Source organism: Phyllobates terribilis, unplaced genomic scaffold, assembly GCF_046119375.1.
Source record: "Phyllobates terribilis strain yellow unplaced genomic scaffold, ASM4611937v1 Scaffold_11__3_contigs__length_659146591, whole genome shotgun sequence".
NCBI classification, from domain to species: Eukaryota; Metazoa; Chordata; class Amphibia; order Anura; family Dendrobatidae; genus Phyllobates; species Phyllobates terribilis.
In genome coordinates, this window is record NW_027362771.1 from 642,748,536 (window position 1) to 642,820,624 (window position 72,089).

Genomic DNA, 72,089 nt, shown 5'->3' on the forward strand with positions numbered 1-72,089 from the left:
TTGTCCGCTAAAAGAAGTAGACATTTTAGTTTGGTTGGAAGATGGTCTTTCTTCTGCAGATGTTACTGTTGCTTTAACACCTACCCCACGGACACAACCTTTTTTCCCCTTCCCAACATGCCTATTCCCCTTTCCACCAGCAGCAGGCCTTTTTCCACTCTTTTTGATGGTTAACTAATTCACAACTCTGGAGTTGTTTGCACAAAAATACAATGGATGGGAACCGAGCAGAGATGAGTGGCCAAACTGTGGTATTAGGCCAAAACTATTGGCTGGGTTAGATGCAGAAAAAAATTATATTCAATTTGCAACCTGATGGAGGTCAGTATAGATGGACTAATAGAACAAGTCCCACACACAGCTAGAAGCCCAAATATTTTTTCAGAGGTAGATGCAGAAAAAAATTGTATTCAGTTTGCAACCTGATGGAGGTCAGTATAGATGGACTAATAGAACAAGTCCTACACACAGCTAGAAGCCCAAATATTTTTTCAGAGGTAGATGCAGAAAAAAATTGTATTCAGTTTGCAACCTGATGGAGGTCAGTATAGATGGACTAATAGAGAAAGTCCCACACACTGCTAGAAGGCCAAATATTTTTTCAGAGCTAGATGCAGATATAAATTATTTTTAATTTGCAACCTGATGGAGGTCAGTATAGATGGACTAATAGAGAAAGTCCCACACACTGCTAGAAGGCCAAATATTTTTTCAGAGCTAGATGCAGAAAAAAATTATATTCAGTTTGCAACCTGATGGAGGTCAGTATAGATGGACTAATAGAACAAGTCCCACACACTGCTAGAAGGCCAAATATTTTTTCAGAGCTAGATGCAGATAAAAATTATATTCAATTTGCAACCTGATGGAGGTCAGTATAGATGGACTAATAGAGAAAGTCCCACACACTGCTAGAAGCCCAAATATTTTTTCAGAGCTAGATGCAGACAAAAAATTATTTTGAATTTGCAGCGTGATGGAGGTCAGTATAGATGGACTAATAGAACAAGTCCCACACACAGCTAGAAGCCTAATATTTTTTCAGAGCTAGATGCAGAAAAAAATTATATTCAATTTGCAACCTGCTGGAGGTCAGTATAGATGGACTAATAGAACAAGTCCCACACACTGCTAGAAGGCCAATATTTTTTCAGAGCTAGATGCAGAAAAAAATTATATTCAATTTGCAACCTGCTGGAGGTCAGTATAGATGGACTAATAGAGAAAGTCCCACACACTGCTAGAAGGCCAAATATTTTTTCAGAGCTAGATGCAGAAAAAAATTATATTCAATTTGCAACCTGATGGAGGTCAGTATAGATGGACTAATAGAATGATGCTATGCCCAAAAGATTTTACTTCACTAGGTGCAGTAAAAAAATTGGTATTCTATACACAGGTGGTGTAGCTTGCAACACAGATAGGCTACTCCACTGACTAACACACTCTGCAATAGGCCAAAAAGGATTAGCTTTGCTAGATTCAGCCTAATGCTGTGAAAAAAACTTGCACAGCACTGGCACAGACCTGCCTGGCAAAAACTGATAGGAACTGATGTAACCTAGTCCTGAAAAGGACTGCAATTACAATTAGTCTTTACTCCCACAACCTATCTATTTAAGAGCACAGACCTGCCTGATAAAAGTCGTAGGAAATGCTGTAACCTAGTCCTTAAAAGGACTGCAATCATAACTATTCCCTACTCCCAAGCTATCTGTAGATTTGTGCGAAAATTGGCTTGAAATTAACAAGGTATAGCGCACACAGCAACAGCGGTGCCGTCTAACACGCAGCTGCAGCAGTGAGAAAATGGTGGCGACGGGGAAAATGGCTTGGTCTTATAGGGCAAGGACATGTGACATACACTGCCAATGACACATGCCCTTGCTTGTGTGAAAAAAAGCACTTCGCTCCGTGTGTGCGCTGCTGATAGGCTGACAGATTGCACCTCCCCACTGCAAATGCGGGAAAGAGAAAAAAAAATGGAGATCTTCATTATTCCTGCAGAGATCCATCCCCTGCCACTCCCCCCGCCCCGCTGTACACTCAAACTGCGTATTAACATTAATTTTCATCATTACTGAGAAAAAATCCAGTTATGATTTTGGTGCACGAACAGTTATCGAACATAACCTCGAACAGCCGAATTTTTCTCAAATCGTTCGTGTTCGCCGAACGGCTCGAACACCGCCCAAAACAGCTCGAATTTGAGATTGGCGAACAGTTCGCGTCAAACAATGCTCATCTCTACTCCTAATAGTACGTTTTTGTCATCTTTCAGACGTACATTGGGGTGCTACCCCTGTGGCCACTGCATGGCCTGCACGAATGTACTTCGCTGAAAGACCTTTGACTCTGCTGGAGGTGACCGACAATTTAAGATCCTACATTGGATCCCCTTATCTATGTGGGACTCACCTCCAGAGAACTCAGAGTCAGGGTCCGCGAACACATTAGGGACATTAATGCGGCGAGGCATGTGACCGATATCTCGGAACTTAAAACGATTCCCCGTCATTTTAAAGAATTCCACAACCGCGACTCTCGATCCCTCATGATCAGGGACATCGATCTGATACACCTTGGGTCGAGAGGTGGCAATGCAAAAAAACTTCTTGCACAACGCGAAGCATAGTGGATCGTTACGCTTGATACCATGGCCCCTAAGGTTCTCAATGAGTCTCTTAGTTTTGCCTCTTTCCTCTAGATGACCTTTCTCTCTTTCTCAAGGATTAAAGAAGTGAACAATTTTGTCACTATTTATGTGAATCCCCCCTCCTTTTTGCTCTAGCGCTGTTTCCCCCCTCTTTTTTCTCCCTCCCCCCTTCCCACCCCACCTTTTTTCTTAAGGTTTTACTTTATCCCCTTTTCCTTTTTTCTTACATTTTCCTTTTTGCTATTATTCGTGGATGTGGTGGTTGCTCTGTCTGTGCTATTGCCCCCTTTTTTACACATTGGCTAGTTATGAGGGTTAATATTAATTTTTGTAATTATATATTTTATTTAGGTTCCTTTTTGTCTCTGATTATTGGCCTTTGCAAGCATCTTAGCATCATATCTCACAATGTACATCACCTCTGGGATGATTGTTTCTGAGGCGGGACATAAACCATTCTTCTTGAGGAACTGTTCAAGATTGTCATCTGTCTCCTCCCCTTTTGTGGAACAAATCAAGAATTGATGTTCTCCTTATTTGTATTTATTTTTGTTTATTTGTTCCACCTCTAATACAGTATTTATGGGGTTCAGACTGGTTATGCCCTGCCAGTATAACTACATTATCCTGATAATTTTCTTACTTAGTCACCACTGGTGGCGCTGTGGAGCGCATGCGCCTCCTGGAGTCGCGTCCCCCTGCCGCCTCTCGGTGTCTCTATGACCACGCGTGCACTGCGGCAGCTGGCTCAGCTGACTGTCTGCGGTGTGCGCACCCTGCGGGCTTGACTGCCGGGAGTGCGGTGGGGGGGCGTGGCTATCCGGACACGCATGTGCCATTCTAAGCAGCACCATTGGCCTGCCACCGACCACATGACTTTCCATGTGACCGGTTGCTACAGATACTTAAAGGTCCTAGAGGGGCAATTCTAGTACCTTCCCTTGAAAAAACAACGCACGGTCAACGCGAAACGCGCGTTGGGAAGCCGCAACAGCACCTTTTCCATCCCGTTGGGGGATCTCCAGCCTCTGGGTAAGTGACTGTCCATAAGTCCAATTCCTGTTACACCCTTGGTATTATCTTCCATGAGGGTTACTAGTCCTGTTCTTTTGCTCTGGCCAATTATGGGGTATAGCAGCATTGCCTGCCACTTTGAACAGATTATTATATATATCTGAAAGGTCTTCCCTGTGCCATTTTGTTCTATATGTGGACTTGTGCATTTATGAATTTCAATACTATTCTGTACTTCAATATATCTATACCTTCACTACCCTCGGCTGGTTGCTCGTCAGGGTGTCTGTTCTGTCCTGAGCACACTGTATTTTAATGCACTTTATATCACTTTTTATGATCAAAATATATATTTAATAAAGAATTTTTCTATTTGCATCTAAAACGCTCCATTTGTCTCTTGTTTCCATATGTATTTTGGAGGTATGCTGCTCTTGTGGCGCACTCTCGCTTATGGGTGTTGATGTGCCTCCAGCCATTATGTACCTGGGTTTTCTGTTACTAATTTTGAAGGGAAGTAGCATGATGATGTGTCTTCCAGCTTATGCACCAAGCTTTCTTGGCCAACCGTTACACCTACTGTTCTCGATGTTACCCATTTCTAGGTGCTTCTTCAAAAAACTTGACCACCGTCTTGATGAACTCTTTTCCTGGGAGAGACCTTGCTGATGCGGTGTAACTACCTTGTGTCTTGTTGCTGTACTCAGTCTTGTCATGGTCGATGACCTGGGACATGAAACTGTCTTCCACAACCTCACCTTTGTAGTAAAGTTTGTCTGTTCCTTACTCAGATTTAAGTGTCCAGCACAGCTGTTTCTGTTTCAGTTAATAACCGTGTTTTGCCCTCCATATGAAAATGATCATTATCAGTTGTTTGGTAGAATTGCTCTTTCGTACACCTGACTATAATCCAACAAAATCCCTGACTGTGTGCAAGTGTATCTAGATGAGTTGATGCTGTTTTAAAGGCAGGGGGCAGTCACACCAAATATTGATGTGATTTAGATTTCTCTTTTGTTCATTCACTTTGCATTTTTAATTATGATAGCATTCTTACTTTGCAGAATTTTTTACATACCTGCCTAAAAACGTTTGCACAGATCTGTATGTCTCATACAGCCACATAGGCTCTAATTGGCCTTACTGTGTTCAGGTGACACAGTGACCCCAGTTGTCCATACAAACCACCTGATTATGAAGATTTTTTTCATTATTTTACCTTCTTTACATCTCATTCTGCTTTCAGCATTCAAAATATGGTAGAGAGCCACTGAATATACTATAGGTGTCAAAGATGGTTGTAGGCCCTCAATGTAGACTATATAGATCTCATTTTCCTAGATGGTCAATGAAATAACGGGCTGCAGCAGTTGTTCAGGTTCAAGCCTTGAGATCTTCTTCTTATTCTTTGTCGATTGTGACTCGCCCCCTGGGCCGTGGGGCACGCGGATCCGGGCGACAGGGAGACGCTGGGAGTAGTAGTGGCGGCCCGGTCCCGCGGCTCAGGGTGGTCAGACCAATGGTAGTCTGCTACGTACTTGAGATAATGTCCGACTACGCCACCCGTGGATTGCGGTTATTAGGAACCGCCGCTGCATGCAGACCGTTGGGGCTGATGAAGTGTGCAGCTAGGGTAGTGTGACTCCCCACGGGAAGAGTGTGGCCCCAGGGCAGTGTAGTGGCTGGTGGGAGTGATGGTGGTGAAGGTCCCAGTACCGGTAGTGCCGGAGGAGCGAAGGAGCACACGGACAACAAGTTACAGTCCAGGGTCTTTACTCACAGTTCGTTTGTTCCGGGTCACTTCCGTCGGCAGTGACCGCCCGAGCCGTGCTGCGTCCACCAGGTGAGGGGCTCGGTCAACTCCCAGGCAGTTAAGGAGCATGGCACAGGACCCCCTTTAATCCTTTCTCTGGCCTGCCGCGGACTTGTGCGGTTAAACGTGGGCCCCGTCCTCCGCTGTCCTATATGGTGTTTTCCTAGCAGGTTTGATGAGGTGTCGCACCAATAGATGATCACGACGACCGGTCTTTGGCTGAGGGTTGTTTCTCCTCCACCAACTTGGGATCCGGTACCCTTAATCTGCCTGACCCTGCACCCTGGATTCTCGTGGGTTCTTAGGGTCCCTTCCACCTTCTTGTTCCTGAGCCCTTCTGTTTCTCTGTCTCTTCTTCTCTTTCTTTCCTGTTCTGTTCCTTTCTGTTCCTTTCTCTTGGAGCTGAGATGAGCCAGAATCTCAGCTCCCCTTCACCTCCTCCTCGGCCTCTCACTAGGCCCTCCTGGAGTAGAGCTCCTACAGAGCCTCTACTCCCTGTCTTCTCCTCTGGCTGAACGAACCTAGATCTAAGATGGTGCCCACCTTTTATACCTCCCTCTGACCATGAGCCCAGGTGACCAGCAACCAATGGGCTCCTACCTACGCTCAGGAACCGCCCCCTATCTGCCCCTACAGCACTGGGTGTTCCACCCCTCCCTCCCCACTCCAGCAGGGACATGGTCGGTCGTGCCTGCACTTATGTCTAGTGAGAGCACCGTTGAGCTGTCCCTCGGAAATGGGGTGTGTGTGCTGTATGCAGCTAACTGAGCCCTGGCCCATACTCCATCCTTACACGGGAGTGGAATATCACACCTCTGGACTGAGGTGCAATACCCCTGTAGCGGCCGAACCCTCGGGGCGCTACATTCCCCCCTGGTAAAGCACAGCACGTCCTCGGGCTGGAAAAGAGAAAAAACAGTTGATTACAGGACATGCAAAACTTTTTCAATAACTTTTTACATTAGAAACAGACATTACGGTTCAACTCCCTTTATGGGACACACTTTTCTTTTCACTAGGCATTATAGAAAAACTTTTTCAATACTTCCGGAACTCTTTTGACATTTCATACTATAGAAAACATTCACATCAATATCTAGCAGCATATAAAAACTTTTCATATATAAAACATTTTTTTAATTAAAGCATATTCTTGGGTTCTTGGCTGCGGTGCAACTTGCAACCAGATGCTCTTCCTTTTTAAAGATGCAACAGTCCATTTTAACTTTGAGGTAGACGTTGCGGTTCTTGTATAAAACCAGTAGGGGGCGCTTTAAGAAGCGCAACTATATACATGGAATTGGCCGTTTCCAGTCCGCGGCCGGTGGGGATAGGGGAATGGCTGCTCACAGTCCTCAGCCTGTTAGGGGATAGGGGCGGCTGCTCTCAGTCCTCAGCCAGATTACTTAGGGGATAGGGGCACACAGGTAACAGTTCGATACTTGTCCCAACGGGGACCACACTTTCAGGACGGGAACAGTCCCAAAAACGATTCGGATGTCCTGACGGGTAACTATGTACACAGGTACTTTGCTACTTACTAGTAGCGGTGTCCTCCATAGGCTCCTTCTTCCTCCTCATATGGCTCTTCAGACCCGTCCGGGTCCTCTTGGCTCTCCTCATAGCCGCGGTATTGTAGCTCCTCCTCGGTGAGCCGATGGACATGTAGGGCGTATGGTCCTTTTGCACCTACGTGGCGGGTGAAGGTGACCACATCACCAGGGTACAGGTCACGGCCACGATGCCCCTCAGGTAGATGACTTTCGACGTCACTGCGGGTCACAAAGACGTCGCCTGCTGTTTCTGGGCCCCTGATGAAGCCCCAGCCGTTCTCCATGTGGAACTTGACTATGGTCCCGGTGATTCGGGGACCACGGGCAGCTTTGGGGTCTTGGCGGGCCTTACGTTTTTGTTCAGCACTCTGGGCTTGGAGCCGTTCCTCCCTGACGCGTCTCTCTCGTCGCTCCCGCTCAAAGGTCGCCAGTTGCTGATGACAGGCCTCCAGACGTCGGACCGCGTCTGCCCGAGTCTCTTGGGAGAACCCCATCAAGTTCTCGCCGGTGGGGTCCCACGCAAATTGGATGTCCTCTAGTGGGGGTAGGGGGACCTCCACGGGTTCTGGAGCCGGTAACAGAGGCTCGCGCGGGGGCTGGGTCTTCCATGGCTGATTGCTGATGACTTCGGCCGACCACTCCAGGGGCAGTCCATCCGGACCGGTATGATGGGCAATCAAGTCCACACCCAGTCGTGGTATGGTAGAGGGACTTGATCTGGGGGCAGCGCCCGGGGGCACTCGGCCTTGCAACCAGGCCAGGGGTCTCTCGGTCGCGCTAGCTGGTAGTCCCGTCCGGGACAGGGGCGCAGGCTCAGCGATGGCGCCCGGGTCATCCAGGCCTTGCGACCAGGCCGATGACGCTTCTCGTTTTACGGCGCCCGGGATCAGGGGGCGTGGCGACGGGCGGGGCGTGGCCGCGGCGCTCACCGCTTGAGGCCTAGCTGGAAGTAGTGGCGGCGCGGCAACAGGCGCGGTGAGTGGGGCTTCGGGTGCCGCGACTGGGGGCTGGGGCAGGCTTGCGGTTGCTGGGCTTGGGGTGGTGACGTCCCCTTCACTTGCCTCAGTCCTCGCGGCTCCCTCCGCGGCGTTGCCTCCGGTCCTCTCTCCTCTTGCGCCGTCCTCCGAGGCAGGCAAACCGCGGGGTGCGGCTGAAGTTTGTCGCTGGTGGGTCTCGGCCTGCCGGGCCAGTTCCTCTCTCCACTCGGTGAGTGCACTCCGCTGCGCCCGGACCATCCTCCGCTCCAGGTCCTCCAGTGCAGCTTGCGCACGCTCCGGGTCTCTGGGGAGCTGCGCTAGGACTTCTGCTAGGCTGCAGAGCGGTTCGGCCTGCAGCAGGCTTCGGGTCAGGAGGCTGGTGCTTCTCAGGGCGTCCATTCCCGGGTGCGGTCTGTCTGGACTGATCCAGACCACCCCCTGCCCCGCAGTTTTCTTCTCTTCCCACCCCCATTGGGGGCGGCCCCGGGGCAACTTGGTGACAATCACTTTCAGGGGCAGCCCCCCCATGTTGATAGACATCTCCACTGCTGCATTCATGGCTGGTGGGGGCGGGCCCCTTCTTTGGCGCCATTCTGGGATCTGGCCCACGATGGGAGGTGGCTTCCTGCTGTCTTTTGGTGCACACATAATGGCGTCCGCTCTGCCAGGGCGGGAAAAACGGATGAAGACGGCGGGAAACGGTCCAATATGGCGTCTGATGGCGGAAATCGGCTCCGGATGGCGGGAAACGACTCCGGACGGCGGGAAACTTCTTTTTAAGGTACTTGTGCAATTTTCTTCAGGCACGCAATACCCGTCTGTGGCGGGTTGGTCACGATCCTGCCGACTACGCCAAAGCTGACTCGCCCCCTGGGCCGTGGGGCACGCGGATCCGGGCAACAGTGAGACGCTGGGAGTAGTAGTGGCGGCCCGGTCCCGCGGCTCAGGGTGGTCAGACCAATGGTAGTCTGCTACGTACTTGAGATAATGTCCGACTACGCCACCCGTGGATTGCGGTTATTAGGAACCGCCGCTGCATGCAGACCGCTGGGGCTGATGAAGTGTGCAGCTAGGGTAGTGTGACTCCCCACGGGAAGATTGCGGCCCCAGGGCAGTGTAGTGGCTGGTGGGAGTGATGGTGGTGAAGGTCCCAGTACCGGTAGTGCCGGAGGAGCGAAGGAGCACACGGACAACAAGTTACAGTCCAGGGTCTTTACTCACAGTTCGTTTGTTCCGGGTCACTTCCGTCGGCAGTGACCGCCCGAGCCGTGCTGCGTCCACCAGGTGAGGGGCTCGGTCAACTCCCAGGCAGTTAAGGAGCATGGCACAGGACCCCCTTTAATCCTTTCTCTGGCCTGCCGCGGACTTGTGCGGTTAAACGTGGGCCCCGTCCTCCGCTGTCCTATATGGTGTCTTCCTAGCAGGTTTGATGAGGTGTCGCACCAATAGATGATCACGACGACCGGTCTTTGGCTGAGGGTTGTTTCTCCTCCACCAACTTGGGATCCGGTACCCTTAATCTGTCTGACCCTGCACCCTGGATTCTCGTGGGTTCTTAGGGTCCCTTCCACCTTCTTGTTCCTGAGCCCTTCTGTTTCTCTGTCTCTTCTTCTCTTTCTTTCCTGTTCTGTTTCTTTCTGTTCCTTTCTCTTGGAGCTGAGATGAGCCAGAATCTCAGCTCCCCTTCACCTCCTCCTCGGCCTCTCACTAGGCCCTCCTGGAGTAGAGCTCCTACAGAGCCTCTACTCCCTGTCTTCTCCTCTGGCTGAACGAACTTAGATCTAAGATGGTGCCCACCTTTTATACCTCCCTCTGACCATGAGCCCAGGTGACCAGCAACCAATGGGCTCCTACCTACGCTCAGGAACCGCCCCCTATCTGCCCCTACAGCACTGGGTGTTCCACCCCTCCCTCCCCACTCCAGCAGGGACATGGTGGGTCGTGCCTGCACTTATGTCTAGTGGGAGCACCGTTGAGCTGTCCCTCGGAAATGGGGTGTGTGTGCTGTATGCAGCTAACTGAGCCCTGGCCCATACTCCATCCTTACCCGGGAGTGGAATATCACACCTCTGGACTGAGGTGCAATACCCCTGTAGCGGCCGAACCCTCGGGGCGCTACAATTGCCTCCTGCATTACACAACATATTATTTCAATAAGAGCCGTGTAATATTTATTTCTCCTTTGGTGGCGCTGCAGGGAAATTGAACACTTGCTACCAAATTTCATAACACATTATAGTAATTAATAACTAATGAGCAGGGATTGTTCACAATGGAGAACCCCATTAAATTGGATTAGAACCCAAGTTCCAAAAAAGTTTGGGCGCTGTGTAAAATGTAAAGAAAACAAGAAAGACTTAATTATCTGGAAATCTCGTATAGCCATATTTCATTCACCACAGAAGATAGGACACAGATCAGTAGTTGAACAGTGGACATTTTGCCAAAATATTTAAGTCTTTTAGAAATTGATGGCAGCAATACATCTCAGAAAAAGTTGGTCCCGGGTCATGTCCACCATTGTGCCTGGGCCGTGTCCACCATTGTTGTGCCCGAGTCATGTCCACCATTGTACACGGGCCATTGGCTGGGGTTTTGGGAGAGGAACGTTGTTCCATTTTTGACTGATGTCGGCTTTAGAGTTCGGGGTCTTTGCCGGATTTCTTGTTTCATAATGCGCCAAATGTTTTCTAATGGTGAAAGGTCTCGACTGCAGATGACCATTTCATTCCCCAGACAATTCTCCTGCGGAACCATGCTGTTGTGATGTAACAGTGATTTAGCATTGTCCTGCTGAAATATGCAAGATCTTCCCTGAAATACACGTTGTCTGGAAGGAGCAAATGTTCTAAAACCTCTAAATAAAGCTCAGCATTGATGGCGCCTTTCTTGTATGTACTGCCACTGCTTTAAATCAGAGATGTGAACTGATCACAAGCTGGATGGTCCCTCTCTTCGATAACAAGCTGGATGGTCCCTCTACTCCTGCATCCACAGGACATGGCATTCCGGGTTTCCATAAATAATTTCACAGTTTAATTCCTAAATGATCTGTGGCCCAGACAAGATGGCAGCATTTCTGGATTGTGCTGATTTATAGCTTCTTCTGTACATGATGAAGCTGTCACTTGCATTTGAATGAAGTCCTCACAGATCACAAGCTTTCGTCAGCCTTGTCCCTTGTGCAAATGGATTTCTCCAGAATCTCTGAATATTTTAGGTGATGTTATTTCCTGTAATGGCGTCTTAGCAGTTTTACTGTGAAGAACATTTATCTGAAATTGTCCCACAATGTTTAGACGAAGTTATCACAGATTGGTGACCTCTGACCATGTTTGCTTCTGGGAGACTCTGCCTTTCTAACATACTCTTTATACACAGTCATATGACCTAGCTGAAAATTAACCCTCCAGCTGTTTTTCATTAGTAACACTTACTTACTTTCCCCGCATTATGTTAACCCTATCCCAACTTCTTTGAGATGTGTCGCTGTCATCAATTCAAATTGAGATCATTTTTTCAAATGAAATGGAAGAATGTCCAATATTCAATTTTTGATCTGTTCTAGGTTCTGTCTTAATAAAATATGGCAATAAGAGATTTTCAAGTCATTGCATGCTCTGTTTCTTCACATTTTACACAGCATATTAACTTTTTGGAAACTGGGGTTGTATATTTAAAAGGAATTTAGAAAACCATGGCTGATATTTTCCAAGACAATGCCACATCAGTCCACAAGATTTGTCTAAATTATAGCCCAACTTCATTGACGTGAAAAGAGCCACAGAGTCGCAATATCACACACAAATGTGGGAAGTTGTGCCTTTGTTTCTGGAGAAAGCAGCCATATTTTTAGAATCTTGTACAATCTTGTTAACAGGAAGACTTGTTCTTCAGGGTTTGGACATCTTTGGTTGGATTTCTCCAAGACAAAGGGTGACCCTCAATTTTTGTTTTAATTCATGGCGTTTTTAGGGTTCTTTTGTGTCTTCTGTTTTTAATGTGTCATTTTATTTCTTTTTTTTTTACAGTTTTTATGTTTTTTCTCTGATCTCTATTTTACATTGTTCTTTGTATTCAAATATGACTAACATTCACAAGAGAAGAGCAGCAACTACGGAAAGATGTCCATCCACATTTAAGTGCAGAAAATAACTTCATAAAATCTACAAAAAATGAAAATGATTTAGAAAAATTGATAAAATACAGATGATTCATTTTTTTATACAAAAGGGAAAACGTGTGATTTCATGGCCCCTTTTCCTGCTCTCTGTAGGGTAAGTGTAGAGAAGGAGCAGTTCCCACAAATCCAAAAATTCTAAGTCCAGTTGGAGCGGTGGTCCAGTAGAGGCTTTAGAGGCTTCAGTTTTATAAATTTACATTGATAAAATATCTGACTGAAGAGCAAATCATGTTCTTCTCCAGGTTGAGAACTAAAGAAACTTAAAACAAAATTGAGAATCCCCAATCTTGGTTTCTAATAAAAACTTATTTTGAATTTGGCCAGCACAATACAGAAACTGAGTTCTCACCAGTTACAACTGGAGATGGCCAAAGCTCGAATGGCTTGCTTTATAACCTTTTTAACCTCTTGGTTTCTCAGGCTGTAGATAATTGGATTTAGCATTGGCGTAATAACTGAATAAAAGATGGCAGCCACCTTGTCTTGTTCCTCAAAGACATTGGAAGGAGAGTGAAAGTAAGTGAGAAAAACGGAGACATAGAAGATGGAAGAACAGATGACATGTGAGGAGCAAGTGCTGAATGCTTTCTGTCTACCCTTACCAGATCTTATCTTTAGGATGGAAATAATGATGAAAACGTAGGAGAATAGAATCATGGCCAATGAGCAAAACCCATAAGATCCTATCAGAAAAATATTTACCATATCACAGGTGAAGGTATCGGAGCAGGAGAGTCTGAGCAGTGGGGGAACGTCACAGTAGAAGTGGTTGAGAATGTTTGACCCACAATATTGAAGACTAAATATACAACAAGTCTGTATTAATGACTGGAAGAAGCCAAAAGAGAAAGCCCCAAGAACCATTCGGAAGCATTTCTTCTTGGTCATTATGTACACATAATGTAGAGGGTGGCAGATGGCAGCATATCGGTCATAAGCCATATTCGAGAGCAGAAGAACCTCTGTTCCAGCAAGATCAGCAAAGGTGAGGAATTGGAGAGCACATCCTTTGAATGTGATGACTTTCCGTGCAGAGATAAGGTCAGCAATCATCTTAGGAGTCACAGATGAGGAGTAGAACAGGTCCACCAACGAGAGGTAACTGAGGAAGTAATACATAGGAGTGTGGAGGGCGGATGTCTTGCGCACAATGATGAACAAACCAATGTTACCCACCAAAGTTATTATGTAAACCAAGAGGAAGAAAATGAAGAGGAACAGGGCAAGATTTGAATCATCAGTCAATCCTGAAAAAATAAACATTATTTGTGTCTTGTTTACTTCCTCCATTTTCTTTTCTTTCTTTGAAAAGGTAAAATAAGCTTAAAAATTCATAAAAGAAAAGTTGAAAAATGATCAACAACTTAATATGTATAATATATATAATACATAACATAAAGTTATGACAGGCCGGAGAATAAATAAAGTAACTCAGCTTCCCAATTTTATGAAGTCGGTGTTAAACCTTTCAGTAAGATCTCCAAAGTGGGGCACATTAATTAGAAGTAAGGCACATGATTGTTTTCCATTGTAGCCCAGGTTTTTTTTTTTTTTTTATATTGTCAATGGAGAAAGGATTGACATCTGGCATTGGCTGTTTCTCTGACTATGGTGTTGCCTTCTGATTCTATCCCTGGATCCCTTCTGTTCCTAACTTGCCTAGTTTAACTATTATTGCCTCTGCATGGAGGTAACCAGAGAGCTGAGTATCCTGAAACCTGAGGTTCCAAGAAACAGATTGCTACAGGATTTGGAATCATTGGGTCTCTACTATTATATGATGTGGACGATCTGGATTCAAATATCTGAAAGTTTGAAAAATATTCTATAAAGTGTTGAATGTACAATTCACAGCTGTATTCCAAGTTGATTGTGTCTGAACAGATGTGGATGATTCTCTCACCTGCCCGATGTATATCCGTCCGACAAGAGAGGTCTGCATCGTTCCCCTGCTCCCAGTGGCTGCAACGTAAATCCAGAGCTTTTTATAATAGACCATATTACCTCTGTGCATTATTGCTAATGGCCCCAGAGTGATGAGAAGGGATGAAATCACTGAAGAATTGAATATAATTGTTGTATTAGGACGGACTGTATAATGGATCTGCTTATTGCATTGTTTAGTTACAGATGAGAGAATCTTTTGAAATTCCAATTGGCCAGGTTCAATACATTTAAAAAGAAAAATTGGATTTGCTGGATTTACCACAAATTGCAAATAATGCAAAGCCTCCATTTGCCCAGAAATGATGTGTGTAACACTCTGAGGTCTCCTAAGACTGAATTCAAACAATTTTAAGGACTTTAACAGAATAACAGCCTTAGTATAGTGAAAGAGACCTCAGCATACTGTATATGGTGCAAGAACGCAGGAGGTAAAGTGGAGATAGGTGCCACCAAGGTGGTTGGCACCCGTAATGTAAAAACCTGTACAGGTAACACTAGGTTACTGAGAGGGCTAATTTGACTGGATTTTGGGTCGGGGATTCAGGAGCAGCCAAAAAAGTCTGGGTGAAAAAGGTTGTTCGCATAATCTACCCCTGGGCTTCCAGAGCTAATAACAGCAGCTGGCTTAGCCCAGCGGAGTGGAGATGTGCCTGAGCTGAACAGAGGTGTTTGTTTTGTGACCACATTTAATACTACTTGGGCTAATTCTGTTAGAACCTTCCTGTTTGTTTTTTCCATCTTCTGTTTTGCGGTCACGTGACCACCTGCCTTTATATTCCAGCTCCACCCTTTTGGCTGTGCTGGACTTCAGTGTTGTTTGACTGTTTCTCTAGCCAGGTTCTTCGGTGCCTATCTCTGTCAGTTCGCTTGGTCCTTCTGGGACCTCTAGTACCTTTTTGTCAGTTTGTCTTTTAGTGTTCTGCAACAAATTTTCTGTTTAGGAGGTGTCCCATTTTTGTTCCAGTCCTTAGTTCTTTTAGGGACCCCCCCCCCCTTATGCTATAGGTCTTCGTTCAGACTAGCCGAGGACTAAGGCGGGTCTGTTCGCTAGGAACAGGCAGCCCGCTACATTGTAGGGATTCAGCTTAGTCTTACTGTAGGGACAGCTTTCCCCTTCTTTCCTTTGTACATGTTGCAGATCATAACAAATTCTGCCTGGAAAACTGAGACTGGCGAGGCTGCTATATTTCTTTTGTTGATTGTACCTGAAGAAAGGACTCTTTATGTTATGCATTTTTACTGAAGGAAGGCTGTTTTGCTTTTGGAGGTATAAAGTTTATGATGGACATAAAATTTTATGCTGTTTTGATATAAAAACTCAGTGACTGTGCAAATCCAAGAGGCTGCCAGAGAGCTGAAACCCTACAATTGGTGGAGAATGCGGGCATGAAGTCCAAAGAGCACAGGTGATTAAAGTTTAAAGACTGAATGTTCTGGTAATGGCAGCTACAGGATTGCAAGTACAGTCTGAAAGCATGGAGGACCTTGTTAAACACCTAGTCCAGGCCAATCTGCAGCATCGGTTTCAACAGTTTCAGCAGCAGCAATAGCAGATGACTCTACTGACAGAAATTGTCCAGCCAGAAAGACAGCACCTTCCACCTGTCAAAGTGACGGTACCAATGTGAGGTGCACAGTACAGGAGGCCTTGCAGAAAATGACTCTGGAGGCTTTCCTAACTGTCTTTCATAGGTTCACTGACAGAGAGAAACTGCTCCCAGATCAATGGGCAGAGCTCCTAATTCCATACCTTACTGGGGAACCACAGAAAGCATACTAGGACCTTGCCCTGCAGGATGCCAAGGAATTCGGCAATATGAAGGCAGAGATTATGTCACGTTTGTGGGTAACCCTAGTAGTCTGGGCACAATGGGTGCACCTCCAGCGCTACTACAGGAACAAGACTCCCAGGTTCCAGATGTTTAACCTGCTACACCTGGTGCAAAAATGGCTATAGCTCGAGACCTGCTCTCCAGTAAAGAAGGTGGAAAGAGTGGTGATGCATCGATTAATCCACTCACTTCCTAGGTCTGTAGAAAGCTGGGTGGCCCAGGTAGATTTTCAGAATGAAGATGACCTTGTGAGCCTCGTGGAAAGATACCTGATTGTGGAAAACTACCTGAGAAGTCAAGGGAGCCTGAGGTCACACTACTGTAGTTCCCGAAGGGGAGATGATGCCTAAAAGAAGGGGCCTAAATCCTCACCTGTGGGGTGCCCAAAGACCAAAGAGTAGTGTTGAGCATTCCGATACTGAAATATCGGGTATCGACCGATATTCGCAGTATCGGAGTTCCGATACTGAGTTCCGATACTTTTACAATAACAAATACCGGAATCGGAAGTTCACATAATGCCTGCGCTCTGCAGTGTCTCTGAAGGATGACAAGCTGGATAGCAGCGCTCAGCTGCGATCCAGCCTGTCATCAGAATGCCATCCCAGCGTGGGATAATTCTCCTGCTCAAGCGCTGACATTACATTATCTCCCTTACATTACAATTAAATGGAATAGCAGGAATTAATATTTTTTTAAGACGTTAATGCCACAGCCATGGTGGTTGTGGCATTACAGTGTTTGCCCAAATCGATGGGAACAGTGCCAACAGTGAAACATAAAAAGCCGGCAATTCATCAGTGGCATATACCGGTACCCGACAATTTAGAACAGAAAGAATAAAGCTTCACACATAGATTAGATAGATAGAAACATGTCAGTCACATATATAAGAAGTACAGTGACAGTGTTGGTTACTGTACTTGTCATTTAGTGTAAAGGATTTATTTAAAAAAATAATAGTGTTTTCATGCACTGTCTCTTTAAAAAAGCCGGCCGGCAATTCAGCATCTGTACCCGACAATTTAGAATAGAAAGATAGAGCATCACACATAGATTAGATAGATAGAAACATGTCAGTCACACATATATGAAGTACAGTGACAGTGTTAGTTACTGTACTTGTCATTTAGTGTTAAAATAAAGGATTTATTAAAAAAAAATTGGCTTGGGGTTCCCCATAATTTTAGTCTCTAGCGGAGGTTAAGCAGATGGCTGGGGCCGATGTTTGAAGCCTGGGAAGGGGGTAATATCCACGGAGCTTCCCAGGCTACTAATATCAGCCCCCAGCTGAATACCTAGCCTTTACTAGCTATTAAAATGGGGGACCCCAAAAAAAATGACGTGGGGTCCCCCCTATTTTAATAGCTAGCAAAGACTAGGCAGACAGCTGGGGGCTGATATTAATAGCCCTGGAAGGGTGCCATGAATATTGGCCCCCTCCCAGGCTAGAAACACCAGCCATCAGCCGCCCCAGAAATGGCGCATCCATAGGATTCTGGCACTTAGCCTCGCTCTTCCCACTGCCCTGTAGCGGTGGCAGTGGGGTAGTAGGGCTGGGGTTGATGTCAGCTTATAATGCCAGCTGACATCAAGCCCAGGTTAGTAATGGAGAGGCATCTATATGTCACCCCCATTACTAACCCCATAGTCAAAGTTAAAAAAAAAAACACAAACACCCAGAATAAAGTCCTTTAATTGAAATAAACACACAATTCTTTAATGTTCTAAATTAAACCATACTTACCATCACGCCCATTCCAGCTGAAGCCAACGATCTCCTGCAATAAAAGAAAAATAATAAAGCAACATCATCCTTACCTTTCCATGGTTCCCAGGACAGCTCCAGTTCTGCTACATCGAGATGACAGGCTGGATCGCAGCAGAAAGCTGCCATCCAGCCTGTCATGCCGCAGGCAGACACTGAGAAGCGCAGGCATGCTTGCGCTCCTCAGTGTCAGGCTGTGACGGCATCCAGATGAGCTGACAATGAACTCAGCTCACCTCATGCACGTCACTGACAGCGTGGGAGAATTCTCCTACGCATGCGGTGAGCGTGAGAGACTCGGCTCATCTGGATGCCGTCACAGCCTGACACTGAGGAGCGCAAGCATGCCTGCGCTTCTCAGTGTCTGCCTGCGGCATGACAGGCTGGATGGCAGCTTTCTGCTGCGATCCAGCCTGTCATCTCGATGTAGCAGAGCTGAAGCCGTCCTGGGAACCATGGAAAGGTAAGGATGATGTTGCTTTATTATTTTACTTTTATTGCAGGAGATCGTTGGCTTCAGCTGGAATGGGCGTGATGGTAAGTATGGTTTAATTTAGAACATTAAAGAATTGTGTGTTTATTTCAATTAATGGACTTTATTCTGGGTGTTTGTGTTTTTTGTAACTTTGACTATGGGGTTAGTAATGGGGGTGTCTTATAGACGCCTCTCCATTACTAACCTGGGCTTGATGTCAGCTGGCATTATAAGCTGACATCAACCCCAACCCTATTACCCTACTGCCACCGCTACAGGGCAGTGGGAAGAGCGAGGCTAAGTGCCAGAATTGGCGCATCCTATGGATGCGCCATTTCTGGGGTGGCTGACGGCTGGTGTTTCTAGCCTGGGAGGGGGCCAATATTCATGGCACCCTTCCAGGGCTATTAATATCAGCCCCCAGCTGTCTGCCTAGCCTTTGCTAGCTATTAAAATAAGGGGGACCCCACGTCATTTTTTTGGGGGGTCCTGCATTTTAATAGCTAGTAAAGGCTAGGTATTCAGCTGGGGGCTGATATTAGTAGCCTGGGAAGCTCCATGGGTATTACTCCCTTCCCAGGCTTCAAACATCTGCCCCAGCCATCTGCTTAGCCTCCACTAGAGACTAAAATTACGGGGAACCCCACGCCAATTTTTTTTTTAATAAATCCTTTATTTTAACACTAAATGACAAGTACAGTAATCAACACTGTCACTGTACTTCTTATATATGTGACTGACATGTTTCCATCTATCTAATCTATGTGTGATTCTCTATTCCTTCTATTCTAAATTGTCAGGTACCGATGCTGAATTGCCGGCCGGCTTTTTTAAAGAGACGGTGCATGAAAACGCTATTATTTTTTTAAACAAATCCTTTACACTAAATGACAAGTACAGTAACCAACACTGTCACTGTACTTATATATGTGACTGACATGTTTCTATCTATCTAATCTATGTGTGATGCTCTATTCTTTCTTTTCTAAATTGTTGGGTACCGGTGTATGCCACTGCTGAATTGCCGGCTTTTCATGGTTCACTGTAAGCACTGTTCCCATCGATTTGGGCAACCACCTCCCCCAATACATTCTTCATTATTGTTAGTTGTTTTCCTTCATGTAGAATTAACCTACAAGGAAAGAAAGGGTTTATTTTCATTCCGATATTTGTGTCCCATTGACTTGCATTGGTTTCCGGTATCGGAATCGGCGATATCCGATACTTTTTGAGTATCGGCCCCATCCAATCCTATCCGATTTTTCCTGATATCGGAAGGTATCGCTCAACACTACCCAAGAGGGATCAGTACCAGTTACAATGAGTGCGTCTCACACCATTGACTGTTGGAGGTTTCATGTCCTGGGACATATATCAGCCCGTGACTGCTCTGTAGGCTAGCACTGTTCATTATGTGCACATCCCATCTACAGTGCCGTACCGCACCCTGCTGAGGGACCTCAGTTATGCCAGGTACAGTGAACAGTGTGACTGTGACCAGACTTTCCACATGCTAAAAACACTATTCAATTGTAGAGAAAGAGTGCCTGGCCATCAACTGACTCTTTGAGATATTACCTGCTGTGCTGAAACTTTAAGCTGTTGTCAGATCATGTCCTGCTAAGGGAAATACAGGAGAAAAATGGGAACCATGCCCAGGTAACTCGCTGGTCATTGGTTCTACAGGATTTCAATTTTCATGTGGCGTATAGACCCGGTAAGCAACAAGGAAATGTGGATGCTCTGTCGAGGGTACATTGTGTGTTGGCAGAAGGTGCCCAGAAGGTGCCCAGCTCCCCTGGCTTTGGGTAGAAGAGGGGTACGTAAGAAAGCAGGAGGTAAGGTCCTGGATGGCAGATATGTTCCACCAAGGTTGTTAGCCTAAGTAATGTAAAAAGTCTGTACCAGTAACACTAGGATGAAACCGTGCTCATGGTGGATACACTGCTAACCAACGATAGAATCAGTGAGAGATATTTATAGGAAGTAGGTTAAAGCAGAGGAGAAACACACATGGAGGGGAGGAAAAGGGTACCAAAGTCCCCTATAAGCTCCTGTGTTGTCCTCTATACATTGTGGTGAGACATTTCCAGGTTTCCAGGTACCTGTACGTGGAGTGTTCCCAAGGTAACAAGTGGATAATTCCTCCAATCCTTCTGGATTACTTCTGACACCAGCTTCTTGGCCAAATTGCCATTGCACAAAGCTAGGTCTCAAGCCATCCTGAAAAGAGATGCACACAGACAAGGACATACTCATACAGTGGGAAAAATAAGTATTTGATGCACTGTCGATTTGGCAAGTTTTCTCGCCTAGGTACTCTTCACCTGTGAGAGACTGAATCTTGAAAAAAAAATCCGGAAAATCACATTGTATGATTTTTACATAATTAATTTGTATTTTATTACATGAAACAAGTATTTGATACAATAGAAAAGCAGAACTTAATATTTGGTCCAGAAACCTTTGTTATAATTACAGAGGTCAGACATTTCCTGTAGTTCTTGACCAGGTTTGCACACACTGCAGCAGGGATTTTGGCCCCCTACTCCATACAGATCTTCTCCAGATCTTTCAGGTTTCGGGCCTGTCATTGGGGAACATTGAGTTTCAGTTCCCTCTAAAGATTTTCTCCTTGGTTCAGATCTGGAGACTGGCTAGACCACTCCAGGACCTTGAAATACTTCTTACGGTGCCACTCCTTAGGTGCCCTGGCTGTGTGTTTCGGGTCATTGTCATGCTGGAAGACCGAGACACAACCTATCTTCAATGCTCCTACTGAGGGAAGGAGGATGTTGGCCAAAATCTCGTGATCCAGACAGCGGAGGGTGGTATACACCCAACAGTCTCAAACCCACTAATTTTACAGAAAAAGCAGCAAGGGTATCTTAAAATATAACTTTTACTCTATTAATTTAGAAAAAACACAACACTTGATAAAAGCAATAAGACCTGTGAGGTTAGTAGAGCAATGCAACAGTATCCAAAAGACGTGCATGATGCCACAAGGGGATATTGCATTGTTGCATACAAACAGGACCAGTATAAAACTCCACACAGAAAAAGATAAATGATAAATATTGTAGAGTAATAAACCCATCCAGGAATAATCAACTAATAATAATGTGGACAAGAAAATGGAACAAGAGCAAAAAAAGTCAATGCCCTCAAAAATTAATATGCATCACAACTGTAGGGACAAGCATGCATTGTGTTGTTAGATATCCAATGCCCAATTTACATCAACCATATGCATATCAATCATAGGACAGATATACTGTGTACAGACTGTAAGTACTTGCCACAATATTAATCACCCCAATGGTGAATTAGACATAATAAAAACATGTATAGAAAGGAACGTCCTCATCCGTTGTTGAGTTGTTAGTAGTAAGTTTTCGAGGAGATTCCTGATGGAAGGGAGCAGATATCAGGAAGGAGAGTCCTGGCAGCATATCAAAAATGGCTTCTGGTTCTGCCCCTATTCAACCCTGAATGGGGTGCTGCACTGTCCTGATACCCCTTTGATCCCACCCTGACAAGGAGAGTCCACAGCTACCACTGCAATAATCAGGCCCTGCATTTGCCCTTTAAATGCCTCTCATGCGTCCTGACGCGTTTCTTCTTCCTCAAGATTCCTCAGGGGACATAGTTACACGATGAAACAGGGTTCTATGCTATAGTGTTATAATAAGAGCCATCATCTACCCTACTCCATACACAGCAGGGAAAATCTCGTGATACATGAACCCATCCATCCTCTCTTCAATACGGTGCAATCGTCCAGTCCCTTTTGCATAAATGCACCTCCAAAGTATGATGTTCCCCCCACCATGCTTCACAGTTGGGATGGTATTCTTTGGGTTGTACTCATCTTTCTTCTTCCTCCAAACACAGTAAGTGGAGATAATACCAAAAAGATCTATTTTTGTCTCATCTGACCACATGATCTTCTCCCATGCCTCCTCTGGATCATCCAGATGGTCACTGGTGAACTTCAAATGGGCTTGGACATGTGCTGATGTGAGCAGGGGGACCTTGCGTGTCCTGCAGGATTTTAATCCATGACTGGGTAGTGTGTTACTAACAGTAATGTTTGAGACTATGGTCTCAGCTCTCTTCAGGACATTAACCAGGTCCTCCCTGGTAGTTCTGAGCTGATTCATGACCTTTTTCAGAATCATCCTAACCCCACAAGAAGAGATCATGCATGGAGTCCCGGACCAAGGAAGATTGACAGTCATCTTGTGTTTCTTCCATTTTCTAATAATTGTGCCAACAGTTGTTGACTTCTCACCAAGCTGCTTTCTTGTTGTCCTGTAGCCCATCCCAGCCTTGTGCAGGTCTACAATTTTGTCCCTGGAGTCCTTAGACAGCTCTTTGCTCTTGGCCATGGTGGAGAGGTTGGAGTGTAATTGATTGAGTGTGTGGGCAGGTGTCTTTTATACAGGTAACCAGTTCAAACAGGTACAATTAATACAGGTAATGAGTGCAGAGTAAGAGGGCTTCCTAAAGAAAAACTAACAGGTCTATGAGAGCCAGAATTCTTGCAGGTTGGTAGGTGATCAAGTACTTATTTCATGCAATAAAATGCAATTTAATTATTTAAAAATCATACAATGTGATTTTCTCATTTTTATTTTTAGACTCTGTCTCTCACAGTTGAAGTGACCTATGATAAAATTTACCGACCTCTCTATTCTTTGTAGGTGGGGAAACTTGCAAAGTCGGCAATGTATCAGTGTATCAAATACTTATTTTCCCCACTGTATGTGTCCACTTGCTAGTGAAGAGCGAGCAGTAAAATGCTAGGGTACTCGTTGCTCGGGTCGAGCAAATTGGAAATGCTCAAGTGCTCAATCCGAGTAACGAGCCCAATGTTAGTCTATGGGAAACTCGAGCATTTTTCCGGCAGCTCCCCCCGGCGGTCTGCAGAGGGCCTAAAAATTGCCCAAAAGTGTTTTTTTTTTTCACTTTTTCATTTTTACGAATCAATTTGTGAAGCACCTAGGGGTTCCAAGTGCTCACTAGAAATCTAGATAGGTGCCTTGGGGGGTCTAGTTTCCAAAATGGGGTCACTTGTGGGGGAGCTCCAATGTTTGGGCACACAGGGACTCTCCAAACGCAACATGGTGTCCGCTAACAATTTGAGCCGATTTTCCATTCAATTTGTTAGCGGACACTATGTTGCATTTGGAGAGTCCCTGTGTGCCCAAACATTGGAGCTCCCCCACAAGTGACCCAATTTTGGAAACTAGACCCCCCAAGGCACCTATCTGGATGCATAGTGAGCACTTGGAACCCCCAGGTGCTTCACAAATTGATTCGTAAAAATGAAAAAGTGTTTTTTTTTCACTTTTTCATTTTTACGAATCAATTTGTGAAGCACCTAGGGGTTCCAAGTGCTCACTATACATCTAGATAGGTGCCTTGGGGGGTCTAGTTTCCAAAATGGGGTCACTTGTGGGGGAGCTCCACTGTTTAGGCACATCAGGGGCTCTCCAAACGCAACATGGTTCCAATTTGTTAGCGGACACCATGTCGTGTTTGGAGAGCCCGTGTGCCTAAACATTGGCGCTCCCCCACAAGTTACCCCATTTTGGAAACTAGACCCCCCAGGGAACTTATCTAGATGCATAGTGAGCACTTGGATCCCCCAGGTGCTTCACAAATTGATTCATAAAAATGAAAAAGTGTTTTTTTTTTCACTTTTTCATTTTTATGAATCAATTTGTGTGTGGGAAAGTCAGATCCTGATGCATTTAAAACCACCTGCGGCATGGGGGTGGAGTGCTCAGTCAAAGCTTAAATCTAGTAACACCCCCCATGCCGCAGGTGGTTTTAAATGCATCAGGATCTGACTTTCCCACACATAAGCAGACGGAGGTCTCTTAGAGAGGTATTCACATTGGAAGGTCCTGACATCGAGAAACGCCTTACCGCGGCTGTCAGGTACACATGAATTGGCCAATTTATGCGCTAGGATTTCTCATTTATTTTACAGCAGTAATGCTATTCATTTTTCATACTTCATATTTACATGCGCTAAAAAAAATTTTCAAAAACATTTTTCATTTATTTCTATTTTCTACAGCAGTTATGCTATTCATATTTCATATTTCATATCTATATACTCAGTGTTACAGTGTGCTACTTTATTTGTTCATTATATATGGAGGTAGCTGCTCTTAGTAAGCACCTGTTCACACCTATTTTTTGCTGTGGAAGTGCCGTCATTTTCTTTGTTGCTATCCAGTTATAGGGTATGCAGTGAGTCCAACAGCTGCCAAAATTTAGGAAAAATCCTACTAACAATTTCAAGACACATGGAGCTGGGCCATAGTAACAAGTATGACATGTTCCCATTAAAAAGGAGAGGGTCTCCCATACTGTTTTCCTATGAATGCAATGGCTGCCAAAAATTTGGAGGCACTCCAATGCCCCTTGCAATAGACATAGAGGTCAGAGGGCCTCCTGAAAACAATGTTCTCATTATTAGGAAGTGGGTCTCCTATATTGTTTACCTATGCAGTGAATGCAACGGCTGGAGGAACTCCATTGCCCCTTGCAAGAGATATGGATATATTATAGATATGGTGGTGATATGGAGGAGGATGTGGAGGATGAAGAAAAGGAGGAGGACAAGAGCAAATAGACAAAATGAGGAAGCATATACCCATGTCTGGGTGTGAAGACAGAGTGCATGGGAATAAAGTTAGACCTCCCAAAAAAAACAGTGTATTTGAGTTTATGTTACGCTGCTATGATTCGGTCGTGTTGAGAAGTCTGGCCCAATCCAGCCCTTGTTCGTTTTTATAAGAGTCAGCCTGTCAGCATTGTCAGTTGACAGGCGGATGCGCTTATCAGTTATAATTCCACCAGTGGCACTAAAAACCCTCTCTGATAAAACGCTGGCGGCAGGGCAGGCCAGGACCTCCAAGACGTAGAGAGCCAGTTCATTCCACTTATCCAGCTTGGATACCCAATAATTATAAGGCACAGCGGAATCACTGAGGATGTTGATACGGTCGGCAAGGTACTCCCTCAGCATCTTCCAAAACGTTTCCCTCCTTGTTAGGGTCTGTGCGATGGGAGGGTCTGAGAAAACTGTCCCAGAACTTTGACAGTGTTCCCCTGTCTCTGCTGGATTGCATTTTTGTCTCTCTCGTCTGTACTCCTTGGTTTTCCAACAAACTGTGACCTCTGCTGCCAGCGTTTTCAGATGGGAATTTTTTTAATAATTCCGCAACAAGGGCCTTCTGCTACTGCTACATTTTATTAGGCCTGTCCTGCACGGGAATAAGAGACAGAAAGTTCTCCTTATAGCATGGGTCTAGAAGTGTTACTGACGCGCCCCTGGGCCTGTGTCGCGCTGCGTTGCGCACGCGGGAGCTTACCCGGAGCCGGATCTCTTGAGGGTTGTAGTCTCGTGGCGGTGATCCGGTCCGTGCCCAGGGAGTCAGACTAAGTGGCGCTGTATTAGCGGTAGATGTTGGACGACTACGCCACCCGTTGAGTACAGCTAAGGAGCTGCTGCTGCAGGGCAGACCGCTGAGGCCGGTGGTAGGATTGTGCAGCGTGATAGTATAACCCCCAACGGGAGGGGTATGGCCTCAGGGCAGCCGACGTGGATGATGGGGGTAGCAGGAACCACTCAGAGACGGTACGGTGTAGTTCAGGGTCTTTACTGGTGACAACGATAGACCCTCCCGGAGTACTGGCTAGCGATTGGGGCCTGGTCAGTAGTGTTGAGCCACGCCCGTAGTGTTCGAGTTCGGTTCGGTTCGTCGAACACCCGTGTGTTCGCCGAACTGTTCGTCGAACTGTTCGTCGAACACCTTCGAACACCGTTAAAACCAATGGCAGGCAAACAAAAACACATAGAAACACATAGAAAACACCTTCAAAGGTGTCCAAAAGCTGACAAACTGCTCAGAAGACACAACTAACACATGGAAAAGTGACAAGTACATATAGTCATGCGAAAAGAAAAGAGGTGGAGGAGTAAAAGGAGGGGGAGACACAGATATAGGCATGTCATGCCCTTCTAAAATCCAAAAAGTGAGAAGCCGAGACGGCCAGTCCGCTCCTGCCCGTGCCACCTCCGTGTCGCCGGGTTTGTGCCAGAGCCGCGGTGAACCCTGACGGCCAGCCCCCCTCTCCCAATACTGGTGCTTGTCCGCTGGTGGGTCGAGAGAGCCCCCCTGTGGTGGAGGCAGCTCTAAGCTTTTTAATTTAAATTGTCCCTCTAATTTGAATGAATACACTTTAAATCCATTTACAAGGATCTATTGGAGGGCAAGTCTCATGCCAGCAGCCGCGTAATTCCAGCTCCAGTAGCGTCCACTAAAGCTGCTGCAGTTAAAAAGCTTTTATAAGGATCGAGCTCAGCTGTCCACCGCAAGGCATCCTAGTGCCAGTCCCAGCCCCTATGCCTTGGGGTGCCTCCTGATGCTCTTCACTAAGTATCCCGTGGTCCCGAAGCATTTCCTTTGAAAAAATTAAGTGTCCAAACTACAGGTGGTGTAGCTTGCTTAACAGCCGGGATAATCCGCTGACTAGCAGACACTGCTACTAGGCACAAAGTATTTCCTGGGCTAGATGCAGTTAAAAATTTGTAAGTAGATACTCTCGTTGGATGCTGAGAAAGCATTCCATAGAGTCTCCTGGCACGCCATATATGATTCTCTTAAAAAGCTTGGGGTAGGGGTCTAGGGGACCCTTTTATAGCCAAAATCACGGCCCTGTATCACAATACGTCACCTAGACTGAAGATAAATGGAACTGTAGCACCGAGGGCTCGGTTGCTACAGACGTATTGCACCTCACCCAGAGGTGTGATATCTCACTCTCAGATAAGGATGGAGTGTGGATCAGGACCCGACACCTGCATGCATTACACCACATTGCCGTGGGGCAGGGCGACCAATATGCCCCTGAGATGGGCACGACAGTCCCTGTCCCTGGCTGGAGTGGGGGGAGGGAACACTGAGGAAGGGGAACCCTGCAGTGCAGGAGCAGGGAGGAAGCAGTTCCTGGGTGCATTGAGAAGGGAGTATAAAAGGTGGGCACCATCTTAGTTCAGTGCAGAGAAGTCTGAGCAGAAGTGGCAGGGAGCAGGGGCTCTGCATGAGCTCTGCTCCGGAGGCGGGCCTAGTAACAGAGGCCCAGGCCTGCAAGAGGGAGAAGGAAGGAAGAGGAGCGGAGAAGGCTCCAGGAACGAGGAATGAAGGGATCCCAGGGGTGCGGACGGGCGAGTTGCCACCGCACGCCCGAATCCACCTGCGTGGAGGGGTCAGGCCAAAGGGGGAGACCGGTCCCCGAACTAGTGGAGGCAGGAAACGACCCTCAGCTAGAAACCGGAGGCTCTGACATTTTATGTGGCGCAGCCCCTTGCTCCACCCGCTAGGAAGGCACCACATAGGGTCAGGGAAACTGGCGCCAAGTTTACCAAGAGGAGGCCCGAGGCAGCCGGACAGAAGTGTTGGTAAGAAAGGCCAGACAAAGGACACACAAAGGGGGTCCTGTGAAGCGCTCCAAAGTTATCTGGGAGTTGTCTGAGCCCCTCACCTAGTGAGCACAGTACGACGTGGGCAGCCGTTACCTGCAGACGTGGTCTGGATAATAAGAACTGTGAGTAAAGGCCCTGAACTGCATCACTGACTCCGTGTCGTTACTGCTGCTGCCCTGCACCATCACCCCCATCCTCCGCATACACTGCCCTGAGGCTATACTCCTCCCGTGGGGAGTTATGCTACGCTCTGCTGCACCCACAACACCAGCCTTAGCGGTCTGCCCTGTAGCGGCGGTTCACTCTGACCGCAATCCACGGGTGGCGTAGTCGGACATTTAAACATCAAAACCACATAAATAGTTCCGCCACTGGTTTGACCGCCCTGAGCCACGGAACCGGATCGCCGCCACGAAGACTACAACCACCAGCATCCACCAAAAAGGGTCCGGCTCCGGGTGTCCCAAGGCCCAGGGGGTGCGTCAGAACATTTTCATCACCTTTCACAATCACCAATGGGACAAGGCAGGGATGTCCTCTGTCCCCTCTCTTATACATCCTAGTGACGGAGCACCTGCTCTCATCAATTCGCCATAACCCCAATATTAGGTGGATTGAGGTGGGAGGCACCGAGTACAAGTGCTCTCTATTTGCTGATGATGTCCTAGTATATATCACTCAATCACATATATCCATTCCTGCTGTTATGGCTGAAATAGATCACTTTGTTACATGGTAAAATTTTAAAATCAATGCAGCGAAGTCTGAGGCCCTCGATGTCTCCCTCCCTAAATCCATATAGGATTCCATCCAGTCCAACTTTCCCTTTGCCTGGCCCTCACAGGGTATCAAATACTTAGGAATTCCTATTCATAGAGACCTCTCCCATCTATGTTATCTTAATTTTGGGCCCTTTATTGAACAATTCCATACAGACCACGGTTGGCAAGTTAGAACTGTAAGATTCACTACGTGAACCACTGGTGTTTTGTGGAAAAGCACATGTACACCGAGTTCCAAATTATTATGCAAAAAGTGTTTAGGAGTGATAAGGGAAGAATTTGTTTGTTTGTCAGTTAAACTCATTGATGGTGATGTGTGTCAGGGCTCTTTATATCACTGTAAGCAATTGCAGACACCTGTGCTAATTAGTTTGGCAGGTGTGTCCAATGAAAGGCAAGACTACTTAAGAAGGCTCTCTCACATTATTAAGCAGCCTACATTTTCTGCCAAAATGGGAAAGAAAAAGGATGTGTCGGCTGCTGAGAAGCAACAAATTGTGGAGTGTTTAGGTCAAGGCATGACTACAATCAACATTGTGCGATGATCAGGATGAAGTGTCTTGGCAATCAAGAAGTATGTAGCTGATTCACAGTACACACGTGTGCGTGCTGATAAGGGCAAATTGAGGACTCTTTCCTACAGGCAATTACGTCAGGTTGAAAGAGCAGCGGCAAAAAAGCCTTGTCATAGCAGCAGACAAGTTTTTGAAGCTGCTTGTGCCTCCAACGTCCCCCGAACAACAAGATGCAGGGTCTTTCAGAGGTTTGCAGCTGTGCATACGCCATCCTGTCGACCTCCTCTATCCACTTCACACAAGCAGAAACGGCTCCAGTGGGCCAAACATTACATGAAGACTGATTTCAAAACTGTTTTGTTCACGGATGAGTGCCGTGCAGCGCTCGATGGTCCAGATGAATGGAGTGGAGGATGGCTGGTTGATGGACACCCCACGCAAACACGGCTACAGCGCCAACAAGGAGGAGGTGGAGTAATGTTTTGGGCTGGAATCATGGGGAGAGAGATTGTCGGCCCCTTTAGGATCCCTGAAGGCGCTAAAGATGAACTTCATAATGTATGTGGATTTTCTCAAACAGCACTTCCTGCCATGGTTCAAGAAGAAGAACCGTGTATTTCACAGCAAGATCATTTTTCTGCATGATAATGCACCATCTCATGCTGCACATAAAACATCTGCATCTCTGGCTGATATGGGCATAAAAGGGGACAAACTTATGGTGTGACCCCATGCTCCCCTGACCTCTACCCCATTCAGAACCTTTGGAGCATCATTAAAAGGAATGTCTATGATGGCGGGAGGCAGTTCACATCTAAGCAACAGCTCTGGGAGGGTATTCTGTCCTCATGCAAAACAATTGAAGCAGAAACCATCCAAAACCTGACAAATTCAATGGACGAGAGAGTTCAGAAGCTCCTTTCGAACAAGGGGTCCTATGTGAAAATGTAACATCACCTAGAATAAAGTTTTGAGTTGAAAACTGTTTGATTTCAGTTTCTAACAACCTGCTAATGCTTATAATTTCAAAAATGACCATTTTTTTGGTCTTTATTAAAATGAAAAGGTTGATCGAAAAGTTTGGGGGATCTAAGAGTGTGGCAACCCAGTAGTCATGATTACTTCGAATTCTGACAATATGAGGGTCATGCTGCAGGTAGTGCAGCAAGAAGGCACTTATGTGTCTTGCGCATCTCGGAGCCCCAAAATTATTTTCCGGGCTAGATGCAGCTAAAAATTATTTTTAATTTTAAATCTGGTGAAGCTTTAGTATAGATGGCCTAATAGGATCAGTGCTGCACACTGCTACAAAGCCCAAATTATTTTCCAGTCAAGATACAGATAAACATGATTAGTAATTTGAAAGCTTAAAACGGTTGGTAGGGTGATTTTAACCAATCATCAAGCTTTTACTCTCCCCAGGATGACACAGGGGTAGAAAAGTCGTTTCGGATCCATGATTTGTTCATCTTTATGAACGTGAGTCTGTCTACATTATCAGTGGAGAGCCGCGTGCGCTTATCTGTCAGCACACCACCAGCAGCGCTGAACACACGTTCAGACAGAACGCTGGCTGCGGGGCATGACAAGATCTCCAAGGCGTAAGTGGCTAGCTCCGGCCATTTATCCATATTGGAAGCCCAAAAAGAGCAAGGGTCCAGTGACACAGTCGTGGCTTCAATGTTTACTTGGAGATACTCCTGTACCATCGTCTCCAGGCGTTGACTATGTGTCAGACTTCTTGTCTCCTGTGGCCTTGCAAAGGATGGGCTAAAAAAGTGGTGAAATGATTCCGCAAAATTGATGTTACCAGCAGATACTGTGGTTCTGTTACGGTTTGAGTGCTGAACACTTGACGGTCCCATGGTTGGCAAGTTGGAACTGTGAGATTCACTACGTGCACCACTGGTATTTTGTGGAAAAGCACATGTAAGATTCTGCAACAGTCTCTGCTGATACTCCTGCATGCGTGCATCCCTTTCTATGGCAGGAATAATTTCTGCAAATTTACTTTTGTACCGGGGATCTAACAGTGTGGCAACCCAGTAGTCAGGATTATTTCTAATTCTCACAATTCGAGGGTCATGTTGCAGGTAGTGCAGCAAGAAGGCACTCATGTGTGTTGCGCATCCAGGAGCACCAAGTCCCTGTTGTGTTGGTGGCGAGGTAACAATCATGCTTCCTTCCTCTGTCCTCTCCCCCCAACCTCGCACAACAGAAATGTGATCAAGGTCTCCCTCATCTGATGAGTCTTCCATCAGTTCGTCCTCCACTTCTTCCTGGGCTCCTGCACCTTCCTCACTAGTTTGGCTGCTACCATGCGCCCTGGTAAAACCATCTCCCCCACCCTCACATGCCTGCCGCCTTGGTGCTGCCGACCGTCTGGACCTTGCAGATGTTAGCCCTTCCGCATACAACTCCTCCTCCTCTACTTCCTCCACCTCCTCTTGTGTCACCACCTGACTCCGAATTCTGTTTAACATGTGCTCCAGCATGTAAATCACCAGAATAGTCATGCTGATAATGGCATCGTCAGCACTAAACATCTTCGTCGCCATTTCAAAACTGTGCAGAAGGGTGCATAGGTCCCTGATCTGAGACCACTCCTCCAGCGTGATTTGCCCCACCTCTGAATCTCGTTGGCCCAGGCTATACGTCAGAACGTATTGCACCAGGGCTTGTCGGTGCTGCCACAGTCGCTGCAACATGTGCAGAGTTGAATTCCACCGGGTAGGCACATCGCATTTTAGCCGGTGAAGTGGCAGGCCCAACGACTTCTGTAGAGATGTAAGTCGCTGAGCTGCGGGATGCGAACGGCGGAAGTGAGCACACAGCGACCGTGCCCTCTGCAGAAGGCCATCTAGTCTGGGATAGTGGGCTAAAAATTGCTGGACAACCAGGTTCAACACGTGAGCCATACAAGGCACGTGTGTGACATTGCCCCGGCGAAGGGCCGCACCCAGGTTTGCAGCATTGTCGCACACGGCCTTCCCTGGTTTCAGGTCCAGTGGAGACAACCATTCATGAAATTGGTTCTCCAGAGCTGACCACAACTCCTCAGCTGTGTGACTCACATTTCCCAGACATTTCAATGTAAAAACCGCCTGATGACGTTGAGCCCTACTGCCAGCATAGTAAGGAGGTGTGCAGGATCCCTTCTGCGCAGTTAGAAAGCTTGTGGCATGACCAGACAAGCTTTGGGTGCAGGTGGAAGACCGAGAGGAGGTTGAGGAGGCAGAAGCAGTGGAGGAACTTTGACATAAAGAGGATTGACGCACAACTCGTGGGGACGGCAAGACTTGGACAGCAGCCCCTTGTCCTGCTGTCACCATAGTTACCCAGTGCCCAGTCAGCGACATGTAACGCCCCTGTCCATGCCTACTCGTCCAAGTGTCTGTGGTGAAATGCACCCTGTCACACACAGAGTTTCTCAAAGAAGCGGTGATGTTGTGTGCGACATGCTGGTGGAGCGCAGGCACACCTTTCTTTGAGAAGTAGTGCCGACTGGGCATCTGGTACTGGGGCACTGCGAAGGACATAAGGTCTCGAAAATCCTCTGTGTCCACCAGGCGGAAAGGCAGCATTTCTGTAGCCAAGAGCTTGCAGATGGTGAAATTCAACCTCTTAGCTTTCTCATGGCTAGGAGGAAATGGTCTTTTACTTGTCCACATCTGAGGGACCGAGGGCTGGCTATTGTGCTTAGACGGGGTTGTTAAGGGTGTCCCCAGCAAACTGCCGGTCTGTGAGGAAGATGCAGGCGGACATGTTAGGTTGCCTTGATCCAAAGGTGGTGCTATCGATGTCGGACAGCGCTCAAGACCAGCTGGTGTTACCACCTCCAAAGAAAATGATGACCTGCCAATCACGCTGGCTGTTGCGGGTAAAGAGGTGGCAGGTCTGCGCCCCAAAACAGGTGTGACTGCTGTCCCCCCAGTCACAGAGGATGAAGAGGCCGCGGATGCACAAGATATGGCAGACGGTGGTTGGCCCGGCCGGCTAGACCGCATTGTAGCACACTGAGCTTCCCACTGCAACTTATGCTTCATGTCCATGTGCCGGTTCATGCATGAAGTACTCAAACTATGTATTTTTTGGCCTCTACTTAGCTTTTGCTGACAAATGTTACAGATAACACGAGTTGGGTCATCTTTATCGATCTGAAAAAATGCCCAGGCTATGCAAGGCTTAGCACCCATGCGACCTGAAGAGCCACCACGACTTGTGGTGAGAGGCAGAGTTGTGTTTGAGGATGCAGTTGTTGACGTGCTTCCAGTACTACGTCTCTGTCCAGGAAGGCGCAACCTGACCTCGTCGTCACTAGCATCTTCCTCCACCTCCTCTGCTGACCTCATCTCTTGGCTGACTGTGGGTTGACAGTAAGTGGGATCTCCGACCTCATCATCATCACCCTGTGCGTTATCACACCCGTCGTCCTCAGAGCCAACCTGTTCCTGCCCTGACAAAAAACTAAAGTTGTCGCTCCAATCAGGTATTTGAGTCTTATCATCGTCTTCCTCATTGTCTCCACCAACAGGAGTTACAGTTTGGGAATGAGGGTCTACATTATGGTCAGAACCTTCTGCGTCTGGTCCTGGATCCGACTCATAAAGATTCTGGGCATCAGTGCAGATCATTTCCTCGTCTGGATTCACAGAAGCGCTGGAGTCGACCTCTGATTCCCAGGCTATAGTATGAGTAAACAGCTCTGCAGACTCAACCATCTGTTCTACCTCATACTCAGACGGGCAGCTGGAGATTTGGGAGCTGTGAGGAAGCAAGTGCGATTTGGGTGACACCTTTGAGGACTGGAGTATTTGTGATGTTGAAGTTGATGTGGAGGAGAGCCCACTTAAAGGAGCACTTGATATCCGTTGAAGCACCTGCTGTTTTTGTGCCTCATCTGGAATTTGTAGCGATTGGCGTGGCCGTAAGAAAGGGATCTTATCACATTGTCCGCTAAAAGAAGTAGACATTTTAGTTTGGCTGGAAGATGGTCTTTCTTCTGCACCTACCCCACGGACACAACCTTTTTTCCCCTTCCCAACACGCCTATTCCCCTTTCCACCAGCAGCAGGCCTTTTTCCACTCATTTTGGTGGTTAACTAATTCACAACTCTGGAGTTGTTTGCACAAAAAAACAATGGATGGTAACCGAGCAGAGCTGAGTGGCCAAACTGTGGTATTAGGCCAAAACTATTGGCTGGGTTAGATGCAGAAAAAAATTATTTTTAATTTGCAACCTGATGGAGGTCAGTATAGATGGACTAATAGAGAAAGTCCCACACACCGCTAGAAGCCCAAATATTTTTTCAGAGCTAGATGCAGAAAAAAATTATATTCAATTTGCAACCTGCTGGACGTCAGTATAGATGGACTAATAGAACAAGTCCCACACACCGCTAGAAGCCCAAATATTTTTTCAGAGCTAAATGAAGAAAAAAATTATTTTTAATTTGCAACCTGATGGAGGTCAGTATAGATGGACTAATAGACCAAGTCCCACACACTGCTAGAAGCCCAAATATTTTTTCAGAGCTAGATGCAGAAAAAAATTATTTTTAATTTGCAACCTGATGGAGGTCAGTATAGATGGACTAATAGACCAAGTCCCACACACCGCTAGAAGCCCAAATATTTTTTCAGAGCTAGATGCAGAAAATTTTTTTATTCAATTTGCAACCTGATGGAGGTCAGTATAGATGGACTAATAGACCAAGTCCCACACACTGCTAGAAGCCCAAATATTTTTTCAGAGCTAGATGCAGAAAAAAATTATTTTTAATTTGCAACCTGATGGAGGTCAGTATAGATGGACTAATAGACCAAGTCCCACACACTGCTAGAAGCCCAAATATTTTTTCAGAGCTAGATGCAGAAAAAAAATATTTTTAATTTGCAACCTGATGGAGGTCAGTATAGATGGACTAATAGAACAAGTCCCACACGCTGCTAGAAGCCCAAATATTTTTTCAGAGATAAATGAAGAAAAAAATTATTTTTAATTTGCAACCTGATGGAGGTCAGTATAGATGGACTAATAGAACAAGTCCCACACGCTGCTAGAAGCCCAAATATTTTTTCAGAGATAAATGAAGAAAAAAATTATTTTTAATTTGCAACCTGATGGAGGTCAGTATAGATGGACTAATAGACCAAGTCCCACACACTGCTAGAAGCCCAAATATTTTTTCAGAGCTAGATGCAGAAAAAAATTATATTCAGTTTGCAACCTGATGGAGGTCAGTATAGATGGACTAAAAGAATGATGCTATGCCCAAAAGATTTTACTTCACTAGGTGCAGTAAAAAAATTGGTATTCTATACACAGGTGGTATATCTTGCAACACAGATAGGCTACTCCACTGACTAACACACTCTGCAATAGGCCAAAAAGGATTAGCTTTGCTAGATTCAGCCAAATGCTGTGAAAAAAACTTGCACAGCACTGGCACAGACCTGCCTGGCAAAAACTGATAGGAACTGATGTAACCTAGTCCTGAAAAGGACTCCAATTACAATTAGTCTTTACTCCCACAATCTATCTATTTAAGAGCACAGACCTGCCTGATAAAAGTCGTAGGAAATGCTGTAACCTAGTCCTTAAAAGGACTGCAATCACAACTATTCCCTACTCCCAAGCTATCTGTATATTTGTGCGAAAATTGGCTTGAAATTAACAAGGTATAGCGCACACAGCAACAGCGGTGCCGTCTAACACGCAGCTGCAGCAGTGAGAAAATGGTGGCGACGGGGAAAATGGCTTGGTCTTATAGGGCAAGGACATGTGACATACACTGCCAATCACACATGCCCTTGCTTGTGTGAAAAAAAGCACTTCGCTCCGTGTGTGCGCTGCTGATAGGCTGACAGATTGCACCTCCCCACTGTAAATGCGGGAAAGAGAAAAAAAAATGGAGATCTTCATTGTTCCTGCAGAGATCCATCCCCTGCCCCTCCCCCCGCCCCGCTGTACACTCAAACTGCGTATTAACATTAATTTTCATCATTACTGAGAAAAAATCCAGTTATGATTTTGGTGCACGAACAGTTATCGAACATAACCTCGAACAGCCGAATTTTTCTCAAATTGTTCGTGTTCGCCGACCGGCTCGAACACCGCCCAAAACAGCTCGAATTTGAGATTGGCGAACAGTTCGAGTAGAACAACGCTCATCTCTACTGGTCAGTCCTTGAGCAGATGGGATCTCCCCTGGCCAGGCGGAGTTGTAGGCCTCCCAAACTAACGATACTCTTCTGGCTACCTTGCTAGAAGCGGGTATAAGTAGCCCACGTCCCTGAGTGTACCGTGTGGTGCTCACCCGTATGGCCGGTGACTCGGGGCCTTCTAGTAGCTTCCGCTCCACGACGGCGGTGCTGGTCCCACGCGTGTGACCGTGCCTTCGGGTTTCTGGGCCAGAGGACCTGCAATCCCCTGCCGGTCGGTTTCTGCTGCTGGATAGGAGTTAGTCCCCACAGCCTCGGACTCCGGGTCCGGTGATAACTTCTCAGTCAGGGCGAGCTCTGCAGCTGCCAGCCCCTGACTCCTTGTAGCACTGCTCCCACAGAGCTCCTGATGTTCTTTCCTATATCTGCTTCTCTTCTCTGTCTCTACTTCTTCTCTACTCTACTCACTAACCCTGCCTCAGCCCTAGGTTTATATAGGGGAAGTTCTTCCCCTCCCAGGACTGGGCAGGAGGTGTGGCATGCACAGGATCCCTGACCAAGAGACCTCCCACCTGCTCTCAGACATAACATTGCCGTTACTGTGGAAACCAGACCCCTGGGGTGCCACATTCCCCCCTAGTGAAATTTAGTACTCCGGGACTAAACATATTTTTAGAAAAACATAACAAGGTATAAACAATAATAATACAATAAGAAAAACACATAAAGATGGTTATGGCGTGTCCGCAACCGGGTGCAGTCTTTGAAGTAAAGCAAGGTGTCCATTTCACCAAAACAGGGAGACGTAACCAGGTAGGGGTCTGTCCTGCCCCGAGTCCTTAACAGTCTTTAGTCCGTCCTGGGTTACGCTCCAACTATACACAAAGGATTCCCGGTAAATCCACCAAGGACTCCTATAAATAACTAGAAACACATAATTATACACAAGCAACAAGAAAAACAGGTAACCACAAATAAAACAATTTATACACTTCAAATCCTCCAACGTGCGGGTAACTGGCCTCTAGTGGCCCTAGTGGACCTACGGAGCTGACTGTCTAGCCCTGAACTACAGGGTGTAGGAGCTGTCAAGGGTAAACTGGGCAGCTGTCTACCGGCTCTTTGACTCACTAGGGGTACGGCAGGCTCACTATAAGCAGAGGGTTGATCCCCCTCTGCTTGTGTGGAGTCTTCTGCCTCCTGGACCGGCTGCTCTTCCAGCTCTACCTGTTGCTCTGTAGGCACTTGGGATGCTGGTTGGAGGAACGAGAGGACGGGTACCACAACTGCACCATTGACTTGAGTCCAGGACCGAGGGAAGTCTCCGAGCACAGTACTAACCATATCTTCCCTTTCCTCTACGGGTCGATGGTCTTCTTGTTCCTCTTCAGGGTTCCGTAGCTGTTCAGGACACTTCTTCAGGTGATCCCGGGATACAATGGCTATGGTCTCCCCTCCGTCTTTACTGATGGTACAGACTTTCGGGTTCTCGTGGCTTGAGGGCAGTACGGTGTACGGGTCCTTCTCCCACTGGTCGTCCAACTTGTGGAGCCGTCTTTTCCTCTTCAAGACCTGCTCTCCGGGTACCAGGAGAACAGCGGGAGCATACTGGTTGTAAGTTTTCTCTTGTCTTTCCCTAGCCTGACAGAGACTTCGCTCCACGCTCTCCTGTACTTTCCGGTACTGCTGCTGCCTCTCTGTGTCCCAGTCTGCTTCTGGTGAAGTGTCCTCGGGTGTCAGGACTCCCATTTCCAGGTCAACAGGTAACTTACCAGGTCTCGCCCTCATTAGGTAAGCCGGGGTACAGTTGGTGGAACCTACCGGGATGTGGTTGTATAGGTCCACTAGATCGGGCAGCTTCTCAGGCCACAGGGGCAACGTTCTTCCAGGGGCAATGTTTTCAGGAGATCCATTACCACCTGGTTCATTTTTTCACAAAGTCCATTAGTTTGTGGATGATAGGGTGTCGTCCTTATCTTCCGGCAGCCATACAGATTGCAGAATTCCTGGAAGACCTCCGCTTCAAAGGCAGGTCCCTGGTCCGTCAGCACTTGGTCCGGGTACCCGTGTGAACGGCAGAAGTGCTGCTGGAAGGCTCTAGCTGCTGTTTGAGCCGTTAAGTCCTTAACGGGGACGACAACCAAGAACCGGGAGTAATGATCCACAATGGTTAACGCGTAGACGTAGCCACTTCTGCTTGGGGTCAGTTTTACATGATCCAAGGCTACCAGTTCCAACGGCTGCCAGGTGACGATGGACTGCAGGGGAGTCTTCTGGCTGGCACGGTCCTTCCTTCTTAGGTTGCACGGGCCACAGTCTCTGCACCACCTCTCGATGGTTCCCCTCATGCCTACCCAGTGGAACCGCCCACGCAGCAGGAACTCCAGCTTCTTCCATCCGAAGTGTCCAGCCCCGTCGTGGTATGCTTCCATCACCATGGCTGCGTCTCTCCGTGGCACCACTACTTGCCAGATTAGTTCATGCGTCCGGGAGTTAACCATTCTGCGGCACAACTTCCCCTTGTAAAGGAACAGTCGACTCTTCTCAGCCCACAGTTGCTTGGCTTCCTCCGGAGCGTCTGGGTCAAGGCGAGCCTCTGGCCGAGTCAGCATCTCCTTCACCAGCCGGACGGCAGGGTCACTGTCTTGCGTTTCCTCCCAGTTGTAGTGAGGCAAGGGGTTAAACGTAGCGGCTTGCTTACTCCTTACCCGATGGGAATACTGGATAGTCCCATGACGGTGGAACGCGGGGAGTTCGACTTCTTCCAGTCCCTCTGGATCTTCTCCTACGTCCGGTAGGTTTGGCATCCTGGACAGGGCGTCCGCGTTGGTATTGGAGCGTCCTGCCCGGTATTTGATTGTGAACTCGTAGTTGGACAGACGGGCCATCCATCTCTGCTCTAGGGCACCGAGTCTTGCAGTGTCCAGGTGTGTCAACGGGTTGTTATCCGTGTACACGGTGAACCGGGAAGAAGCGAGGTAGTGCTTAAAGCGTTCGGTGACTGCCCACACCACTGCCAGGAACTCTAGCTTAAATGAGCTATAATTCTCAGGGTTTCTTTCGGTGGGTCGCAGTTTTCGGCTGGCGTAAGCGATTACTCGTTCTTTCCCCTGCTGGATCTGGGACAGCACGGCTCCTAGCCCGATGTTACTTGCGTCGGTGTAGAGGATAAAGGACTGGCTGTAATCAGGGTACGCCAGGATTTCATCCCCCGTGAGGGCCATCTTCAGCTGGCGGAAGGACTCTTCTTCTAACTTCTCCCATCTGAAGGGTGGCTTCTGGTTCTTGGCCTTCCGGGACTGGCCTATCAGGAGGTCCTGCATAGGAGCTGCCTTTTTGGTGAAACCGGGGATGAATCTGCGGTAATAGCCTACCAACCCGAGGAACTGCCGCACTTCCTTTACACTGGAGGGACTTGGCCATTCCTTAATTGCGGTGATCTTATCAGGGTCGGGAGCCACTCCATCAGCGCTCACCACGTGTCCCAGGTACTGCACCTTTGGTTTCAGGAGGTGACACTTGGAGGGTTTCACCTTTAGGCCGTAGCTTGCCAGAGCTTCGAACACTTCCGCCAGGTGTTTCAGGTGGTCCTCATACGTCTTGGAATATACGATGACATCGTCCAGGTACAACAGGACCGTCTCAAAGTTTCTGTGGCCCAGACAACACTCCATTAATCGTTGGAAGGTTCCTGGTGCATTGCAGAGTCCGAACGGCATGCAGGTAAACTCGCTAAGTCCCATCGGGGTGGTGAATGCGGTCTTCTCCCGGTCCGCCTCTGCTACAGGAACCTGCCAGTACCCACTAGTGAGATCCAAGGTAGAGAAGAAGTTAGCAGATCTTAAAGCAGCCAAAGACTCCTCTATCCTTGGTAAGGGGTACGCATCCTTGTGTGTGATACGGTTGATTTTCCGGTAATCTACACACATCCTCATGGTGTTGTCTTTCTTTTTGACTAAGACTAGTGGATCTGCCCAGGGGCTACAGCTATCCCTGATCACCCCAGCCTCCTTCATGTCTCTAAGCATCCCCTTGGCGTGTTGGTAGTGTGCAGGGGGTACGGGTCGATACCTCTCTTTTATGGGAGGATGGTCTCCCGTGGGGATGTGGTGTTCTACCCCCTTGACTCGCCCGAAGTCTAACGGGTGTTTACTAAACACTCTCTCATACTCTTGAACCACCCGATAGACTCCTTGTTTCTGATGTGAGGGAGTGGAATCAGTACCCAAATGTAGTTGCTGACACCAGTCCTCCATTGTTTTCTGAGAGCCGTTACCTTCCTCCGGGGAAGATGGAGGCAAGGGTTCTACGGACTGTATGGAATCTTGATTGATGGTATACAATTTGGCTAGCGTGGCATACCGGGGCAGGTACACTTCCCTCTTCCCGATATTTATTATGCGAACGGGCACCCTCCCATGGAGTACATTGACCACCCCCCGTGCTGTCAAAATGGTGGGCCTACTGTCTGAGTAAACTGGTTCTACCATTGCCTGGTAATCTCTACCTCTCAGACCAATAGCTGCCCGGCACCAAATCATCATTTCACTTTTCGGGGGCATGGCAATAGGGAAAGGGTCACACATTCGCACGCTACCAATCTCACCACCGGAGAGTTCTAGCTGTTGCCGTCGCATCAGTGCCCGGATCTCTTTCTGGAGCACTCGCTGCTGACCGGAGCTGGCGTTCTTGGCAACCTGCTGTAAAAGGAAAATCACCTCTGCAAGACAATTTTCAATTACATTAGTTCCTAGAGTTATCTTTGGGTGACTCTCGTGTTTGTCAATGTCTACAATGATCAGTCCCTGTGCTGCCAGTTCGACTCTACCGATTTTAATGGTCACCTCTTTAAATCTAATCTGTGGCACGGGCTGACCATTGCTGGCGATGATACTCAAGTCGTCGTCAGGGTAGCGGGTGATATCCGAGTCATTCCAGTACTGCTTGAAGAGCACGTACGGGATGGTGGTGACCTGTGACCCGGTGTCCAGTAGGGCACTCATAGGAATGCCATCCAGTACCACGGGTAAGACTGGACGTCCTCCCACATATTTGTCGCGCCAGTTCGATGGGCCTGGTGATCTTTTTCCTGGGGGTTGGCCCTCTACCCCAGGTTGTGCCAGTTTAAAGGACAGTACCTTGCCATATGTCCGGGTTGATTGCAGCGGCGGCAGATGGGTCGTCCGTCCTCGTTGTATCGGTCGCTGGGTCTTCCTCTGGCCGGTGGGGTCCTCCTTGGTCGACGCCACGGGATGTCCTCCGGTCCGGATGCCAGCTGGATCTTCCCTGGAGTGGAAACCTGTAAAGACTGCACAGTTCGGGTTAGCGCAGCAACGCTTTTAGCTAGCTCTTGGACCTGATGGTGCAGGTCTGGAGCCGGGTCATTGTTCAAAGCCTGCGCATCAGCTCCCACAGGCCCTGCCGACAAGGGCGCCGCCTCCTGGTGGTAAGTGGTAGTGGGGCTTCTGGGGGTCACAACGCCACCTGGTGCCGGTTCTCGAAGCACCCGGATGGCTCTGTCCTTGAACTGTGCAAATCCCAGATGAGGGTCCTGTAAGGCCATTGCCCGCAACTGGGTTCGGTGGGCATTGCAATATAAACCCTCTATAAATTGTTCAGTCAACAGCCTGTCCTCGTCTCCCACGCCGTCAGGGTCGGTCTGCTTAATGGCTCTCAGGGCCTCTTGTAGGTTCAGGGCATAGTCCCTTATACTCTCATGTGCCCGCTGTTTGCACCCGTAGAATCTAAGCTTGATCTCGGCTGAGGTGCGGGTATCAAAGGTGTCCCTCAGCCGGGTTAGTATCCCTGCGACAGTCCTCCCCCCAGGTGGCCAGGACTTTACCTCCCTTTGGGCTGCTCTGGTTAATTGGGCCACCAGGATGCTCACTTTTTGCTCCTCTGTGAGGGGGTACACCTGGAAGAGGCTATCCAGCTTTTCTCTAAAGTCATGCAGGGTATGTGACTCCCCTGAGTACTGGGGTAGCCAGGCTGCCCCCGGGATATAGGGCATGGTGAAAGGCATGACCGCAACAGCGGTGGCGCTGGCGGGGGTTGAAGCGGTGAAGCTCTCCTCCGTATCCGACATCCTTCTCCCCCCTAGTGGACCGTGGCCTACCTTGGGATGATCCTCTTCCGTAGGCCGCGGCTCCGCAGTGGATCGTCAGGGTTGAGGACCTTCCGTCGCGCTCCTGTGACGTCAGCGTCTGCTGGGCTCCTTCCAGGACCTTACGCAACGTCCGGACGTGAGGCGGGGCTTCAGTTCTCGCGCGCTTTCGGAGTCCACGCCCCTCTTCTTCCCGCGCGGCGTCCTCAAGATGGCGTCCAATGGCGGGAAAACTCCATGTATGGCGGGAAGAAGGCCGAAGATGGCGCCGGATGGCGGGAAAACTCCACCGATGGCGGGAAGGAAGCGGAAGATGGCGCCGGATGGCGGGAATCTTCACCACAGGTAAGTTTGAACAGTCTTTTTCAGGCACGCAGTACCCGGTGGTTGCGGGCACGAAATCCTGCCGACTACGCCAAAAGTTGACGCGCCCCTGGGCCTGTGTCGCGCTGCGTTGCGCACGCGGGAGCTTACCCGGAGCCGGATCTCTTGAGGGTTGTAGTCTCGTGGCGGTGATCCGGTCCGTGCCCAGGGAGTCAGACTAAGTGGCGCTGTATTAGCGGTAGATGTTGGACGACTACGCCACCCGTTGAGTACAGCTAAGGAGCTGCTGCTGCAGGGCAGACCGCTGAGGCCGGTGGTAGGATTGTGCAGCGTGATAGTATAACCCCCAACGGGAGGGGTATGGCCTCAGGGCAGCCGACGTGGATGATGGGGGTAGCAGGAACCACTCAGAGACGGTACGGTGTAGTTCAGGGTCTTTACTGGTGACAACGATAGACCCTCCCGGAGTACTGGCTAGCGATTGGGGCCTGGTCAGTCCTTGAGCAGATGGGATCTCCCCTGGCCAGGCGGAGTTGTAGGCCTCCCAAACTAACGATACTCTTCTGGCTACCTTGCTAGAAGCGGGTATAAGTAGCCCACGTCCCTGAGTGTACCGTGTGGTGCTCACCCGTATGGCCGGTGACTCGGGGCCTTTTAGTAGCTTCCGCTCCACGACGGCGGTGCTGGTCCCACGCGTGTGACCGTGCCTTCGGGTTTCTGGGCCAGAGGACCTGCAATCCCCTGCCGGTCGGTTTCTGCTGCTGGATAGGAGTTAGTCCCCACAGCCTCGGACTCCGGGTCTGGTGATAACTTCTCAGTCAGGGCGAGCTCTGCAGCTGCCAGCCCCTGACTCCTTGTAGCACTGCTCCCACAGAGCTCCTGATGTTCTTTCCTATATCTGCTTCTCTTCTCTGTCTCTACTTCTTCTCTACTCTACTCACTAACCCTGCCTCAGCCCTAGGTTTATATAGGGGAAGTTCTTCCCCTCCCAGGACTGGGCAGGAGGTGTGGCATGCACAGGATCCCTGACCAAGAGACCTCCCACCTGCTCTCAGACATAACATTGCCGTTACTGTGGAAACCAGACCCCTGGGGTGCCACATTACCAACCTGTAATGACTGTCACCCAAAATTTGGACAGCGCCAGGGTAACGGGAAAGGCAGCGTAACATAAACTCAGCCATGTGTGTCAGACTGCTAACAGGCAAGACTTCCGTGTCCTCACCAAGAGGATGACTGACAATGCTCTCCTCTTCATCCACCTCCTCATCCTCCTCCTCCTCCCTTTCCTCAGACCATCCAGGTTGAATAGACGGTATGACAGTTGTGCAGGTAGTACCATCTATAGTTCAGGAAACTAGCTCCTGTTCTTCTTCCTCCTCTTCCTCGTTGTCATCCAATCCACGTTGGGATGAGATGAGGCTGGGCTGTGCTGTATTGTTTCTTGCTACATCACATCATGCTCCGCCTGCAATACATCCTGTTTAATTGAGAGCAGAGAGTGTTTCAGAAGACAGAGGAGCGGGATGGTGACACTAATTATGGCGTCATTGCCTCTCACCATCTTGGTGGAGTCCTCAAAGTTTTGGAGGATGGTACATATGTCTGACATTCATGTCCACTCTTGAGGTCTTATGTGTGCAGTCTGAACTGAATCCTGATGGCCTTGTTGATGCTGGTAGTCAACAACTGCCCTCTTCTGCTCACAAATCCTTCCCAATATCTGCAATGTAGTGTTCCAACGTGTGGGGACATCGCACACCAGTCGGTGATCTGGAAGCAGCAAACGCTGCTGAAGCACGGCAAGGGCGGCGGAAGCTGTAGCTGAATTTCTAAAATGGGCGCACAGGCGGCGTACTTTGACAAGCAGATCCGACAGATCCAGGTAGGTTTTGAGAAACCGCAGAACCATGAGGTTAAGCACATGGGCCAGGCATGGTAGGTGTGTGAGCTCGCCTCGCCTCAGAGCCGCCACCATGTTCCGGCCATTGTCACACTTGACCATGCCTGGCTGTAGGGTCAGCGGTGTTCGTCGCAGATCTGCCTGCTCTTTCAGAGCTGTCCACAACTTTTCAACGTTGCGTTGTTTGTCACCTAAGCATATTAGCTTCAGCACAGCCTGTTGCTGCTTGGCTGAAGCAGTGCTGCAGTACTTCCAGCTTGCAAATGATGTGGCGTTTTTGGAGATGGATGCTGAAGAGGAGGAGGAGGGGGTGCAGGAGCTGTAGAATGTGGGGGAAACCCTGATTGACCCAGGGTCAGCAATCCTCGGAGTTGGGAGGACGTGTTCCATCCCAAGGTCTTACTGGGTCCCGGCTTCCACTATATTAACCCAGTGTACCGTCAGCGAGATGTACCATCCCTGCCCACAAGCATTTGTCCATGTGTCCGTGGTTAGGTGGACTTTCCCAGTAACTGCGTTGTTGAGGGCACGGCTAAGATTGTGGGACACGTGCTCATGTAATGCGGGGACGGCACACCGGAAAAAAAAATGTGACGGCTGGGGACCGAGTACTGAGGGACGGCCGCCGCTATCAGGTTGCAGAAAGCTTCCATCTCCACGAGCCTAAAAGGCAACATTTCGAGCGCAAGCATTTGTGAAATGTGCGAATTTAGTAGTGTGACCTGTGGGGCGTTGGCTGCATATTTGCGCTTGTGTTCCAAGGACTTGGGTATGGAAAACTGAACGCTGTGCTGGGACAAGGAGGTGCTTGCTGATGGTGGTAGTTGAGAGTGTGCAACGACAGGTGCAGGGCAGGAGGCATCTTCGCATGCACAATGGACAGGGGATTGGCTTGCACGCACAACAGCGGAAGACGCAGTGGTGTCAGCCGCAGACACTGTTCCTGGACCCTGGGGTTCAGCCCGCAAAGTCGGGTGCTTTGCTGCCATGTGCCTGATCATGCTTGTGGTCGTCAGGCTGCTAGTTTTGCTACCCCTGTTGATGCTGGCCTGGCAGGTGGTGCAAATGGCCTTTTTGGGGTTATCGGCAGAGTCTTTAAAAAACAACCAGACTCGGGAAGACAGTTGTACTCGTAACTTCCGTCGTGTTGGTGTTATGGAGAACGGTTGCTCGCCCTCTGTCTGTGGCTACCACACTGCTTCTTCCTGCCTGTTGGGGTGCTCTGCCTCCCTCCTCCTGTGTGCTGCTGTCCTCGCTCTGCATATCCTCCTGCCAGTTTGGGTCAATTACTATATCATCCACCACCTCGTCTTCCACTTCCGCACCCTGGTACTCCTCCTGACTTTCTGGCAATTGAGTCTCATCATGGTACACCTCTTGTGACACTTTCCCACCGTCACTTTTGTATGACCGTGGCTGCTCAAATATTTGGGCATCACTACATGCGAACTCCTCTTGCCCCTCTTCAAGTGGACCGGGCAAAAGGCCCGATTCTATAAATGGAAAAGCGAACAGCTCTTCGGAGTGTCCAAGTGTGGGATCAGTTGTCTCTGGGCACTCAGCATGGTGGGAGGAAGGAGGATCAGGGTGAGGAATATGCGGTCCAGACTCACGGCTACTGAGACTTGACCGTGTGGAAGACAGGGTGGTGGGGGTGGCTAAGTGACACTGTTCTGTGTTCAATAGTGGTGTTCTGCGGTCCCCTATTAATTGGGACAGGAAGGTCGAGCGAGAAGATGTGGGTGTTTGTTGTGGCACAATTTCAACTTGGCCACGGCCTCGGCCTCTGCATGCACCATCACCATCAAGTTCAGTTTCCCGTCCCTTGCCAAGTGCTTTCCCCATTTTAAATGGAAGACAATATCTTCCACGCTCACTACAAATGACTGAATTTGGAGAGAACTTATATGTGATCAGTGTGACGGACAAAACACAGTTTTAAATACCTGGCCTTTAGGTAACTATTGTTAACAGCAAACTGGTGTCAATAACTTCACTGACACGCTGAAACAAAATTTTAATGGAGGCAAGAAATGGCAGAATTTTCAGTGCAATTATATGTGACCCCTGTGATGGACAAACCACAGTTTTAAATAGCTGGCCTGTAGGTAACTATTTTTAACATTGCCAACCTTGTGTCAATAAGTTCACTGACACACTGAAACAAAATTTCAATGGAGGCCAGAAATGGCAATATTTTCATCGCAATTATATGTGATCCGTGTGACGGACAAACCACAGTTTTAATAACTGGCCTGTAGGTAACTATTTTTAACAGGAAACTGGTGTCAATAAGTTCCCTGACACACTGAAACAAAATTTTAGTGGAGGCCAGAAATGGCAAAATTGTCAGCGCAATTATATGTGATCCGTGTGACGGACAAATCACAGTTTTAAATAGCTGGCCTGTAGGTAACTATTTTTAACAGTGCCGACCTCATGTCAATAGGTTCACTGACACACTGCAACAAAATAACAAAATTTCAATGGAGGCCAGAAATGGTAATATTTTCATCGCAATTATATGTGATCCGTGTGATGGACAAACCACAGTTTTAATAGCTGGCCTGTAGGTAACTATTTTTAACAGCAAACTGGTGTCAATAACTTCACTGACACGCTGAAACAAAATTTTAGTGGAGGCCAGAAATGGCAAAATTTTCAACGCAATTATATGTGATCCGTGTGATGGACAAATCACAGTTTTAAATAGCTGGCCTGTAGGTAACTATTTTTAACAGTGCCGACCTCGTGTCAATAAGTTCACTGACACATTGCAACAAAATATCAATGGAGGCCAGAAATGGCAATATTTTTAGCGCAATTACATGTGATCCGTGTGACGGAAAAAACACAGTTTTAAATAGCTGGATTTCTAGCGCTGTAATATGGAAAGGACCTGGCTGTATTCTGCAGTGCCAACAAGCAAGTGGCACAGAAAAACTGTGTTTTCTGGATTGCTTTTTAAGCAAATAATGAGGATTAAGATCCAAAAAAAGTATTCCTGGCCCCTGAGACCTGGGCCTACGTATAGAAATGTCTGTAAAAGTACCAGCAGACAAAACTGGAATGGACCCTCTTGCTATGTGCACTGCAGTCTGCTATATACCCTGCCTGCCTGCTTAGCACTAATATCTCTGCAGCTGCATGAGTCTTCAGAAGGACTGTTAGTTGAGATGGATATGTGTCTCTAATATAGTTTGGTACACCTACACTAACTAGAAACAAGGAAATCTCTCCCTAGCTCAGCAGCAGTTCTCTCTACACTGTCTGATTGCAGAATGACTGCGACAAGCATGGCAGCGCCAGGTCTGATATAGGCCTGATGACGCTGTGTGGCCAGCCAAGCACTGTAATGCCACAACCAACATGGCTGCGGCATTACAGTGTGTGGCAGACAATCCCATCATGTTGATTGGCGCTCTAAACAGCGCCAAATATGCAGGGAGGGAACCCGAGCTCCCGCCATCAACCCCAGAAATACTCGGCGAGCACCAAGCATCTCGAGAATTGAGATGCTCGGGCGAGCATCGGGCAGTAGCGAGCATGCTTGCTCATCACTAGTGAGCACTAAATGTGCTCAACTTAGTGGTTCAGCAGTTTCTCAAAACCTACCCAGATCTGCCAGAGCTTCTTGTGAAAGTATGCCTCATGTGTGCCCACTTCAGAAAGTCAGCTACAGCTTCTGCCACACTGGCAGTGCTTCAGAAGCGTTTGCAGTTTCCAGCTCACCGACTGGTATGCAATGTGACCACACGTGGGAAATCAATGTTGCAGATGTTGGGAAGGATTTGTGAGCAGCAGAGGGCAGTTGTTGAGTACCAGCGTCAACATGCCACTTGGAATTCAGGTCAGCCCCTGAATATGAGAGCTGATGAATGGGCATGGATGTCTGACATTTGTTTAATCCTCTAAAACTTTGAGGACTCCACCAAGATGGTGAGCGGTGATGACGCCATAATTAACATCACCATCCCGCTTCTCTGTCAACTGAACCGCTTGCTGCTCACAATTAAAGAGGCATTGCAGGCAGAGCAAGGAACTATGCAGGGTGATGCTACACAGCCCAGAATCATCTCATCTCAAAGCAGATTGGGTGGTAATGAGGAGGAGGAGAACATGGACAGTAATCCTCTTAGTGAGTACAGGGTAGTCTTAGCTGTCTTGGAAGTCTTGATACCCCTCTTTCAGTCTGTGGGAAAGCTGTATGAGTTTCACTTAATGATGACCTTCAGTAGCCTAAACCATGGCTTTGCTTATGCACGTTATTTCTCAAAACGCATTGCAGATCAGGTCATTGCTCAACTCTGTAGTCATGAAATTCAAGGCGTAAATCAAGATCTTTGCGTGTGACTAAGCACCACCGAGAAGTGTGAGCTGATGTTGAACGGGCTGCCATTGCTTATGGAACAAGCTGCATTACAGGACTTCCTGGGAGAAATGACAGCCGGAATAGATATGGTTTCCCTCTATGCCAGTCCCTTCACTGACCTAAAGAATATGGCTGAGGTGAAATACAACTGTCACCCGGAAGCAGTGTCAGACTGAAGAAAATTTCGCCCACCAGAGGATTTGATTCTGAGGGCTCACATTTCTCCCCTGCTCAAGAGCCCCATAGCAGCCACAAGGTTTGCACTATGAACTCTCCTGAAGAAGAAGCCAGGGTCCACTGGAGGATTCTCCGGTTCTCCGTGGGCCCGTCCAACCCTGCAGAGAAGCAGCCCTGGCTAAGAAAAGACTGTGTGAAGGTTCTTGGACACTCTATGGCTTATTTTTTACTGCAGAGGAAACTGGAGAACCCAGGGAAAACTCTCACAAACTCCTTGCAGATGTTGTCCTTGGTGGGATTTGAACCCAGGACTCCAGCTCTGCAAGGCTGCAGTGCTAACCACCATGCTGCCCTCTCTGCTCTCCTGGCTCTGATATCTAACAAACAGGTCATGCTGGAGAAACTTGCACATACTGACACTCAGTGTTTTCAACTCCTTTGTGAGAAACTAATGTTTGGGCAGCCACTCAGTCTACCAAATAAAATTCCTGAGAATTAAATTGTGGATGGCTTCGCTAATGGTAATGGGTGTACTGCTAATACCATGGCATGCCATAATTCACTGGAAATATTCCCGGCTAGTTGGAGACAAGCTCATTCCAACAAAAGAGTACCAGCAGCAAGCTAAGGAGATGGTGACCCCTATCATCATGAAGGAGTTAGCTCGTTGTTTAGGAGACCGACCACCACTGCTGTCTACCTTGTGAACATTGTGGTAAAGCTTGCAAGGTGTCACAGGTTTACCATGACAGAGAGGAACCAGAAGACTGCAGCGTCTGATACCTCCCACTCTTACAGTCATTAGAAGCCTTTCGTCTTCATATTAATTGGTGCAGGTTTCTTTTAGCAGTGCAGGGGTTAATCTGCTCAGTTGTGGGCTCCTGGAAGCTTACCTTCATTTAAGCTCTCAGCAGATTTGTCCCGTGCATCTCCCCTACTGTGTATCTCTGTACCCCAACACATCAGACTTTCGCCTACCGTGGAAACCTTGAAAAGGAAGCTGAAGACCCACTTCTTCTGACAAGCGTACAATCTAAGGTAACCCTCGCTCCAGCATAATGCTACACGACCAACTGTACCCTGACCTACTGTATCCCCACCCATCCATTGTAGATTGTTTGTGCCCCCTTGCAGGCAGGGTCCTCTCTCCTCTTGTACCAGTCAGTGACCCGTTTTCACATGTAAAGCGCCATGGAATAAATGTCACTATAATAATAAATAATAATAATTATACTACTTGTACTCTGGGTCAATTGATGGCACTTTCCTGGTGTTGGCTGTAGTGGAAGAGGTGTTGGTCCTAATTATACTATGTATACTCTAGTGACATTGATGCCACTTCGGTGGTGTTTGCCACTAATTTTTGGAAATGTGAACACTCATGGTTGGGTTTCCATCGGCTGGGTTGGCTGTAGTGGAATAAATATTATTATTATAAGAGGTGGCAGTCCTAATTTTACTATTTCTACTCTAGTGAAATTGATGCCATTTTGGTGGTGTCTGCCACTAATTTGATATGTTTTGGCAGTTTTTGGATTGTTTACAGGTGTTGTATATGCATTTGGCTTTGCTTCCCATTGAATCCAATGGGGTTCGGATATGTTAGATGAATTAATCGGCGAATACTGAAAATTCGGCGATCGTAAACCGAACCGAACATTGAAATATTTGCTCACTTTGACCACTTTGTACAAATGTAGAGAGAACAGTGTGATGTGATGGACACCTGGTCAGGATATATATTAGGGATGACAGCTATGTCCACATTTTGAGAGGACAGTATGATGGACATCTAATAAGGAGATATTTGAGAGATGACCATTGAGTATACATGTAGAGAGGGTAGTGCGATGGACCACTAGTACGGAGATATATGGAGGATGACCACTTAGTACACATGTAGTGAGGACAGTGTGATGGACACCTAGTCTGGAGATGTATGAAGGATGACTGCAGTTTACACATGTATAGAGGATAGTTTGATGGATACCTGGTCAGGAGATGTATGAGGACTGACCGCTATGTATACATGTAGAGAGGACAGTGTGATGGACACCTGGTCAGGAGATGTTTGGTGGATAATTTTCATGTACACATTTAGAGAGAACAGTATAATTAATACACTGTGTGCAGAATTATTAGGCAAGTTGTATTTTAGAGGATTATTTTTATTATTGATCAACAACTATGTTCTCAATCAACCCAAAAGCCTCATGAATATCCAAGCTTAATATTTTTGGAAGTTGGACTGGGTTTTTTTTTAGATTTGGCTATCTTAGGAGGATATCTGTTTGTGCAGGTAACTATTACTGTGCCGAATTATTAGGCAACTTAATAAAAACCAAATATAATCCCATCTCACTTGTTTATTTTCACCAGGTAAACCAATATCAGTGCACAAAATTTAGAAATAAACATTTCTGACATGCAAAAACAAAAACAAAAAAAATTAGTGATGAATATAGCCACCTTTCTTTATGATGACACTCAACAGCCTTCCATCCATAGATTCTGTCAGTTGCTTGATCTGTTTTCGATCAACATTGCGTGCAGCAGCCACCACAGCCTCCCAGACACTGTTCCCAGAGGTGTACTGTTTTCCCTCCCTGTAGATCTCACATTTTATGATGGACCACGGGTTCTCTATGGGGTTCAGATCAGGTGAACAAGGGGGACATGTCATTACTTTTTCTTCTTTTAGACCTTCACTGGCCTGCCACGCTGTGGAGTAGTTGGATGCATGTGATGGAGCATTGTCTTGCATGAAAATCATCTTTTTCTTGAACGATACCGACTTCTTCCTGTACCACTGCTTAAAGAAGTTGTCTTCCAGAAACTGGCAGTAGGTCTGGGAGTTGAGCTTCACTCCATCCTCAACCCAAAAAGGTTCCACAAGTTCATCTTTGATACCAGCCCATACCAATACCCCACCTCCACCTTGCTGGCGTCTGAGTCGGAGTGGAGCTCTCTGCCCTTTACTGATCCAGCCTCTGGCCCATCCATCTGGCCCATCAAGAGTCACTCTCATTTCATCAGTCCATAAAACCTTTGAAAAATCAGTCTTAAGATATTTCTTGGCCCATTCTTGACATTTTATCTTATGTTTCTTGTTCATAGGTGGTCGTTTTTCAGCCTTCCTTTCCTTGGCCATGTCCCTGAGTATCGTACACCTTGTGCTTTTTGATACTCCAGTAACGTTGCAGCTCTGAAATATGGCAAAACTGGTGGCGAATGGCATCTTGGCAGCTTCACGCTTGATTTTCCTCAATTCATGGGCAGTTATTTTGCACCTTTTTTGGCCAACACGCTTCTTGCGACCATGTTGGCTATTTGCCATGAAACGCTTGATTGTTCGGTGATCACGCTTCAAAAGTTTGGAAATTTCAAGACTGCTGCCTCCCTCTGCAAGACATCTCACAATTTTGGACTTTTCAGAGCCCGTCAAATCTCTCTTCTGACCCATTTTGCCATAGGAAAGGAAGTTGCCTAATAATTAAGCACACCTTATATAGGGTGTTGATGTCATTAGTCAACACCCCTCCTCATTACAGAGAGGCACATCACCAGATTTACTTAATTGGTAGTTGGCTCTCAAGTCTATGCAGCTTGGAGTAGGACAACATGTATAAAAATTATCGAAGTGATCAAAATACGCATTTGCCTAATAATTCTGCACGCGGTGTATATGGTCAGGAGACATATGAGGGATGACTGCTGTGCAGACATGTACAGAGGAAAGTGTAATGGACATCTAGTCAGGAGATGCATGAGCAATGACTGTCATGAATGCATGTAGAGAGGACAGTGTGATGGACACCTGGTCAGAAGATGTACTATATGACGTACGACTGCTGCAAACCGAGAACAGTGCATTTGGTTCAAATTATGTGCCAAACTATGAACTTCTGCCTGACAACTATACAAACTTTGCATCCAAAGATCTTAGAACATTAATGAGAGTTTCATATATTGTACTTTCTGTAGGACACATAAATATCAGCTCAGTCTTTCATAAGTCTTAGTTTCCAATGACTGAAGCTATATATTGATCTTACAATGACCTTCTTCATGTCTTTGTTTCTCAGACTGTATATAAGAGGATTCACCATTGGGGTTATCACCGAATATAAAATGGAAACCACCTTGTCTTCATCCGTAAAAGTACCTGAATGGGGATGTACATAAGTGAGGAACACAGATACATAGAAAATGGAGGAACAAATGAGATGTGAGGAGCAGGTGCTGAATGCTTTCTGTCTGCCTTTAGCTGACTTCATCTGTAAAATGGAAAAAAGAATGTAGATGTAGGACATCATGATGGTGGTCAATGAAACAACACCATAAGATCCTATGAGGAACACAGTGACCATGTCACAGGAGAAGGTTTTGGAGCAGGACAGTGTGAGCACTGGTAGGATGTCACAGTAGAAGTGGTTGATGAAGTTTGAGCTGCAGTATTCGAGACTGAATACACAGATGGTTAGTGATGCTGACTGCAAGATGCCAAGAAAAAATGCAAAGACAACCAGATATGAGCATTTCTTCTTTGTCATTATGGACCCGTAATGGAGAGGGTGGCAGATAGCCGCATATCGGTCATAGGAGTACAACTTCTGTGCCAGCAAGAGAGGAAAAGATAAAGAACTGGAGGGCACAATCATTGAACGTGATGACCTTCTCTATGGAGATAAGGTCTACAACCATCTTAGGAGTTACAGACGAGGAGTAGAGGAGGTCCACCATCGAAAGGTAACTGAGGAAGTAATACATGGGAGTGTGGAGGGCGGGTGTCTTATGGATAATGACCATTATACCAATATTACCCATCACAGATATGATATAAACAAGTAAGAAGAACGCAAAGAAGAACAGAGCAAGTTTTGTATCGTTGGTCAGTCCAGAAAACACAAACATTGTAACTTGAGTCTTGTTCACATTGCCCATGTTGTTTCTTTCACTGTGAAGGTAAAAGACAAAGCAATATGATCAAGAATTACAAAGTTAGTAGTAACCTACAAGGTACAAAACATGTGCCAGACCCTCAATCACCGTGTACCAAATATATTGCTGGTGTGGCCTTTGGACCCCCCGAGAGCACCAGGATCAGGCAACCCCTATAAATGGAACTTCTACCATCTGTATGCATTATGAGAAGACACCGATTATTTGAAAAGTCAAATTTGGTGAGCTGGATCCTTTGTCGGTCTGAAGGTTGTTTTACATGGGACAATAATGACCCATATATGTCATAGTCAGGAATTGGTTCCTGTAAATTGCCAGACGTGTACTCAGGAGGGCATACGAGCTGCGCCTCGCACGATCAGCATAGCATTTCACCGTACAGTCATGATCAAAAGTGTTGACACCCTTGACATTGTTCTAGAAAATAAAGTATTTCTCCCAGAAAATTATTGCAATTACACTTCTTTTGTTATACGCAGGTTTATTTACTTTGTGTGTTTTGGAACAACACAAAAAATGAGAAAAAAAAAAGGCAAATTGGACATAATTTCAACGTACATAAACCCAAAAGCAAAGAGATTTTGCAAAAAATGCTAGGACAAAAATTATCTTTCTACATTTTAAAAAAGCATACATTTTATTAGATATTAAAAAACTAACAATCAAATCCAAGATACAGACAGAAAGACACATTCAAAAAGAGGTGGGTGAGACACTCAGGGGACCCCAAAATAAAGTTACACGAGGTAAAAACTACACTGCTCCAAAAAATAAAGGGAACACTTAAACAACAGAATATAACTCCAAGTAAATGAAACTTCTGTGAAATCAAACTGTCCACTTAGGAAGCAACACTGACTGACGATCAATGTCACCTGCTGCTGTGCAAATGGAATAGACAATAGATGGAAATTATTGGCAATTATCAAGACACCCTCAATAAAGGAGTGGTTCTGCAGGTGGGGACCACAGACCACATCTCAGTACCAATGCTTTCTGGTTGATGTTTTGGTCACTTTTGAATGTTGGTTGTGCTTTCACACTCGGGGTAGCATGAGACGGACTCTACAACCCACAGAAGTTTCTCATGTAGTGCAGCTCATCCAGGATGGCACATCAATGTGAGCTGTGGTAAGAAGGTTTGCTGTGTCTGTCAGCGTAGTGTCCATAGGCTGGAGGCGCTACCAGGAGACAGGCCAGTACACCAGGAGACGTGGAAGGGGCCGTAGGAGGGCAACAACCCAGCAGCAGGACCGCTACCTCCGCCTTTGTGCAAGGAGGAACAGGAGGAGCACTGCCAGGGCCCTGCAAATTGACCTCCAGCAGGCCACAAATGTGCATGTGTCTGCACAAATGGTTAGAAACCGACTCCATGAGGGTGGTATGAGGGCCTGACGTCAACAGATGGGGGTTGTGCTCACAGCCCAACACCGTGCAGGACGCTTGGCATTTGCCACAGAACACCAGGATTGGCAAAGTGGACACTGGCGCCCTGTGCTCTTCACAGATGAAAGCAGTTTCACACTGAGCACATGTGACAGATGTGATAGAGTCTGGAGACGCCATGGAGAGCGATCTGCTGCCTGCAACATCCTTCAGCATGATCGGTCTGGCAGTGGGTCAGTAATGGTGTGGGGTGGCATTTCTTTGGAGGGCCGCACAGCCCTCCATGTGCTCACCAGAGGTTGCCTGACTTCCATTAGGTACCGATATGAGATCCTCAGACCCCTTGTGAGACCATATGCTGGTGCGGTTGGCCCTGGGTTCCTCCTAATGCAGGACAATGCCAGACCTCATGTGGCTGGAGTGTGTCAGCAGTTCCTGCAAGATGAAGGCATTGAAGCTCTGGACTGGCCGGCCCGTTCCCCAGACCTGAATCCGATTGAACACATCTGGGACATCATGTCTCGCTCCATCCACCAATGTCACGTTGCACCACAGACTGTCCAGGAGTTGGCGGATGCTTTAGTCCAGGTCTTGGAGGAGATCCCACAGGAGACCATCCGCAACCTCATCAGGAGTATGCCCAGGCATTGTAGGGAGGTCATGCAGGCATGTGGAGGCCACACACAATACTCAGCCTCATCAGGAGCATGCCCAGGCGTTGTAGGGAGGTCATACAGGCACGTGGAGGCCACACACAATACTCAGCCTCATCAGGAGCATGCCCAGGCATTGTAGGGAGGTGACACAGGCACGTGGAGGCCACACACAATACTCAGCCTCATCAGGAGCATGCCCAGGCATTGTAGGGAGGTCATACAGGCACTTGGAGGCCACACACAATACTCGGCCTCATCAGGAGCATGCCCAGGCATTGTAGGGAGGTCATACAGGCACGTGGAGGCCACACACAATACTCAGCCTCATTTTGACTTGTTTTAAGGACATTACATCAAAGTTGGATCAGCCTGTAGTGTGTTTTTCCACTTTAATTTTGGGGGTGACTCCAAATCCAGGCCTCCATTGGTTAATAAATGTGATTTCCATTGATGATTTTTGTGTGATTTTGTTGTCAGCACATTCAACTTTGTACAGAACAAAGTATTCAATGAGAAGATTTCATTCATTCAGATCTAGGATGTGTTATTTCAGTGTTCCCTTCATTTTTTTGAGCAGTGTATATATATATATATATATATATATATATATATATATGATATAATTTAGTATATATTCTGAGAAGCTAGGTAAGTATAACACAATACATTTGTAATAGTAATACCCTCTTAGCCAGTATAACTAAGTAAGATTACATTCAAGTATAAATAATAGGAAGTGTCCCACTCACCCACCAAGGACCCGACGCGCATTTTGCTTATGTTTCATCAGGGGTAGTTGGTGGAGAGATGAGTCACTTATTTAAAGTATAATTGACCAATCAGATATGGATTATAGTGAGCCATGCATGTACCATGTACCATGCATAGTATAGACGCTGACGCATGCGCAATGATTGCATTGTGTGGACCTGCGCATGCGCGATGCAAATCACTATCTCGCAGCCTAGTTACAAGGTCAGAGCGACAAGAGAATAATTAGTTAGAAATCATATATCTATTAAATATATATTAGAGGGTATAGTGAATATAAGTTCCTTATTGTGTATCACACGTCTATGACAGTTATAACAAGATACATATAAGAATATAATAAAGTGTAAAAAATATATATATATTATGAGAGTACTAAAGGATATATATGTATAAATATAAAGCAAAGTGTATATGAGCGGTGTGTGAAAGTACAAATGAAATAAGGTGAAGGCGTAAAATGAAGAAAAAGGCGGAGAAAGGGTTTAGGGAAAAAGGGAGGGAAAGAAACGAAGAAAGAAATGAGTGACGAAAAAAGTGAATGAATAAGTGAATAAGTGAGTGAGTGAATATGTGTGAAAGAGTAGATGAATGAATGGCAACAAGGCGAGTGTAAAAGTGCAGGATATGGGCTCAGGGAATATTAAAGAGCCCCAACTCACAAGAAAGCACAAGGCTGCACCCAGAAGGGGGCAAAAAACTGCAAATCCAGCAAATAAATTATATCCATAAACATATCTATAAATATATATTATTTTTTTTTAGATGCCTTGTTTAATAGCAACCACAGTATCTAAGTGGTTGAGAGAAGGATCGATTGATTTCTAAGTTTTTCATTTATTTTTAATATAAAAGGAATATAATATGACATAGCAAAATTGTAACAGAAAAAAACAAGTGCGCAAGAAATTATATAAAAATATATATAAAATGTATAAAACGTTTGGGTCTTGATTGAACAAAATAAATTCAATATTTCAACAAAATAAGGAAAAAGTTTGATTAACATGATTGAAAAAAAAAAAATGGGAAGAGCTCATAGTAGGACGCCATCGATGCCAATCATTATACCATCAAACCTATCCAGCGCAGACATTGGTGGAGTGACGGGAGTAGCGGAGGACCGCCATAAATAGATAAGATCGGTGGATGCTTCAGCGAGGGGTGAGAAGCAGATACGTGCCAAAAACGTTCATTAGTAGCCAGACCCTGGTCCAGCGGCCACAAATCATCAATAGCGATCGTAGGAATGAGCTATTATTATGTTTCCAATTACATTAATTATTAGTTTAATTCAATATTTAATTCATGGTGCATATTCAATATCAATGCTTTTTAATACATTTCTATATATTTTTACTAGAGTTGAACAAAAACTCTAGAAGGAGGAAAAATGGATTTCAGATGGAATGAATTTGATGCAGCTGGGAAGGGAGTTAGAAAAAAAACTCCTTGTCCTCGGCCCGTCCTACACTTGTCCTGCCCCCACCGGTCCAATCATTGGCTCCTTTCTTCTCTCTTTGTTCCAGGTCTCAGGAGCTGAGCCAACTTCAGGCAGCCGGGTGTCGGCTGTGCTACACGGCCAGCGCCTGACAGTAGCAGAAGCGATCGGAGCAAACTCTGATCGCACTGGCTTAACTTTTTTACATGTCAAGTCTTCAAGATGGCGGCCGACTTCAGACAGCTGCCAGCATCCCACGCACCCCTTGGGTTGGGCTTCATAAGAGATTGTTTATTTCACAATATACTGCAAAAGTAACAGAGTACGGCATAGGTGAATAAGATATCGCAGGGTTAAGTCCTCCAATCGAACTAATTGAAAATGAAAAAAAAAAGTATATAGAAAAGTTTAAATCACCTCCCCCATAGTAAAATGTGAAAAATAAAAAAATATATATTATAATAATAATAATCTTTATTTTTTTATATTTATAATCTTTATTTTATATATTTGGCATTATTGAACATATCAACTCCTAAACTAATAACATTTAAAAAATACTTATCCCACACAATAAAATTGGAAAACGGATGAAACTCTACAATGGGCATTATTTGTTTGTGAAAATGCCCAACAAAAACTGTAATAAAAACACATCAAAAATTGAATGTAGTCAAAATTGGTATTAGGAAAAGCATAAAAAACAATGTGCCCCCCCCCCCCCCCCCACAGAGCTCGATCGACAGGCCTCAGAAAATGGCAAAATACCCCCCCAAAATTTTTTTTAACACTTAAACAAAAAAATAACTATACAAGTTTGGTATCAATGTAATTGTAGTGATCTGAAATATATATAAAAAAAAGTTATGCCTTTTGGAAAAAAAAGGGGATAAAAAAAATGAAAGTGCAAAAGTTAAAAAACATCCAGTCCTTGAGGGGTTTACGCTGTGCTGAAAACATAAAAAAACATAAACCAAATCAAACTATCCCACATAATCATACTAACACACAGAATTAAGCTTCCATATCATTTACAAAACATGGAGAACAAAATAAAAGTCATTCAAAAATTGCTGTTTTTTTGGTAATTTCGCCCCCCCCCTCCCGTAAAGCAAAGAAAATGTGATCAAAAAGACTTATGTGCCCCAAAATGATATCACTGAAGACATGAGCGATCCTGCAAAAAACATCCCCAAATGGCTCTGCCAGCGGGAAAAATAAGCAACTTTCCATCCAATTTGCTTAACAAAAATTTCTCCTTATAAAAATGAGGAAATCTAATTTTTATTTTTCGTGGTCTAATTCTTCTACATTTTTTATTAAATGCCTGTGGGGGTCTTACCATTTACTACAGTCCCAGGTGACTTTTATGAGGAGTGTATTTTTCAAGACTGGCTGATTTTGGAGGTCATTTTTATTATGTTTTGGTATCTTAAGGCCTCTGTAAACCCTTACTGGTACATGGAAAACTTCTCGACTATAAAGGAGACCCCCAAATTTTCATGATTTCTGTGTTTCAATCAAGTTGTACACTGGGATAAGCATATGGGATATTTTCTAAAATTTGCAGAATCTGGGTAGTAAGTAATTTTTGATCAACGTTTCTCTGTTAGTAGAAAAAAATTGGCAAAAACAGGAAATTTTTCAATTTCATCACCACTTCATCACACACCTAAAGAGATAATAAACTTCTGAAATATTTCTTGCAAACTTTAAACTTTTGCCAAAATGCCCACAAACACTAGGAGAGCCACCACGCCAGTGTTTCGCATACAATACTTCTTCAGGGGGTATTTGTTCTTAGAAGGGTAAAACATAGGATGCTCTTATACAGTATGATTGCACATATGTATATAGAGACAGGGAATATACACCATTAGTTCGGAGCGGCAGTACAACATAATGTCATATAATAACACTAGTATTACAGCTCAGTGACTCCGTTCTCATAGTGGGGTCTTCATGAAGGGTCTTACCTGTCAGATGTGTAGCTGTGTGATTGTGATCTGGAATCTGCACAGATCTCGGTGCCTGTAAATCTCCAGGTTTATATCAGGGACTTATTTACCTGGGAGGGTAGTGGTAGCACCAGAGCGCCGGCGACAAAGAAATCAGAGAGTCATTAACAGTAATTATTAGCTTCATTTAGCTGGAAGCAAAAAACGTGACAAAACAAGTCAAGGGGGGTTAATATTTTTACCAAGGGAATATATATTACCTATATTATACAATTACAAGCAAAATTATTCACCCCTATTTTACATTCGATTCATTAGCAATTTTTTTTAAACTTTCTGCTGTTAGCAATAATCTAATGAAACAAGAGGAATGTACATAGCCGAACACAGCTAATGTAACAAGAGATAATTACCCCTTCATGATCAGCGTCTTTATAACTTAGTTGAGCCCCTCTCGCTGTTGTGACCTACTGCCCTTCTGGCTGTTATAACTTGATGCAGATATAATGCATAGTTAGACTCCAGATTTTAGCAGCATTCTAAAGAGATCTTAGACGATTCCTCATGGGCAATGGTCTCCAGGTCACTGATATTCTTGGTTCATCGAGAGAGCGGTCCAAAAAGTTAGTAACACAAGAGACCATTTGCCTTGCACACACAAGGAAAAAGGTTAAAGCAATGAAAGTTCCTAGAAATACAACTGGAAAGACAGATCAGATAGGAACACTGGCTACACCAACTAGAAGTGGCAGAAGGAGGAAGCGGTCACCAGCTGCCATCAGACTCCTGAGGAGACGGTTACTCAAAAACTCTCGAATGGTTGCAAAAAATCTGCAGAAAGATTTGGTGACACTGGGCGCCGATGTTTCAGTTTGTACAATAAAGTGCATGCTCAACACTGAGGTCATCAATTACACCAGAGTAAAAATAGTATAATGGGGACCGACACCTCTTCCACTACAGCCAACCCAGCAGAAGGAGACCCATTCAAGAGTCTTCACATTTCCAAAAATTAGGGGCTGACACAACCAAAGTGGCATCAATTTCAGTAGAGTAGAACTAGCATAATTGGGACCGACACCTCTTCCACTACAGCCAACACAGCAGATGGAGACCCAGTCAGGAGCTGCTGTATATCCTCTCCAGTCCTCCTCCCAAGGCAGGGCTGGTGGGGTTAGACATGGTAGAATCCAAAACCCACTGTGTATAGCTCACCTATGGACTTCTGGGTCTGTCTATATGCCTCCCTGGTTGTGGAGCCCTTTGGACGTTGTGTGCTAACACCAGTCGCCTGCAGCTCCCCCAAATCCGCTGGGCTGAGTAGTATCCTACTGCTGCCACCAAAATGTGAAGACATGGGGTCTTCGGTGGGAGTAATACTACTCAGACAAGACAGGGTGAGGGTAAAACAGTGTGGCAACTTTATTGAACCAGCAAACGGACAATAAACACATAGAACAGTCCCAGGAAATACCCAAGATGGGGCATCATTACAGTCTCACCCTTCTGCTGGCCCGCCTGGGATAAAACAGCTGTGACTTTGGGACTTCCAGGACCAACTACCTCAAACAGTGACCCCTCACTTTTGGCAGGCCCCCACAGAGAGAAGGTAGTGGCAAGCTTAGGAAGCTGACAGTCCATCAAGGTACAAGGCTAGGAGATCTGAGGGTCCCACCCTGGCCTCTCCGAGAGTGTCCATGGGGCCAGATGGCCTGCTGGTCTCAATCTGGCTTTTCCGAATGTCTCCATGGGTTCCAGGCGACCAGAGGGTCCCACCTGGCAACCCCAAACAACATATCCATGGGGCCTGGTGACTTCATTGTCCCAACCCGGTCTCCCCAAATGTATCCATGGGCTCTCTGATGGTCAATAGAGCAGATCCATATCTTTCCAGTCAGGGCCATATACCCTTAGACTGGAATCATGTAGAATCCAAATATGTGTCTCTTTGGATAAAGCCATGCTACCAAGCTGATGGTCTGAAGAGAGTCTGATCTTTGATTCTCCCTGTAAAGTCTCTTTCAATTCTCTGTTTCAAAACTGCCTGCTACAAAGGCATATGTTCCTTAAATAGTTCACATTTGTTCTTTCAAGTACCGACACCTCTTTCACTACAGCCAACAAAGCAGATGGAGATGACTTCACATTTCCAAACATTAGGGGCAGACACCACCAAAGTGGCATCAATTTCAGTAAAGTAGAACTAATATAATGGGGACCGACACCTCTTCCACTATAGCCAACCCAGCAGATGGAGACCCAATCAGTTGACTTCACATTTCCAACCATTAGGGGCAGACACCACCAAAGTGGCATCAATTTCAGTAAAGTAGAACTAGTATAATGGGGACCAACACCTCTACGACTACAGCCAACTCAGCAGATAGAGACCCAATCAGGAGTCTCCACATTTCCAAAAATTATTGTTAACATTTGCAGCAGCAGCATCAACAGCATGTACAGAAGCCACAACAAAGATATCACAGACTGCAATTACGCAAGATCAATGCAGCACACTAAAAACTATATCATCGCCTAGTCTGCATAGTCTGAAAATGGGGTGCAAAAGTCCTTGGTGATCCATGACTTGTTCATTTTGATGAAAGTTAGGCGGTCTACACGTTCAGGGGACAGCCGGCTGCGCTTATCCATCAGGACACCCCCAGCAGCGCTGAAGACACGTTCTGAGAGAACACTGGCTGCCGGGCATAATAAAGCCTCCAAGGCATGACAGGCGAGCTTAGGCCACTCTTCCATTTTTGAAGACCAAAATGTAAAAGGGTCCAAATCCTCCATGATGGTATTGATATTGAGCTCAAGATACTCCTGCACCATCTTCTCCAGTCGTTCACCACGTGTCAGACTTGTACTCCCCTGTGCTGGTGCACGAGCTGGTCTAAAAAATGTGTGAAAGGACTCCCAGAAATTGCTTCTGCCACTTACACTGCTGCTGCTGGTAATGTTTTTGCAATGACTAAGCTCATCAAGAGAATGCCAAGAGTGTGCAAAGCAGTCATCAAAGCAAAAGGTGGCTACTGTGAAGACCCTAGAATATAAGACATATTTTCAGTTGTTTCACACTTTTTTGTTAAGTATATAATTCCACATGTGGTAATTCATAGTTTTGATGCCTTCAGTGTGAATGTACAATTTTCATAGTCATGAAAACACAGAAAAATCTCTAAATGAGAAGGTGTGTCCAAACTTTTGGTCTGTACTGTATATAAATAAAAATTATTATTATTAAGGTTTAAAGCCTGTGATTAAAGAACCACTAATAGTGTCCCACCCGAAGTACCGGACTATGTCCCTGGCTGTTATACATAGTAGCCAAGGGTGTGGAAGCAACAAATGCCTTGATTAAAAAGGCAAAAACCTGGTCCAGAGTCCCTCTTATGTATTCCCAGACCGGGCAAGGACGAAGACATTTCACATGTTAAATTGTAGAAAGCCTGAACACAGAAAAACTTTCTCTCTCACTACTGCTGGACATCTCAAAATTTAATGTGCTTTGTGCTGTTCCCCCAGAAATAATTGCTGTTCAGGTGTTTGTTTTGTATATCTTGGGAAATGAGTTCTGAATTTGTTATCTGCTAAATGCATTATATCTACATCGCCATCTGCTGGTCAGTATTTATTCACCGCTCACTCAAGTTGGTTCAAACTGGGCATGGATTCGCATTGCAGTTGGTGGGTCACTTGCTCTTGGCAGCCATTTTATAGCCAGAGCTGCTGTGAGACAGGAATCACAAACTGGGCTAGTGAAGTCATCAATTTCTGACCAGCAGCAACTGACGTCAGTGGCTTCAGGGAAAGCGACAGCATTACACCATCAAGTATTATTTATGTATCTGGTTTTCAATAAACCAAGTCTTAAATCGCACCCTCGCTGTGGTTCTACATTGAAGTCTACGAATGCTGAGTCTGCGCTGGTCCTCTCTGTTCCGCATCTTGGATACGGAGGTAAAGAAAAGAAAATCTCACAGCATCTTGCCTATCAGCTGCACCTCCAATCACCTTATGTGGAGACAGAACAGTCAGAAATTGACTTAAGAGTCCAGTCGTCATGTCTGCCTTATGCCTGCACACCAGAGCGCAGCTGCATCTCACACAGGAATCTCCCTATCCACAGGCAAGTCAGAAGAGGCGCAGGGAGTCTGCATTAATCTACAAACTTCACCATGCCGTTTTCACATTTAAATTAACCCTTTTGCTTGCACAATTATGTTTATGTTATGCACAGTTTCACCTCAGATTACACCTTTTAAAGAGACTTTCTGTGTATTTTACCTCAGACTGTTATAACAATTCTTCACATAGCAACGGTCACCCAGACTGAAAACCCCACAATTCACTCAAAATATTCAGGGAATCTTATTAGAGAGACCCATAGGAGCTGTGCAGTAATTTTCGCACCCAAAAAAAAATCAAAATGGCTGAAAAACGTCTCGCACAATCTCCCGGAACTGACATACAGGAAGTGCAACCAGATTCTGAACATTATGAAGAGCAGGAAGCTGAGCACACACTTGCAACAGACAAAATCGCACGACCAATGCGCTCTTTCAAAAGAACGCTAAAAGTCATTGAAAATTACCATACCATAAAAGATGAGCTCTGCAAAAACCTGGAAAGTCTATGGGAATGAGTCACCTCCCTCATGTCAGGTTTTCAACACTACAAAAGTGATGCAGTGAGTTTACAAGATGCTATTAGATGGCTGAAGACAGCTTATGAAAGATACAAGAGACTGTCTGTAAGGTAAGCGACCTTCCTAAAAGACTCTAATATCAATGAAGCCTTGTCAGAGCTAAGCAAAGCAGAATCAATAGACAGAGAAAGAGACACCATGGTGCAGAGTGTTAAGGATAAGGCAGAACTCCGTATCATTCATTTGCAAGAAACCAGATCTCATAGATCAAATTCATCTAGACATTCTGCTCAGTCATCATGCTCAAGAAGTTCAGTCCTGAGTGACAGAATACTAGAGGCCCGTATAACCGCAGATCAATCCAGAATAAGACGTTCCTTCACAAAAAAGGAGGCAGACACAGAAGCTGAAGCCAAGAAAGCAGAGGCAGACACAGAAGCCAAGAAAGCAGAGGCTCAGGCAAAAAGAGAGAGCAGAAGCAGAGGCTCAAATAAAGATTCTTCAAACAGAGATGGTAGGCAAACTGGATCAAGACTCAATGCTTGTTCAAGTACTTTTACCTTGACGAGTGCAATTTCTTCTTCCACCACAGGAAGAAGATGACCCAGTTGATCATACCAGTGACTATGTGCTGATACAGTTATCTACAGCACCCCTTATTTTCAGCACTGTTCAAGTTGACAACACAAAAACTTCCAAGTCAGCTCTACTTGTTGTGCCGGTGTCACCCACAGCACCCGCACAAACTCAAAACCAACACTCCGACATACCCTCTCAAGGACAGTTAATACAATAAGATGACTACAAGGTGCTTTCTGGCTTGTTTCCACAGCTCAAGCAGCAGTCATCAGAACCTCCACAGCTCAACCCTGCAGCAACATCATTCTACCTGGGAACATCTTACACCTTCAGGTCAGACAGCTTATACACCCAAGGGGCATCACAAGTTAAAATGGCAACAATGAGTGAAAAATCAGACATGTCTGAGTTTTCCAGGTTCATGGTGAACAGGGAGCTCAGCAACACCAGTCTCACAAAATTTGATGACCATGCTGAGAATTACAGAGCCAGGAAAGCAACCTTCAAGGCCACCATTGCCCACCTCAACTTATCTGCGGAGCAGGAGCTTGATCTCATAATCAAATGGTTGGGCCCAGGCTCTACAAATCATGTCAAGAGCCTGTCTATGTGGGACAATCAGGAGCAGGTCTCACTGCCGCCTGGCAGAAACTTGAATGAACCTTTGCCAGAGCTGAAGCCAATGGAAGGGGCATTATTCAAGAGACTGGAGACCATCCCAAAGATCAATCTTAAGGAAGTCCACAAGCTTCTGGACTTCTGGACTTAAGTGATCTGCTCATGGAATTGGAACTCGCAAAAAGAGACTTTCGTCTGTCTGGACAGTGTTATCTGGACACTGCCCATGGAGTGAACCCAATCATCAAAAAGTTGGCACATAGTTTACAAGAGAAGTGGGCAGCATGGGTCTCAAGATACAAATGAGCACACAATGTATGTATCTGGTTTTCAATAAGCCAAATCTTGAATTGCACCTCGCTGTGGTTCTACATGGAAATCTACGGATGCTGAGTCTGCCCTGGTCCTGTCTGCTCAAAATCTTGGATATGGAGGTAAGAAAAAGAAAATCTCACAGCATCCTATCAGCTACACCTCCAATCACCTTATGTGGAGACAGAACACTTCTCATGCCCGATAACATCATCTTTCACCATTGCACTACTCTGAATCCAGCCACCTTGTTACCTCCTGAGGGGGGAGGGGGTGTGGTAGTGGTAGCGTGGGTGACCTGCTAGTTGAGTCACAAGAGGAACATGGTGTACAAATAATACCGATGTCCCACTAGATGACCCAGACCATGAGCTCTTTGTGGATGGATTGTGGTATGGCATGGATGGCTGGTGCTGCATTTGATATGCTGTTGTTTCCCTCCATGAAACCATAAAAGCAGAAGCGCTGCCTCCACACATGTCCACCCAGGAAGCCAAACTTTGTGTCCTTGAAGAAGCCTGCAGACATGCTAAAGATCAGACTGCCACCATTTATACAGAGAGTCACAATGCTTTCATGACTATGGACCTACAGTTGAAACCAGAAGTTTACATACACTATATAAAAAAACACATATGATGTTTTTCTCAATATCTGACATGAGATCAGAATAAACTTTTCCCATTTTAGGTCAATTAGGATTACCATCAATTTTAATATTTGCCAAATGCCAGAATAATGAGAGAGATTTTTTTAAGGCATTTTTATTACTTACTGCAAAGTCTACATAAACTAAGATTACTATGCCTTTAAACAATTCTGGACTATCCATATGATGATGTCATGTGTTTGGAAGCTTCTGATAGTTTTTTTTCGCAACATCTGAGTTAATTAGAGACACACCTGTGGATGTTCTTTAATGCACACCTGAAACACACTGCTTCTTTGTGTAGCATCATGGGAAAGTCTAAAGAAATCATCCAAGATATCAGGAAGAGAATTGTGGACTTGCACAAGTCTGGCCCATGTCTGGCTTCGTTCATCTGTACAAACAGTTATACGCAAGTACAAACAAGATGGGAATGTCCAGCCATCATACTGCTCAGGAAGGAGACGGGTTCTGTGTCCCAGAGATGAACGAGCTTTGGTTCAACATGTTCATATCAACCCAAGGACAAAAGTAAAATACCTTGTGAAGATGATGGCGGAAGCTGGTCCACAGTGAAACGGGTACTGTATCAACAAGGGCTGAAAGGCCACTAGTCAGGAAGAACCCATTACTCCAAAGGAAACATAAAAAAGCCAGATTAATGTGTAACATACCTGGCGGTGTCCTTGCATAGTGGTCCATCTCCCACTGTGCAAGAGCGCGCACTTGATCTCCAGTCCAGAATGTCTCTCTGGCTTCCCTCCATGCTGTCTGTTTGTGTCTGTTTCTGCTGCTTAAGGGCGGCGCCCGATCACTTCCTGCTTTTTGTATCTGCTGCGGGCACACCCCTTGTGCGTCCTCAGCCTATTGCTGTCTGTCACCTGGTATTTAACCCAGCTGCTCCAATCAATCCCTGCCTGAGCATTGTGTTTCATTCAGTGTGCTCTTGCACTCTGAATGTGCCAGGTCCCTTCTGTGTTCTCTTGTCTGCCTATCCTGGAGGCTGTATTTCCAGGCCTGTCTGAACACGCTCCTAGCCTGTTCCTCCCGCCCTCTAGGGGCTGCATTCCTAGACCCGCTCTTGTATCCAGTCTGTCCTGTCTGAACACGCTCCTAGCCTGTTCCTCCCGCCTTCTAGGGGCCGATTACCTAGACCCGCTCCGGTATCTTGCTACTGTGTCTGTTCTTGTCTGTATACTCTTCTAGCCTGTTTCCCGTGTTTCTCTATGTCCGTACCTTTCCTTTTTCTGCAGAGTCTGAACTCGTACCTAACTCCTGCTCGTTGTCACTGTACTCCCGTTTGTGAGTTTGTGGTCCACTCCCTACTTCACTGCAAGTACCCTGTGGGTATCTGGTTCTGCCTTTCTCTTCCTGTCTGTTCCGTGTGAACAGAGCCCTGTCCCCCCTGCTCTGCCTTTGCTCACCGCTCCGGCGGTTCTAGCCTGCTCTGCCTTTGCTCACCGCTCCGGCGGTTCTAGCCTGCTCTGCCTTTGCTCACCGCTCCGGCGGTTCTAGCCTGCTCTGCCTTTGCTCACCGCTCCGGCGGTTCTAGCCTGCTCTGCCTTTGCTCACCGCTCCGGCGGTTCTAGCCTGCTCTGCCTTTGCTCACCGCTCCGGCGGTTCTAGCCTGCTCTGCCTTTGCTCACTGCTCTGGCGGTTCTAGCCTGCTCTGACTTTGCTCACCGCTCCGGCGGTTCTAGCCTGCTCTGCTTTTGCTCACCGCTCCGGCGGTTCTAGCCTGCTCTGCCTTTGCTCATCGCTCCGGCGGTTCTAGCCTGCTCTGCCTTTGCTCACCGCTCCGGCGGTTCTAGCCTGCTCTGACTCCTTTGCTCACCGCTCCGGCGGTTCTAGCCTGCTCTGACTCCTTTGCTCACTGCTCCGGCAGTCTTGCTCTGCTCTGACTCCTTTGCTCACTGCTCCGGCAGTCTCGCTCTGCTCTGACTCCTTTGCTCACTGCCCCGGCAGTCTCGCTCTGCTCTGACTCCTTGCTCACTGCTCCGGCAGTCTCGCTCAGCTCTGACCCTTTGCTCACCGCTCCAGGCGGCCTTGTCCTGCTCTACTCTTGCTCACCGCACCAGGCGGCCTTGTCCTGCTCTACTCTTGCTCACTGCTCCAGGCGGCCTCGTCCTGCTCTACTCTTGCTCACCGCTCCAGGCGGTCTCGTCCTGCCCTCCTCTCGCTCACCTCTCTGGGCGGCCTCACTCTGCTGTGTTTGTCCGCAACATCTGTGGTTCTGTTCCTGAGTCCCAGTATGTACTGGGTCCTATCCCGCCTGTGTTCCTACCTGCTAGTGCCTCCCTGTCTGCACTCTAGCCGTGCTTGCCTGTACCCCCCTGCCTGCATACCCGCCAGCCTGCATACCAGTCGTGCCTGCCTATTCCCACCAGTCTGTGTGCCAGCCTAACCAGTCTGTTCCTGTATTCCCCTGTGTGAGTCAACAGCCGTGTCCGGGGTCTGTCCTGGAGTAGCACCTGGTCCCTCTGCTCGGTTCCTCCTTGGTGCATTGGCGTCGTATGCCGTCGTGCGACCCTGGTCGGATCGGGTGAATACCTAGTTACGCCCCTCCAGGCATTCACTCTCCGGCACGGTCCAGTGGAATCACACGCCGCTCAGCCCGGGCGTGTGCATTACATAATGTTTGCAAATGCAGACAGGAACAAAGACCTTAATTTTTGGAGACATGTCCTGTGGTCTTAAGAAACTAAAATTGAACTTTTTCGGCATAATGACCATTGTTATGTTTGGAGGAAAAGGGGAGAAGCTTGGAAGCTTAAGAACACCATCCCAACTGTGAAACACAGGGGTGGCAGCATCATGTTGTGGGGTTGTTTTGCTGCAGGAGGGACTGGTGCACTTCACAAAATAGATGGCATCATGAGAAAAGAAGATTATATGGCAATACTGAAGCAACATCTCAAGACATCAGCCAGGAAGTTAAAACTTGGATGGAAATGGGTCTTTCAAATGGACAATGACCCAAAGCATACTGCCAAAATAGTAACAAATAGTCAATGTTTTGGAGTGGCCATTACATAGCCCTGATCTCAATCCTATTGAAAATGTATGGGCAAAAGCTGAAAAGGCTGCGAGCAAAGCGACCTACAAACCTGGATCAGTTACACCAGTTTTGTTAGGAGGAATGGACCCAAATTCTGACCAACTATTGTGAGAAGCTTCTGGAAGGATATCCCAAATGTTTAACCCAAGTCATTCAGTTTAAGGGCAATGGGACCAAATACTAATGAAATGCATGGAAACTTTTGACTTTGCAGTAAGTAATAAAAATGCCTTAAAACATTCTCTCTCTCTGGCATTTGGCAAATATTTGGCAAATATTTGGCAAATATTAAAAATATTAAAAATATTTGGCAAATATTAAAAATGATGGTAATCCTAATTGACCTAAAATAGGAAAGGTTTATTCTGATTTCATGTCAGATAGCGAGAAAAACATGCAGAAGTGTCTTTTTATATAAGTGTATGGAACCTTCTGGTTTCAACTCTATATGGAGAGTTCAATCTTTCCTCGCAGTGGCAAGGAAGCTTATCAAAATTGGTAAATCTGTTCAATGCCTGATGGAGGACCCACTTTTACCCGAGAAAGTTGCCATAGTCAAAGTCAAAGGCCATGCAAAGGATGACTCAACTACAGCTAAAGGCAACCACCTGGCCGACCACACTGCAAAATCTGCAGCTTACCAGCCAAGAGACAACCCTGCCAGGGTGGAAGCTGCACAGGTGACCTCTGCCGCAGACCCACCTGTGATCTATGACCTTCTCCAGAAGCTACAACAATAGGCTGGTGTTGAAGAATTCACCAGATGGCAAGAGAAGGAAGCTGTGCAGTCACCAGAAGGACTGTGGCATGTGGGGGACAAAGTTTTCATTCCCCTGGTTCTGTATCCCATGATGGCTTAAGTCACCCATGGCAATACTCACCAATCAAAGACTGCCATGACAGACCTCGTCCACCACCATTGCTATGCTCCTGGGTTGCAGCCAAACACGTTTAAGCCTGTCTGACCTGTGTGCTCAGCAATGTTGGATGCACCACCAAGACGTCTATGAGACCCACAATGAGTCCCCTGTATCCATTCTGGCACCTTCAGAAAGACTGCACTCAATTTCCCAAGATGTGAACCTATGAGTATGTACTTGTGCATGTTGACCTCTTCTCAGGATAGACAGAATCGTTCCCCCTTGTGTAAAGCCACTGCCAAGGCTACAGTGAAGAGACTAATCTCAGAAGTCATCTGCAGATACGGGGTGCCTGAGACCACAGAGAGTGACAGAGGCACCCACTTTACCGGAGAAGTAATGCAGGAAAAAATGTCCACCCTGGGAGTGGAACAGGCCTTTTATGCTGTCTACCATCCACAAAGTAGCAGTAGAGTAGAGTAGAGAGTGAATGGGACCCTGAAACTGAAAATCCAGAAAGCCATGGCTGAAACGGGCAGACCATGGACAGAATGCTTGCCCCTTGCACACTTCTCAATCAGGTATACTCCCAACAAAAAGACATGCCTCAGTCCATATGAGGTGTCATTTGGGTCAGCCCCTAGGCTAGGATTTGATGGGCCCTTCCAAGTTCTGATGACAACTGAGATGGCCGTACAGCTTGAGGGAAAGCCCAACTGGATCCAAGCCTCACACTGCAAAAAGACAGCTGAGCCCAAGAAAGCCACCGAGTGATGTGGACGCACGCCCTGTGCCCTATCCTTTTTGCTTTGAACAATGGGGAACTAGTTACCACTTTCTGGTTTAATACCTTAGGCCCTGTTTTCAGTTATAAATTTGACCTGTGAAACATTGTCTCCTCCCCTAAGGAGGAATGGCAGCATGACACCTATAGACTCACCCAAAAGTATATGTGTCACCACCGCCAACTCTGGCTATGGGTCTGATTGTGAGTCCTGGAATATGGTGGGGTGGAACACTGGAGAACACTGGGTCTACAACCCTTCCGTAGCTGAGAAAAGACAGACAGCAAGAGTAGAAGCATCCTTACTAGAATGACCCTGTTACAACCAGAATACA

General features: G+C 46.5%; 1 protein-coding gene and 1 pseudogene across 1 annotated transcript; both read right to left on the reverse strand.

Moving 5' to 3' along the window:
• Positions 1-12,541: 12,541 nt before the first annotated feature.
• Positions 12,542-13,486, reverse strand: LOC141167616 (olfactory receptor 5AR1-like). The gene has a single exon (XM_073655002.1). The coding sequence runs from the start codon at positions 13,484-13,486 to the stop codon at positions 12,542-12,544; it is 945 nt and encodes a 314-aa protein (XP_073511103.1).
• Positions 13,487-53,070: 39,584 nt separating this feature from the next.
• On the reverse strand, positions 53,071-54,016 carry LOC141167617 (olfactory receptor 5AR1-like; annotated as a pseudogene).
• Between the last annotated feature and the right edge of the window lie 18,073 nt (positions 54,017-72,089).

Excerpts from the sequence above, each read along its gene's own strand:
- LOC141167616 (XM_073655002.1), bottom strand. The coding sequence starts at position 13,486 with ATGGAGGAAGTAAACAAGACACAAATAATGTTTATTTTTTCAGGATTG.